The sequence below is a fragment of the Nesoenas mayeri genome (assembly GCF_963082525.1).
Source record: "Nesoenas mayeri genome assembly, chromosome: 4".
Lineage (NCBI taxonomy): Eukaryota > Metazoa > Chordata > Aves > Columbiformes > Columbidae > Nesoenas > Nesoenas mayeri.
In genome coordinates this window covers 54,851,888-54,923,976 of record NC_137540.1, presented here as the reverse complement: position 1 = coordinate 54,923,976, position 72,089 = coordinate 54,851,888, and positions in this window count along the sequence as shown.

The following is a 72,089-nucleotide window of genomic DNA, read 5'->3' as shown; positions in this document are numbered from 1 at the left end:
CCACCTTGCTCCCATCGTTTAGGCCAGTCTCCGCCTTGATTTCGCAACCCAAGCTCGTACTGTTCAGGCTTAAAAGATTGACGCTTTCTTTTGCCAACACTCATGTGTCCAGCACTCACGGGTCTTTTTCTGGTCCATTGGGTGACCTCAGGACCCTTGGTGAGCTTCTGGGCATGCTCCTTTTTGTTGGCCATTGTTTGAGGGAGCAGGTGAGGGACATGTGGAACTGAGGCTGCAGGTGAGAACACATTCTTCTAGACAGCAGCTATTGTCCCTGAGTCGAAGAGACCCTCATAACAATAGCTTTCAGGAGGCTGGGGCTCATTTGGCTGAAGCAGCAGGCAAAGTCCACACAGCAGCCATTGTTAGTAGAAGCCTCCCCGAATCAGAGAAACAGTGCAACACAATGCTTCTCCTTGGGCCTCTCTCTAAGTCATTGTCCATGCGTTCTTTCTGTCAGGGCCTCAGTTCTCTAAGTTCTTGATGGCGATGTTCAGGCAGATCTTCCAACTGATTCTCATAGTATGGAACTTTGAGCATTTTCTGATTCAAACTTCTTTCTTCTTCCTCTTAAATATTTCACTTTAAAATCCTCAGTTGACAGTAATTAGGCTTCTCAGGTTAATTAATCTCAGAAATTTCAGTAGTATAATCCAGATGACCACAGGATTTGACCTAAGTTTAATCAACTCCACTGTCAAGTTGCTCTAGCATGACACACAATGAACTGTAAACAGTATATACTTTCATTTGCTGAGTTATTATTTGATTCATAATTTACATGTATTAATATGTAAATCACACCTATGAACAGCATTTTATCTTTTTAATGGTATTACATTATGGAAGGGAGGTTTAGAATGCAGTAATCATTTGCATACTGTTTTGAAGGAAAGCACTACTGATCATGCCTTACACAAAACTTTAAAAGTCAGTCTATTATATATTTCTTTTGTGTTTCTTTAACTTTATTATTTATTTCTAAGCCAGTTAATCTTTGTTTCCTACACTGTTCATAGCTTTCTGAAGTTTCAATACTTTCCTGTTCTCCCCACAAGGTACCAATTATGATGAAGTAAAGAACCATTTATCTTAAAATTAAATTAAATATTGACATGAACAAAATCATACATCACTGATTTGAATCCCGTATACTAGGAATAAAGGACTAGGGAGTATTCTGTAAATAACTCGATTGTTTCCTGCGTCACCTCTGCTACTCCATTTTTGGTGTTATGTATTTGTATATCTTTTATTATTTAAACACAAATATCTAAATATATCCAGTATACATCACAAGATGAGAATGCTCTTCTTATCCTGAAGACAAAAGGTGAATGCTGGTCTAAAGAAGATGAGACTTGATTGCGTTAACTCACCAGCATTGCAGGCAAAAACAGTTGCAGGCACAGACTTGAGAACAAAATGTATCAAAATGTAAGAAAATAAGATCCCGATTTCAAATGTATCTATAGTTGTAAAGACTATGCAAAGAGAAATATAGGCATGCTGTATAATAGCTCATATGCTATTTGCTCAAACTTTTGTATTAGAGAAGTCTGAAAACTACAGAGTAGATGGCCCTTCATTTTACTAGAAGCAAGCCACAAAAGTAATTTTTAAGTTTTTCCTTGAATGTAACTCATTTTTCTTACTACCTTTGATTGTACCTTGTATATAGCAAGACTGTATCAAAAATGGGTACAGTACCCATTGCTGTTCAAAAGAAGCCTGCTTCACACTTCATGATCGTGTTTAGGCTTCTGAACTGCAAAGAGCTGTGGCACTTTGAAGACATAACTTTATTTGAAATCATTTAATACACTTCAATAGTCACTTTCATAAATCCCATGGAGGAGAAAAACTAGAAAAGACAGAGCCCAGAACTGGCATAAATGGTGAGATAAAAATACAAATAACATCACACCTTAGTGATCTATTCTGCTTAGACATACTGGCAATCTGTGGTTCAACAGAACTTCTTTAAGATTTTTCCTGCTAAGAACTAAGTTACAAGACTACTTTGAAAGGGTCAGTAGACTCTGATGTAAAGATTAAGGAGTAGAGGTGTTTTGGTTTTGTTCAAATGAGGAAAGAAAACTTTGAAAGTCAGTGCCACTAAATTTACACATTTCAGAAGATGCAAAGCAGATGCTGAATCAAGACTGAGAACCTCAAACCATGTACAAGGATTTTCTGTTACAGCTAGTGCTCACTATATGAGAAAGTAACAAACACACTGAAATGTTAATGCGTTTTTTGTGGTTAGACTACACAGAGCCGTAATCTAAAATCCCACTGGAAAAGTGTGACATGGACTTGCTGCACTGCAAGAACATCTCCCACCAGCAAACCAATCCCCAGCCAGGCTGCAAACAAAGGCTACTTTAGAAAAACTACCTTCCCGGGTTCATTGCTGAGCATGATGTCATATGGTATGGAATACCCCTTTACTCAGTTTAGGTTAGCTGTCCTGCTTGACGTTCCCTGCCAGCCTCTTGCCCACTCCCAGCTTACTCAATGAGGAAGCACAGAGATGAGAAAGCTTTGATGCTGTGTAAGCACTGCTCAGCAATAGCTAAAACTCCTTGTGTTATCAACACTGCTTTGGTCAAAAATCTAAAACACAGTGCTGCTATGGAGAAAAATAACATCCCAACCAGACCTAGTGCACCAGAACATGGTCTGTTATGGGCAAGCAGAACCTGCTACTGCTTTTGAATACTATGGTGAGCAGTGGTAAGATAAAAATGAAAGATTGATGTTCCATTACAGACTGTTAACTTCAGAAACTGTGTCTCATGGCTTAATCCCAGCTGGCCAACTAATCCCCGTGCAGCCACTCACTCACCCCCCAGTGGGATGGAAGCAAGAATCAGTGGAGTAAAAGTAAACTCATGGGTTGAGATAAACTCAGTTTAATAGGTAAAGTAAAAGCTACACATGCAAGCAAAGCAAGCCAAAGAATTCATTAACTACTTCCCACAGGCAGGCAGCTGTTCAGCCATCTCCAAGAAAGCTGGGCTCCATCACATTTAACAGTTACTTGGGAAGACAAATATCATAACTCTGAGCATCCCATCCTTTCCTCCTTCCTCCTCCAGCCTTATATGCTAAGCATGATGTCACATGGTATGGAATATCCCTTCAGTCAGTTAAGGTCAGCTGTCCCAGCTATGACCCCTCCCAGCTTCTTGTGCACCCCCAGCCTACTCACTGGTGGGGTGGTGAGAGCACCAGAAAAGGCCTTGACCACGGGTAAGCCCTGCTCAGCAATAACGAAAACTTCCCTGTATTATCAACACTCTTTTCAGCACAAATACAAAACACAGCCCCGTACTAGCCACTACGGAGAAAATTCACTGTATCCCAGCCAAAACCAACACACTGTGGTAGGCAAAATAATGTAAATGTTTTCAAAAATTTAAAAAAACCAAAATTATTGTACATTGCAGGATCTCAATTTTATGCCTATATTCTTCACTGATAAAAACTAAGATTTCTTTTTTTTTTCCTTTCAGCATATCGCATGAAAATTAAACATTTCTCAAGGAAAGAAATTTTATAGAACTACGGTGTCTGGTGCGTGTTGAAGTGATAAAAAATTACAGTAAGATCTGAGTTGCTGTAGAAATAAAAAATGCATTTTCAATGTTCTAATGAGATGGAATTTGTATTTCAGGTGCTCAAAACCACAGTTCTTTTGCATCTGCTGTACCTTCCTTACGTGAGTAATATACTTCTATCTGATGCATATATTCTATATTTTGGATGCCTATAATGTATCACCTTTTCTATGTTGAGTTTAAAAGTAAATCTGTATCTCTGTGACAAAAAACAGAACATTAATCAGATACATATATAAGCAATGCTGGCGTATTTGCTATATTTCATTTTTAAACAAAAAATAATAAACTCATTCATTTCCCATATTATATCACAGGTGTCTGGTTTGGAGTTTTTTTGGTCTTATAAAAACCAGATATTGCCTCATTACAGGATAATGAAAATCTGACTTTCCAAGCTACATTATAATGAAAACAAGTGTGCATCTGAAGAGAGAGCTAAAATACATTTGTTATTTGTTTGTCTTATTTTTTAACTATAGTTTAACTCTTGACTAACCCATCGGGAAAAAAACCCTTCAAAATACCGGTACAGATGGAAAGAGATTATTTATCTTCCTACTGGTATTTATTGAATGAAAGTATTTTTATGGAATATTGTATGAGAAGGATGACACTTCAAGAAAATCAATCACTTATATTACTACAGGACATAATCTCTTAAATACTTTCCATAACACCTCATTGGGAGACATTGGTTTCACATTACAGATTTTCAGTTCTAAGTAGTGATTGATAATAAAGAGAAAAATTACAGTTGAGAAGATGAAGTTTTCTGTTATTTCAATCTGTTACACTGAAATGAAAAACAATGAACTGAATTCACTGTTATATGTGCTGATTTGTAAAAAAAATATAAATTAAATGCATTCCCCTGCAATGCCTGCTTTTTAAATTAGAAATGTGAAGGTAGTATGGAAGTTTGAATATAAATTTACTAAACTGAAAAATGAAATTCTATTTGGAAGTATTGTCATTTCTGTACATGTGTATGTTCTTTAAGTACACACACATGCATATGAAGCACACACACACAATTCAACTAGTAGAGAACACAAGACTGGAATACGATTGGATTTGGATGTCATTCATAGAAGAGAGATGGACATTCTGAAAAGCTGCATAACATTATTCAGTATCTCTTTATCTTGCCAAGATGCATAAGAGACAGTATGTCCTTCTCTGTAAAAACCTGGCAAAGTTAGAAAAGATAAAAAGTGAAACTCAGAAAGTTACAGTTACAAGAGAGGACTTACATGGAAGGTACAAGACCAGTTGGCATAACTCTGCACAAAAGTAGTTGCTGTTGGCTTACTGTCAACAGTACAGGATATTTCAAGATGCATCTTCAAAAATTTCCAGGGTCTTGTTCTCATCAGTATTTTTGTTAATGACCTGGGTGATGAAATCGGTTAATTTTATTTGTGCATAACAAAAAGATAAGTGGACATGTCAGAACATTAAAGAAAAAAATCAAAATTATTCTTTTCTGTGAGCTTGAAGAAATGTTCTGAAAAAAACAATGAAGATGAATTTCAAAACAGAGTAACTAGTATGCATAAGTGGAAATAATAAATCTTGCAATCAGAGGACAAAAAAAAAAAGGATGAATTAGTCACAGTTTCAAGTTTTTCCTATGTTCAGAAAGCATTTTCTGTATTTTAAATTGTCTGGGCACAAAGCCTGCATAGGCAAACCCCCCTTCTCAACCAGTCACCTACAGCAGGTTGCCTAGGGCTACGCCCCATGGGCTTTTGAGTACCTCTAAGGATGGAGACAACACAGCCTCTCTGGGCAACCTGTATCAGTGTTCAACCACAATAAGTGTTTCTTATGTCCAGATGAAATTTTCTGTGTTTCAACTTGTACCCAATTCCTCTTATGCCACTGAGCACCACCGCAAAGACCCTAGCTCCACCTCCTTTGCACCCTCCCAGCAGGCATTTATGCATGTTAATAAGATCCCCCGAAGCATTCTCTTCTCCAGGCTGAACAGTCTCACCTCTTTCAGCCTTTAGTATAAAAGATACTCCAGTCCCTTGATCATCTTCGTGGCTCATCACTGGACTTGCTCTACTACATGCATATCCCTTCCATACTGGGGAGCCCAGCACTGGGCACAGCACTGCAGCTGTGTCTCACCAGGGGACTTCCCTCAACGTGCTTGTAACTCTCTGCCTCATGCAGCTCATGAGCCTGTTGGTCTTCTCTACAGCAAGGGCACAATACTGACCCATGTTCAACTTGTTGCCTGCCAGAACCTCAGGTCTTTTCTGCCAAGTTGCTTTCCAGCCAGTCTAATCACAGTGTGTACTGCTGCATGGATTTATTCCTTTGCAAGTGCAGAATTTGACATTTACCTGTTTTCAGCTTCATAAGGTAGCTGTCAGTCCATTTTTCCAGCCTGTCAAGGTTCCTCTGAATAGCAGCACAATCATCTGGTGCATCAAACACTGCTCCCCATTTTGTATCATCAGCAAACTTGCTGAGGGTGCACTCTGTGCAATCACCCAGGTCATCAGTGAAGAAGTTAAATAGGACTGGACCCAGTGTTGACCCTTGGGGTATAACAGCAGTGGCTGGCCTCCAGGTGGACTTTGTCCGGTTCATCACAAGCTTTTCAGCCTGGCAGTTCATCCAGTTTTTGATACACCTAACTACCTACTTAATTATCCTATTTCTAATGAGCTTGTCTATAAGGATGTTATGGGAGTCAGCATCAAAAGCTAAAGTCAGGATAAGCAACGTATGCTGCTCTCCCCTCATTCGCCAATCTGGTCATCTCATCAGAGAAGGCTGTATCCTTGCATTCCAACAACTTTTATTCACTTTATGATGACCATCTTGGGGGTAAAACCAACAATATATCTGATGATAAATGATGCAGACCTACACTGAAAATATGGCTGCTAATTCATGCATCATCTGGTATTTTTTCCATGTTCTCCATGAATCTCATATTGTGTGTCTTCAGATTTCAGAGGCAAATCGTAACATTCTGAGTCAAAACAAATCCAACAAACCACAGCTATTTTGGGGTCATGCTATCTTGGATACAAGTATATGACAACAAGAAGAGCTAATCATGTAAACTAGCAACCAACAGAAGTTGGGACTTATTACCTCCAATTGTACTAACAAGAGATAATTGTCTACTACACAGAAATCTAAATTGTTACATATTATTGTCAAATTTGTAATAGGTAGATGTTGAGTTTAACACATACTTTGATAATTACTTCCTCTCTGAAACATTTTGAAATAGAATTTTTTTTTTTTTTGGGGGGAGGAAACAGGGGAAGAATATGGCATTACAGGTTGAAATGTTATTTTATAGTTCCTTTTTTCTAAAAAATAACTATTTTTCTTGAAAAGGAGATACATTTTTACAATTACTAAACCCTGAAAAGGACTTAACTGCCATTGATCAAATAGATTTCTCTACATACCTTAGAGTTTAATGATTACATACTTCCCGGGCTGCAGGAGCCTCAGATTCAAATTTTACTATTGTCTTGTTCAGAACAGTGACTGAGCTGGAGGCTCTCAGTTTCATAAACAGTGGCCTAATCAGTAGCTATTACAGCTTTATAAACTAGGTCTCTTCCTTCCTTGTAAGTCTACATTCCAAGTGTGTTTCTGAAATAAAAGCCATACCACCCATCTGCATAACGTTATTGTTATGTACTAAGCCAGTGAGCAGTCATTTATAAAAAAACTGAACAGCTACACTAGGAGAGACAGACAGAGAGAACGTTTCCCCTTACATTTACAAGCTACAGCACGACTGTAGAGCTGAATGCATGTAGATGATGGGAGGTATTTTCATGTGAAGTGGTGGAATGGGGGTGGGAACATGTTATTGAAAGAAAATAAGACACATGTTATGATAGGCATCTTCTCTCCTGTTATCTCCAGCAGTTGGCATTCAGTTAACAGGATGCTAATCTGTTACACATTATGACAGTACTTAGCTGCTACTTAGCTGAAAGTGGCTCATATGATTTGGAGTCTCTTTTAAGATAAACTGTTAGGCAGCAAAAACAGAGGACCGTGACGCCTGTATAATTAATCCTGGCTTGCCCTGAACCTGAGCATAAGCAGGCAGGGCCCGCGCAAGTGGTGGGGCTGCAAACTGGTGGGGCAACCGTGGGGTGCAAGGAAGGGGCAAGGGGACAAGAGACCTAGAGAAGTGGCATCGGAAGCAGGGCAGAGGATCAGCAGCCTGGAAAGGTCGAGCTTCACTTGGAAATTCAAAAGTTGTCAGTCTCCTAAGCACTCCCATCACATCAATCTCTAATTACCTGATACACATATATGTGTGTATATGTATTGATGTACATACACATTTACCTCCAGCGATTTTAAAGACCTTCCAATTCATGCACCCTGCTGTATGTTTTTTCCTGCTTTCTGAAAAATTTTGATCCCTCCCATTCTCCTGTCTAGTAAAACACAGGACGATCCCCGTATACAATTTATATATATTGTGTAAGATTATAACTTAGATGAAAAAGGTAATTTTCTATTAAAAATATTAGCATTTTGAAGTTACACTCAGCAAATATCCAGAAGTACCATTAACTTTAATATTGTTTAACATCTTCCTTTTATTATATTTGATCTCCTTTGAAGAGTGACTAAAAAATCAATACAAATAAGAAATGTGAAGTGAGTATCTTGCATACTACTAAGAATTTTTTCTTGTTGAACTAGAGCCATCATCAAAACAGCAAACTTTAATATCTCAAAATACAATTATCAGCTTGGAGTAACTGCGGTTTTATACTGTGCTGCTATATAATGAATTTGTTCCCTTTAGGTACAATATACCCAAGAGCATTTTTCAGTGTAATAACTGAAGAACATCCCTTCTACTTTGGTGTAAAGAAAACTGGGAATATTGAATCACTAGCTAATGAAAAATTACAGATCCATGCCAGCAACATATGTATCAGTAGTTAGAAAGCTATGCTGCAAATTGTGCCAACAGAAGCTTTATAGAAGAAAATTAAGTTCACAGAATCTATCTGAGGACTTTTAAAGTTGCCAATATTGATTGATATGCTTTAGATTGTCTCCAAGGTCCTAATTTTTCCTCCAGTGTACACCTGTAGAACACAAAATTTGTTACAGTGAATTAAATGTGAGTGCTAGGATGTGATTTTCGAGTGCAGAATATCTGAAAAATTGCTGTCAGAGTCTTTTTTCCCCCACTATGTAGATCATTTTCGTTCCATTTTTTCCTTTGCCACTTGTATAGGCCTAATTTCAAATGAAAAATCAGACAAACAAAAAAAGTGTTCATGGTTCATGGAAAAAAAGGTGAATAAAAAATAACTGAATGACTGTGACACAAAGAATGTATGTAGTGTAATATGCACTCCTTGATTTCAGTTCTGTGCAGATGAAAGTGCAAAATACGCAGTTACAATGGTGCCAGTGAGTGTGGGTGTTAGCTTGTGTAACTCCGTATCTGAAGTGCTCAAGGACAAGTCACTATGAGGAAAACCAATCTATTAAAAGGTGACATTATCCATACAGTGTTTTTTTGTCAGGGCTGAACTCAACCATTAATACCAGATATTACTATGTAACCCACTTTCTTCAGCCTTCTTTGCTTATTTTATAGACTACATCTGGTAATTCAAAGGCATCAGCCTGGATGAAAGGAATCTGTTTTTCCTTAGGTTTCATGGCTTTTCTCAGTTGAGTTTTAAATGTATGGATACTAAGTGCTTGGTTTCCAAGGGTGTATTTCTCAGTAGTAATTGCTAGAATGCCAATATACAGCAGTCAGAACCTGGCTGTGACAAATTTGACTATTTCTGTAAACACACACATGTGTATATGGATAAATAAATTCAAGCAATACAGCCTCAGAAAACACTAATAGGTTAATGAAAGGTAAAAGTAAGGATTTAGATGATACTGAATATCTATATACAAAATCACATAAAAGAACTGTTAAAAATCATATTTTATCATCTCCAGTTTACCATTTGTTGAGTTTAAATTTTCCAGATAGATAAGGGTCTTGCACTGAATTTATCCTGTGTCTGATACAAGATTTCTTTGCTGGACCCTCTGATATTTGTGGGTTTTTTATGGAAGCTGAACCTAGTTTAGAGGTTTATCTTGATGTTTTGGAATCCAGTGTGTTGTTTTTCCATATTTCAAAAGAGGCCATCTCACCTACAATACTTTGCTACTTGTTGAAAGTTGATATTAACATTGTGTATTGACTTGACCCGCACTCCTCTGTGAATTAAAAGTAATTTATAGCCTGCAATGGATGTTGCTACCACAAGATTCATGACTGTGATATTTAGGAAAACCATAAATGGTTGAAAAGTTCTTCAGTATGGTATTTCTAAAGACAGAATTCTTTTTCTCTAAAAGTTAATTTCTTGTATAGCAGGTGTTAAAATATACCAACCTAAGAGTTCTATTGGCGAACAGTGATAGGACCTGAGGGAATGGCAGGCAGATGTGCCAGTGGAGGTTTAGGTTGGACATTAAGAAAAGGTTCTTCCCCTAGAGGGTGGTAGAGCACTGGAACAGGCTCCCCAGAGAGGTGTCACGGCCCCAAGCCTGACAGTGTTCAAAAAGAGACTGAACAATGCCCTCAAGCACGTGGTGTGAACTGTGGGGTTGTCATATGCAGGGACAGGAGTTGGACTTGATGATCCTTGTGGGTCCCTTCCAACTCAGAACATTCTATGATTCTATGATACGTATTTACTAAATTGCTGAATATTGAGATTTTACAATGTAATCTTTTCCCACCTATATTCTTAGTTGTTTTTTCTCAGAAGCGTTTAATAGATTTCTTTTTTTTTTTTTTTTTTCTGTACTTGGTCTCACAGCTCAGAAACTTAGACTGCTATCTAGGCAAAACAGGAAACAGGAGGTTCAGGTGAATCACAGAGTAGAAAATAATTCTATGTATTAGCCTTTCTGTATTTCTTCCTTCATGCCTTTAGTTAGGTAACTGGCTAGAGGCTTTTTAAATACAGTATACAGGTTCATTGAACCGATTTATACCATTAAAATGTGCTAAGCACAGATGGCTCGGTGATCTTTAGTTACCTATAACCCTGTAAAATATTGGTAAACCCCAACTGGCTACATGAATCATAGAAAAGTCTGTTCCAATAGGTAACTCAGCTGGAAGTCTATGCTTTAAAAAAAGCAACTTCTTTTCTGCAAGGCAGCACAGTCAAAACACCTCTCTTACCTGATACGAGAGTCAAACTCCTCTGCATCCACTTAGCAGTACAGACCTCTCTGGATGGACTGACACCCTGGGCAACTTCACCATCACATTGTCATGACTTACCAAGCCAGGCATAGGTTTCCAGCAGCCCACACAGTTACAGGTAACTCATGCTCACTGAATCCGTTAATTCCATCTGTGCTTAAAAGAGTTCAAAACACAAAGAGCAATCCATGTCACACACTTAGGGTTCATTTAAACATCTGGACATCATGATGCCATTTGTAGCAGTGCCAGGGATGACCTCCCAGCACTTTGAAGGGACAGTACAATTTCATGGCAAAGCAGCATCCAAACACTGTTTGTTGATATTATGGCTGATGTAAACAATAATCTTCCTGTTACTAAAAGTCAGCCTATGATGTGAAACCAAATAGTGTTATCATGCTGTACCTGGAAAATGCAAGTGGAGAGTGTGATGTAAAAATCAGTCTCTAAGGGAATTATCAACGACATAGTAAAAGACACGGAAAAGTTATATTTATGTTGTTATCTTAATTACTTCCTCTGGGAATTTATATGAAAAGAATCCCTAGCAAGGATTGTGCTATTTAGAGGTTAGACCATGATCAATTCTCTGTTGCATCCTTTTAGTTGTACTCCATAGTACATGTCAGGTGTGTACAGGATGAGATAATAAGCTTGTCCCTTCAGGGTCAGCAAATCTGCATCTATGTTCAGGGAAGCAAGGAATAGCAAAGAATTGCAAGAGAAAAATATTTTCTAGTATTTACAATTTCTTTAATGCTAGGCCCAACCTGACCTTCAGCAGAAATATTACCCCAAAACATGCAGAAATATTACCCCAAAACATACAGAAATACAAAGAAATCTTACAAATGTATGCATACAGAAATTGATGTCTTGAATCAGCTTTAACTGAACTTTAATTGTTTTAGTAATAATTTTATTTTAAACACTTCTGTTTGTTTTACAAAAAGTTTTTGTTATCTACTGATCTTTGTAATTACTTGCAAATCATTCTGAATTTTCCCCTGCTGCAAATGTCCATTCCTATAGCTTGCTATTGCATGGTATGCTACCATCTATTTCACATAAATGAAATGACAGAATGATGTACTGAATCAGCATGCAAGTGTGTTATGAAGCAATTATGTTTGATAGTGCAGATGTGTTCAAATTAACTTCCTTCCCTGACTCCAGAAAATCTGCATCAGACACTTGAGGGAGCATTTCTTGTATTATTAAAAATAAATTACTAGCAAAACAGGGCACAGATTGATCCCACTCTAACAGTTTAGAGCAGCGAAAGAGGAAACAGGCCTGCTTTGCACAGTCAACAATTTATTAGACCCCAGTTTTGGCCCTGGATTGCATTCAACAAGCACAAGTATTTTAAAGTAAATACATACCAGTCCCTTAAATGCTCACTATTCTGAGAATTAATTAGATGAGATTTTTTTCTCTCTTCCCAAATGTCTGTAATGATTACTTTGAAAAGCTTGAGCCATGTGCAATAATCATCTTAAAACAGAATGTTGACTGACAAGCACTGGCAAAAAATTATGTCATGACTGCTTTTTAGAAAGACTAACATTAAAACCTGTGCTAAAGAAGAGAAGAAACATTAAAGATAGCTTACCTCTTAGAAGACATCCATATACTCTTCAAAAATCCTTTCACAGGACCAGTAGTCTCATTAGATTTGCAATTATTTATTTTTCTGTAACATGAATCAGTAAATTTAACACTGGTATATTTTAATTCAAACAGAATATATAGTAGAAACATCTTTTGCATAGTTTGTTCAAGCAGACTCAAAACAGTATGTGTAAGATCCAAATGGTCAAGTCTTCAAACATATACAGAAATAATAACTCCCAGTTTGAGTTTGGAACATACTCCCTTTGAGATGTACCGGTCCCAAAGCATCTAAGCTTAGTTCTAATGAAATCAATGAGAAATCTTCTACATTCACTGCAATCAGAAGTGCTATATTGTCTTTGGGTAATTATTTTTTTTTAAGTTAGTTGGCTGTTAGGTCACTTGATTTTTGTGCCTAAAGCAAAGGCTTTTGTAAGTGACTGGAGATTAACTTTGCAAGCAAGATCCTTAAGGAAGGATAATTCCTATATATTAAATTCACTGCTTACCTGAAAGTAAGTACCCTACATTAACTTCCTGAAGTATATACACTTGAATACCATCAAAGACACTCTGTCAAAACAAGATCAAGTGCTGCTTAAGTTCACTTAAAAGTCAACTTTCATTCCAAGGTGATGTGCTTCTTCAAGGTGCATAGATCCTTGTTTCAGTTCTGATTTTGCTTGTTAGTAAATGTCATGAATGTTCTTATAATTTGTGAAGACTTGCTAGACTTCATAGGTTGAAAGTACATCTTAAAGGAACCCTTGGCGATCATATATTCTTCAAGGGTTAATTAGGTATGGTCAAATATAAAGCAGACAAGTGTGTATAACAAATCGTTAAGTCCTGTGTGAGAATGGCAGTGGTCTAGGTGAAAATACATCATTATCCCTACAGTGCTCTCATCTTTGACACCATTATATCAAATGTATTTTCTATATCCAAATAAAATGTTGTATGACTATACAATTAAAATGTCACTAGGAAGAAAGTCAAGGAGAGAAACAGATACATAATTAAATATATTTAAAAGTTAGGTTTTCTTTGTCAACCTTACTTTTTTTAAGTAGCATATTCTATGGATATTCCCAGTGAAATAAGTGGAACATTCATATTCAATGCATGTAAATTCTTGCTTTCCAGAATTTGTTTTATAATGGAAAAGTACCTTTGAAGCAAGAAATGTGTCACTTTTTTGTTTAGGGTGCAGGGAGGGGGAAGTAGTTTTTAACAAGAAGTTTACTTTTATGTTTAGAACTGAGAACTGGAAAAGATTCTTTTTTTATTCGTTGACGTGCTGGCAGACCTTGTTTCAGAGAGCATTTATTATGGATACAAGTCATTGGAGGGGTAATGAATAATTTTTATTCCCTTGCTCTTCTTTTTCCTACAGAAATTTGTTACCTGTGATTAGCCCTTGATTACCTGTAGCTAGTTTTGTCAGTATTGTGTATCTGCTTCAATATACACATTGCTTGCTTTACATAGTATAGTTTTCAGTTAATCACTGGGAAATATTTCTTCCAACGCAGTCAAGATGACTTTTGCTCTTGATTTCAAAGGGGCAGGATTTTATATTTTCTGCTCTTTTTCTGTGTCAGTTTGGTAATACAGAATTGCACCTGTTTCTGATTGGAGGTCTGAGATTTCTTCTTTAAATATTAAAAAATCTTAGATATTTAGTCTCAAACTTCTGCAATTAATTTTCCAGTATTCAGTTCAGTTTCATGGGCTCATGCATGCTTTCACAGATTTCTGTTACCTCTAAGGACATTTATGAAGAATTAGATATTTAATTCTTTATGAACAGAAGCAAATGGAGTCGAGCATTTGTCACAATTTTGAGCAGTGCTTGGTTTTCGAACTATGTCAACTAAACTGATGTCTTTGTCTAGGTGTTTAAGCATGGCATACACTTTGCCTATAGAAATTTAAGCAAATTCTTAATCTTTAGTTAAATAGGGACCAGTTTTGTTACAATCTCTTTTCTTCCCTCCCCCTACAGATTACAACATCTTACAGTATTATCATATTACACTTCTTTCTTGTTGAGGGCTTTTAAATGATTTTTAAGGATTTTTTAAGGATTTTTGAAATGTGGTGGCCAAAGTGCTGTTTTATGGTTTTTGTTGTTGTGGGTTTGTTTGTTTGTTTTTTCCAGATACTGAAGCCTGTGTTTACCAGTGCTACTAGAATTGTATTCCTAATTCTGGTAAAACCAGTGAAAAAAAACCCCATGAATTTACTGAAGCTTTACTTTTGTTTTAAATGGGGATACATCAGGCATTTGCTCAATGTCTGACTGGAAACCCAGTGCTATACATATTAAAGAAAAACAATTATGCAATGGTATGATTATCTTCCCTCTTCAGTACCTCATGTATAATCATGCTAATAAGTCTGACACCAGCTAGTACATTTTCTAAGTGATAATTGGGGATTTAGACATGCAGTTGCAATGACATTACTGGAGGTAGCATAACCACATCCTAGGACTTTGTTTTGAAAACCCTCACCCTGCAGCATGTTTAATGAATATCAGTTGGTTACTTACCTAGTTATGATTACCAGGAAGAGAAAGTGAGACTTCATTTTTAGAAAACAACAGTGTAAACAATAGTGTGATCTGTGAAATCAGTAATTTGCACTTAATGCAATTTACAATAGTCACACACTTCTTAGACTCATTAACAGCTGCAGCTACATTTATTTTAAACTCTAAATAAAAAAGGTACCTGTTCTCCAATCATATGCTCCTGAAAATAATATCTATTGTTTACTGTGTATCCTTTAACTTGCAGTTAAGACTATGAAAAATTTGTCTGCAGTTCCCTTTTTTCGACTGCAGGGGACAGAGCACACTGGGAAAACACATTACAAATTGATTTGGTTTGGTTTTTGGTCTGGTTTACTTTTCACTATTGCTTCTCTTGCTGGGCTGTATGGCTAGCACTAATCCATGATTTGCCCCTTCTCCACCACTGAGAATGTTTTCTCTGAAGAAGCATCAAACTGATTTGCTAAAAGAACCAAATTTCACAACAAATAACATCCCCTTAAGTGGGAAGAAACTGGAATATGTATTGATATAAGAAAGAAAATGCAGTAGGGAAATGCTATGTGAAAGGAAAGCAGAAAAAGACAGAGAGAAAAGTGAGTTTAATGCAAAAAAATTATGATTGGAGATGACAGAGAGCCAGTCACGATGTTTCAATTCTCAAGTTGATGAGGCAAAGGCAGAGTAATGTAAACGCTGCAATTAAAGTCAAAGGCAGTCAAGAATAGGGTATAATGTAGTCACCTCCCATTGCTTCTCTCACCATCTGCTATATCCTGACATATAATATATCACAGAATGAAGTGTGAAGTGCAAGGTCAAGAGCCAAGATATTTCTGTCATCAGGGAACACCAGATAGAAAGTCTTTATTGATCAGTGACAGCTACCTAATGGCACCTCTGCAATGCTGTAATTGGTGCTGAATGATTTTATGTTTTTATAACATTGAGCTTGCAATGCTATGCAGCATGGCAAGGACATGCAAATGGTATAGTGGCTCACAGGCTGATTTAATATCAGAAGGCAAGCTATAGATCAAGGAAAGGAGTTAGGTGATACCTCAGCATGATTTAATCTTGAACCTGGGAGATGAGATGGCTGAGCAAGTAGAAAATGGCATCAGTTATAAGATTGATAATAAGGAAGTGAATGTGTTAAAAAATAATTTGCTCCATAAAAATGGCTTTTCAAATGTCGGCAATTACACCAAACAGAAATTGCTTCCTTGGGTGTCATACTTTCAGACAGAATTAATGAGTGACTTAATAACTTCTATATTAACATAATAGGCTAGTTAGACTAATTCACTGGAAAAGTAGAAGTTTCTTTATATATTTTAACAATGCATTGTTATTGGTGAGTGTATTTTATTAAGTGAAAGGGAAATGAATTAAATCACAGGTTAAAAGGATTAGTTAATTTAGCCAGTATCAGTCCAAAGGGATATGAACAATTAATAACTAAAAACATATTTACCACCACAAAATCATGTAATCTGTCAAATAAAAAGATACATTTTGCCCTAAGTGTATACACCAATCTGCAAAGCAGCATGAAGTTTTTAAACAGCAGCAGTATTCACTCCACCATCATTAAACTTCTCTCATAATTTTTATAAAGGGATTTATTACTTGGCCATTTCACCTTGAAGATTTGCTATGCATGTTCTTAGTGACTAATCCAAATTGGTGCTGAGCACCTGCAACTTCTATTGAAATTTTCAGTGAAAGTTACAGGTGCTATCAGCAGCCTAGAAGCTAATTTTATTGTCTCTCTCTGAGTCTTTGAATCATTTCCACTGTGCTTTTTGGAGCACGATAGACCGAAGCTAGGCAAACAAATAAACATAGGAGTGCTCCTTAAGCTCCAAGTAAATTAATATTCATTTACTCATTTCTGTTCTTTCAGTTTTCTGAAAATATGGTCAATTTGAAAAGAAACACAGATTCTTCCAAAATGTACAAAGTAGTACACACATTAGATATACAATATGTCAGGGAAGATTCCCATGACAAAATATGCCCATTTTTCATCTCCCTGTAGTCACTGGTTCTGCATGGAGTGTGTTGTTGGTTGCTTCTATCCCAGATGGTACCTTTAGGCTCAGGTGAGGCTAAAATCCTACAGTCATAGATATTTCTTGCTATCAGAAGTTTACAGCAAGATCACTACAAACATTGCAAGGATGAGTCAAGACTGTTCTTTTTCAGCAAATTGCATCCCATTTAGGAATGGAACCCAAATGGCTTGTTTACTTGTACAAGGATTTTGTGTATAAGATTTTCTATTCATACGTACAATGGAAGCACAGAGCCAATGTATACCAAAGTCTATACTAAACTGCTGTTCTTCTCAAGTATCTCCAATGATTAATAGCTTGAGGTTGATATTATATTTATGTCCTGTGTTAAATGGAACAAGACATTTTCTCCTTAATTTCAATTTTTTTTTTCTTTAACTTCATAAGAATAATACAAGTCCTGCCTCATGGTATCATGATTTTCTCTCATGACTTAGGCACAAGTAATTAGATTGCTCAGTTATGATGGACTTAGTGAAATCAAATTTATTTCAGGGTGTGTAAAAAGAATTTCCCCTTTACCATGACAGTGTGAAAAGGACATAACCTCATCTGAAACAGAGGTCTAAAAATCATAAAGGATCTAGTTCAATCTTGAGTTTTATGCCAGAAGATAATGCTGGGATGTATGGAAGGTCCATTTGAGGGCTAAGCTGGAGAACATGCGGTAGGACTGCACGTGAAATGTATTAAAAATATGTTCCCCAGATATAGAAACAAATTCAAAGATGCATGTGGTTACAGTAGCTGAAAAATTAACTTGTAACGCTGCCTTTTTGTAGTGAATCAGAATTATGACATTCTAGCAAGTTAAGGTGATCTTTTCCCATCCCTCAAGAAAACTCAAGCAGAACTGATTTATTTTGCCAAAAATGCAATTACTATTTACAGTTGTCCTGTCCAGTTTTCAATAAAGGTACAATAGTGCATTGTATGCATCAAATCATACTGCAAGGAACAGTGCCTATAAATATCAAACAGCCTCAAAAATCACTCAGCTGCAGAAGCTTGGAAACCAGACCATTGCAGTATGCTACTGTTTGCTCTTGATTCCAGAAATCTTTCTGTTTATCTAAGGCAGCTGCTGACCCATATTACTTTTTGTACTTTTCCAAATGGCTTTCACATAGGTCCAAGCTGCCTACAGAATAAAAATAAGTGGTAAAAAGCATTATGCTATTCTGTGTCCTTATCATCAGAAAATATACGTAACAATGGTCAATGACATTTGCCTCTAGTATAAGTGCTAGCTGAAATTATTCAAGTCCAATATGAATTTTTAGCCTGACCACCTATGAAAACAGAAACTGTATCACCAGAGAATATATTGACTAAGAAACAGCCTGAACAACAATACACAAAAAAAAATCAGAAATAGGCAGAAGTAATTTTAGTGGGAAATTAACAATCACAACTGGTATGAAAGGTAACATGATTTTTACTAGTGACTTCCTAGTCCTTACTGCATGTTTCCTATACTTTAAGTGGTTTCACATTGCCTGGAAAAAAAATTTCTACAACCATTCAAGCTGAATGAAATTTGGGGTAACAAGTGATAGCTGATGTTTCATGTATAGTACTTAATAATGTTTAACACCATTTCTCCAAGTCTCTGCACTCTGTTTGGTCATATGACAATAAAGAAGGTGCCTTAAACTCTTTGTCATAAATGGAATCAGTCTAGCAGAGAAGAGTCTGAATTCACTTGTGGAAGAATATATTTCAAAATGTAGCTTCCTCAGATCTAATATTCTATTACACATTTATACTGGATGCATTAAAAGAAGTTTTTATGCTCCCACGACATCATATTTTGAGATACACATCCTAAGGCAGCAGGGATATAGTCCCCCAAGAGGCTTCTTTCAGCTGTCTGAAGAAGACCCCATCAACTCCTTCTGTATAAATGGTTGATAGCAGATACCCACAAGAACATTGCTTGTGTTGCCCTACCCACGAATCCTGATCAGCTCATCATCCACCCACAGGCAGAACTCAGGCACCTCTGCTGCTCTTTCACATCAGGACAGATCTCCCTCCTCACCATCCTGCCTGGCCCTTCATAAAGAGCTTGTATCTATCCATCAAAGCACCCCAGTCATCTGAGTTATCCCACCACATCTCCATGACCCCAAAGAGACCATAGCCCTGTTTGTTCTTCATGCTTCATGCATTTTTGTACAGGAACTGTGTGCTGTATCTGAGGAAGCTTGTGGTTGGCTTTGATATTGAGGAAAAAACAGTCTCCACCTTTACTCCCTCAGGATGCCATTTGGAAGAACAGTCAGCCTGTCATGAGAAACAAAGTAATTGGAGTTACCTCAATCTACAGTGAAAGATTAAGAGAAACTTGAATTGCTTGCACTTGCCACTGCACACTAACAAATTTATATCGTGGCCCAGCTGCTGTGCAGCAGCTTTTCACCCACAATAACTTAATTGTTTTTCTAATCTTTAAAAAACTTAAAACATTGGAAAATGTGTCTGTTTCATCAGCTGACAAACTATAAAAAAGCTTTTTCGTATTTTTTTACATTTTGTGTTGCTTATTAGATATTGAGGGGAATCTCTCCTGTAATTTCATAGTGTTTCAGAAACAACAAAATAATTACTTTATCTAATGGTCAGCAAGAAAGGCAGAGTTATATTGGCATATTTAAAAGCTTTTATTAAAAATATGCTGCCAAGACCATATTTTAGTGAGTTAGTGATTCCTCTAAAAATTGAATGTAGACTGTTCACAGTGTCGGTAAAACTAATTTTACGGTTTCCATCCCTACTAAGAAATATTTAAAAATAGATACTTTGAAAAGTTTCTGAGTATTTGCAAGACGAAATTAACTTTTAGAGTTAATATAGTTTCGTGAAGGTGCCCTTGGACATCCTGATCCACTTATACCTAAGACAGATCAACTATAAAAGTATGAGGGAACTCTGGAGGAATTTATTAGAAAACAATAAAGGAATGAAAAAGCCAGCAATGGTTCCAGTCATGGGATCAGTACTAACATACATGGGTGATTTTTAAGCCACTTAAGTAACAAAGTATCTATTTTAAAGAGGTTTGTTTTTTTGGTGTGGTGGGGTTTTTTGTTGTTTTTGGGGGGGTTTGTTTGTTTGTTTGTTTGTTTTCCAGAATCTGTTGTGTGAGACAGCATAATTAAAAATTTAGAGCCATTTTAGCTGATTAGGAACAGCTAAAATCCTTGTTTTGCTCATTTAGTAATAAATGGCAAGAGTCCTAAGAGTAGCATAAGGCTCCAAGCTGGAAAACAAAATACCATCCACTCCTTTCCTCCATTTGCAAAATATTTTACATGTGGATAACAAAGGTATATGTAACATTCAGATAACTGCACTGCAAATTCAGAAACATCATAACACCATAGTTAGGGACTCAACTTTTGTTCTTTGTTTTGAATTCCCTGTTGTCCTTCAACATATGAGACATACCTCTTTCTCCCTCCATTCCTTTCCCCTCCTTAAATTATATATGCAGTATAAATAAAATATATAATAATACAATATACGCATTCACTATATATAGTAAAATAATAAGGCTCACTGAAGGCAATATAATCATCAGCCTTACTTACAAGCACTTAGAAAGTGGTCTTACTTAAAAAGTCCACAATCAACACGTTGATAGTATTTTGTCCACCGAAATAATAATAAGATGGCATGGATCAGTTAGTACCAATGGACAAGTGTTTTGTATAAACAGATTGCATCTTCCATTTCTTACTCCTTAAATCACATCATTTTCTCAGTGACTAATGTTTTTTATCAAATACACAATGGACTTTGTGCATAACATGGGTTAATTTCCCTGGTGATTTGTTCAAACTTGTGGGGATAATTAGACACTGAATCAAATGACTTTGTGATATGATGGCTGCTCTTCAGTTTAAATCATCAAAATCAAATTTGTTGTCTTTTTAAAGGACATGCCTTAACACAAAGTATCAAGTAATGAATTTTGGTGAAATGTCATAGTCCAGGACATGCAGAAATGAATCAGGATAGATCAGTAAAACTTTCTGAAACAATGGCAGGCATCAATTACAGCTTTAAAATTTCTTGAAGACTAGGATGCACAGAATAAATACAGACCATTTATTACAGCCTCACAGACTACGTATCAGCACACAGACTGCATTTTCAGAATCCTCAATAACGGTAACTTCAGCCCTCTGCATCACAAAAGCTGTCTATGCCAATGGCAGCAGACAGATCGAGGCAAATGTCTTACTTATTTGCCAAATTAAATTGTATACATCTGTGCAAATATTTTTTAGCTATATTTGGAGTATGTATCAGCATAGCTCCTTTGGAATTAGCTATTTAATGCTCGACACCTGGTCTTTCTTGTTAATTTATATTTCATAAGATTTTTTTACCCTGATTTGCATAAGCCCACAAAGATTAAAGTGTATATAGTTATTGATGGGAATGCAAATTTTCTTAAAAAAATGCTATTTTATTGTCTTTTTATCTTTCCTCTTATTTAAATCTCCTGATTGTTCTGTTTGTTATTAAGATATGTTTTCTGATATTTATGAACATACAATTAGCTTGGATCCTCTACAGTGATTTTGCTTCACACATAAAAATGAACCAAGACAGGAAGAGGAGTAAGATATGCTATGAAAGGCAGCCCACAATAAAGGTGAAACAACAGCTCCCCGCAAGATAATATGTGACAATGACAGAACAAGTCACCACTATTTAAATTATATTAATAAGTAATAGGCTTGTATGTTACAGGATACCCTCCCACCATTTTACCCCTGTCATCACTCTTTGGATTCTGAAATTTCTACTTTTGTCAACTGACATAAAATATAGCAGACTAAGGCCAGTGATATTTTACCTAGAATCTGCTTGCTTTTTTGTTATATTTATGTTTGAAAACATAATACCAGTTTTTGTGGATGTTATACTTTACAGATTAGAAAAAAATTAAAGGAGGAATTTTCTGTGTAGCTTATACCATGATCTATTGTAGCTGAGAACCACATCTCTTCCTGACAGTAATGGAAGTTGCAAGTTTTATTAGATACCCGTCAGTCTGCTAAGTTTATCTTGGTTGTTAGTTTATTGTGAATATATGCATGTTAAAAACAAACAAAAGAAAAGCCCGCAGCATTTAATGCCCCACTGGGGTAAATTAGTACCACTTTACCATTTGGAATTTCAATCTGATGCTTTTTCTATCCTTTAACAATAAATATATGTTCAGAAGAATGCATCTTCAAAACAATTTTTCATAGACAGCAATGCTGCTCATCAGCAGCTCGCAGTGCTCCACATGGCAAAAGATAATGCCGAGCTATTCTATCACGCCAGCAGTTGTGGCGTATAGGAAACACCACCTACTATAGCCTGTATGTAAGAGCACGAGTGTGTGAAAGCAGCAGCCAAAGGGGTATAATGACTGCAAGAGAATCAGGATACCTTGTGGAACTGTCACATTCAAAAGAGGGGGAGAGTTAATAGAGGAATATCAGTATTTTGCAAACTGCAGCTATATCAAGAGAAAAAAGATATCAGCAACAGCAAGCAATAGAGAGATGAAAAGCTTAGCCAGCTGCACCAGGTGAACACGTTATCAGTACAAGTCGTTACTTTGGTGAAAGAGGGAAAGAAATAAGTATAGAAATGGAAGACCATTGTCAGCTTAATTTTTAAACCAGTTTTGTGGAATCAAGAAAAGGTCCTATTTACCAAACAGCATTTTTTCCTTTTTTTTTTTTTTTTTCCTCTATAGAGAAGGCAGAATTTAAAAACATATTTTTTATTAGAATCGTGACAGAAGTTTTCTCATCTGCTTTTAACACGCGTGTGGAATACTAGCTTCACATGTTCCCAGTATTCATCACTGTCTTATGAAGAGGCACACAGACAATTTCCACTGCAATTGCTAGTGGAGGTGTATCCTTTACATAAATAAAAGTCACCTAATCTAAAAGCAGTAACATCAAGGAAAACCTCTGCATATCCCATCACAAAGTACAGTCAGTTCTAAGTTGTTAATTGTGCAAAACAGATTAAGCTGAAGGATCTTGATCCACAATCAGCATCTAGTTAATGTCAGGAATTATCACTACAATGCAGCTTTCACTTATCCACAAACTTCAACTATGACATCTCTCCTGAGATGTGAAGATGACCTTTGTCTGACAGAAAAATACTGAAATCGTCATCTGGTGGAGTCAAGGTATAGATGAAATTTCACAGAGTAATTTTACTGTCTTTGACCAGAGTACTCGGTCAAAGCTCAGGGCACTGTGTATTGATTCAGTTAGGAGGAAGGTGGTGATGGAGTCAGATGTCTTTGATGTAATCTATTTACTTACAAAGAATGAGGAAGCTTCTGAACTGCTGCAGAAAGCAAACAACAGTTTCCTTGATCATTCTTCCAAAAATCTTTCAAGCTGGCATTCAGAGCAAGTTTTCTTTCTTAGATGTTAAACAAACATTTATCAGATGGAAAAAGATAAACAACTCAGGATCATTTCAGGCTCTAATTTCTGTGACTTTTATTACTTGGAGCCATTCTCCTGTGCTTCAGAACCTTAGTAACTATGTATTATATTTCTTATCTTAGACACTTGTTTTTCCCAGGAGTACATTTCTACATTCAAAGTTTCATATGAACGAGTGAATATGACTTCACCAGCTCATGAATGTCCAGTTGAACACAGAAGGTGGAAGCTGGTAGTATTTAATCTAAATAGTTTAGCAAGTAAGCTTGAATAATTTCTTGTAACTGGTGTAAATGAAGGATGCTGGTTATATCTCCTGGTTTCTAAAAGACTACACTGAACTCGTAACATCTATTACTAGTACTAGCACACAGAAAATGACTGTTTAAATGCTAAGGGAACATATACATAAATCAATATCAGTTTTCAGTGCTGATATTGAATCAAAAAGTTAGAGCATAGTAATTAGTTTGGCATCATAGGTGGCACTCACCTCCATTTGTTATTATCTAGCATCCAGTAAGCACTCATGCTCTCTGCTATAAGTGTAGGTGAATGCCAGCAGAGGCTTTATGATGGACCTTTTTGATTTGTGCATGGCAAGATGGTGTGACTGTGGAATTAGTGTTATATATCTCTGTATTCTTGGCACCACCTCAATGTGGAACAGTGTTCCACATGGAAGATTAGCCTTCGTTAGGCAGTGAAGCTGCAAAATTAAATCAGACAATCCAGAAGCTGACATATGGGCAGTGCATTTGAGTAGCAAAAGACAAGTAAAGGGAAGGCACGTTGGATGAAATTTAGATTTTTATTTTAATCTGTATTGTTACATTTCAGTAATCTTATATATTTTGAGCCCATTTTACTGATATGAATAAAGAATTTTGCACAGAGCTGCTTGAGAGCCATGGGTGTTTAACATCCATTCCTTGCAACACAAGGTATTTGAAAAAAACCCATGAAAATACCTGAATCAGATCACATCCAGACTGGAATATGCCACATTTTAAGTCCACTGCATATGTTACATCCTACAGCTGTGAGGCAAACTGAGAAGAAAATGAAGACAGCTGCTATTAAGGCAAAATGGAAAAAAAATACCATCTATGGAAATTTCATATGCTTACAACCTCCTACTTCTTTTGTGGTCACAAGTATATACGCAACACTATCTGACAAATGTATAGACATACTATGTTATTTGAAAGGACAGAATATCTGGAACAGCAATTTATTTTCAGGGGTGCAATCACAAGTGGTTTGCAAATACACCACTTATTCATGAGGCAGAAATTCAACAAAAGAGCTTCTTTAAAAAAGGTTATAGTATAGCAGCTTCTTTGTCAATCGTACTAATTCAGCTTCTGCACAGTATTTTTTTTTTACATTAAATGTCTTAAGATAGAAAGAAATAGAAGAGGTAGACTCAGTCAAATGGCACTATATGAAAATATATTATTTTATGTTCTCTTCAGGAAAGAATGCACTCCGTGCCACAATAAAATACATTTTTTTTTTAAATCAAGATATAAATAAATCAACATGCCACTTTTAATCTTTGTCCTATGGTTCCAGAAAAATTTGCACCGTATAAGGCAAGCCATGTCAGTAGCTGCAGTAAAAGTCTTCAATTTAATTCTACCTCTTAAATTTGAGCAAGCATCAGCAATGTGAGGACAAGAAAGCTATAATAAGCTGGAAAGCTGATTCTTGAAAAATAATTATTTTAGAAGTGCATTTCTTTCAAGCTCCTGGCACTACGGTGTAAGAAATCAAATGGGTTGGGGGCCTGTATGTGACAGCCGACAGCCGAACATCCAGCGGTGCCGCTGGCAGCCGCAGCCCCAGCGCAGCGAACGCTCCCGCCGCCGCGCCCGTTGGCGGTGCTGCAGCGCCCCCTGCAGCCCCCGGCCGGCTGCGGGGCCGGTGCCGCTCGGGGTTTCTTCGGGGAAAAGGAGCCGGGTTGTTCTTTCTCCCCCACCCCCACCCTCCAGCGGAGCCCAAAGCCTTTTGAAAAAGATAAAGTTAAACTGCTCAGATAATTTTAATTGCTGTTTTTATTATTAAAAAAAAAAAAAAAAGGAGCTGGATTTCTTAAATGTATGCTTCTAAGCCGTGAACTTGTCTCCCTGATCGTCGTGTGCATGGGTTTTCATGATAGCTGATTAGCTCCTGTGGATGGTCCAATTATAAGCTTTAGAAAGTCATCCAAAGCAGCAAATTGATGCTTTAAGGGGCACTGAGGAAAATAAAAGCTTTTCATCTCTTAGGAGTTGTGAATGAACAAACTGCTGCCAACTTTGCAGGCAGGATGTTAACAAAAATATTTTTTAAAATATGCCAGCCCTTTTTCAGAACTCATCAAATCTGTAAATACATTAAATATATATCAGATGCTTAGAGGGAGAGTAAAATGTTTGATTGCTGTCCCTGGCATAACTCTCAGGAAACAACTTCTTAGAAATTTCAGACGTTAAATTGGTACACACTGTTTATTCAGTTTGTATAAACCACCCTGTTTCTGCAATAAAATGATTTGCTCTAGTTCTTCTTTTAAATCTAAAATGATACTTCAGCCACTTTGCTTTAAATCTAAGATACCACTTTTGAAAATTCAAAAGAATATTTCATGTCTTGAAAAGTACCGTCCTGAGACTAAAAAAATATTTTTTTTATCTTAAACATAAGGTAAAAGATACAAAGTCTTTTTTCATCTCCACCTGGCATTTGGTTGTATACTTCCTTGTTCTTTCATATGATCCCCTTCCTGCTCACTCTCTGGCCCCATGTTAGGTCAACTGGCTTAAACCAGCCTTGTGGGGTTCTCTCTGAAAAGAAACATTTTGCTGATGTGTAAATCAATTTATTTCATTTATATGAGCCATCTTACTATGAACAATATATTATCAACCATCTCATTGCCAGCTATAATATTATTACTGCATTGAATGAGAAGTGAAGTGTAACCAAAGCAGCATCCAGGCTGGATGGGACCCCAGGAGGTCTCTAGTCCAATCTCCTGCTCACAGCATGGCCAGCTCTGAGGTCAGACCAGATTGCTCAGGGCAATCTCAAAATCTGCCAAGGACAGTGTGCAACCTCTCTGGGCAGCTTGTTCCACAGTTTGGCTGTCCTCATGGAGGACAAGATTTTCCTTGCATCTGACCTGAATATTTCTTGTTTCCATTTGTGCCAGTTGTCACTTGGCCCTCTACTCTGCATTGCTGTGAAGAGCCTCTGTCTTCCTGATGACCACCTGTAGATGCTGAAAGGCTGCTGTTAGCTCCCCCCTAAGCTCTCTCCCAGGCTGAACAAGCCCAGCTCCTTCAGGCACTGTTAGTAGGTCAACTGCTACAGCTCCTGGCCAGCTTGGGGTCCTTCCACTGAACTAACTTCAGTGAACATTAACCCTGTATCAGAGGCCCCAAGATGAGAGGCAGTATTTCCAGACTCCCTGACAGTTCATGTACACACGGCCATGGCCTCTCAACTGATACCTACACTTCCATATGCTTTTGGTTTTGTTCTTTTCTTAAAGGAGCAGCCTCTCATGTCTTATGAAATCAGAATGTTTTAACATTCACCCAACAACTTTCCTACACTGGAGTTTTGTTCATGTTTGCATAATAATATACTACAACATAGACAATATTCTGTGATTCCTGAAGGTATTCCCAAGAAGATTTTACTTGTCTTACTAAAAAGAATTATTATAGTTCTACTGCAAAAATCAGAATCCCTCTTTAAATTTCACTCTTTGGAAACTTCTTGGAATTCTGCACTTTGTATAAATTTGGATGTAGGCCACCCAAAGTTAACTCCATCTCTTAAAAAAATGCTGTCTCACAAAATCCAGGGAATTCTGTAAGATACTACTGTGTTTAATTCCAAGTAGCTACAAAAAGTGCTGAAAGATAGGAATATAGCAGATATTTCATCCAGTTTTCTCTGATGCTAAAAGCATCCCCTACTTAACTTGCAGTGAAATGAGGTAAATTCAACACCACAGCACAGCATAGCATCAGACTATTGCATTCCAAACACCTCCCTGTCACACCTCAAATTTGGCCAGGCAGCAGCAGCAGGAGTGGCGCTGCTCGCCAGAGCAGGACAAGCCAGCTGCCAGCTCAGGCAGGGGCAGTGCTCTTCCCGACTGGGGCACAGCCCCATGGTGTGGGGACTGGGATGAGCAGGACGCTGACAGCAAGGTCCACTGACAATCCCAGATTGTCTCAAGCAGAACAGAGTCAGGTCCAGGGTCCTTCCTGGGACTCCAGCCCAGGACCAGCAGGAGACAGGACTAGAACAAGGTCTGAGGATGGGACCGGGGCAGAGGCAGGAATGAAGACTGAGCAAGGGGCAGGAATGCCTGTGGCAGAGCTCAGGCAGGGTGCCCAGGGTGGGGGATGCGGATCCCAGACAGGACTGGTCAAGTTAAAACCTTTTCTTGTTCAGAAAAATTAGACAGAAAAGGTGATCAAGGGGAATATGATGCAGTTGAAGAAAAAAGGTTTAATATGTGCTGATTTGCATCTTTTTTCAGAAGCAATTAAAAGATTTTTAGCTTCTCTTTTTATATATAGGAATAAAAGTCAATTAAAACATTCAAAAATACATTGAAAAGGTACAAATACCTTTACTAGGGCAACTTTGATGTGTAATGTCAGGAACCTGGAAAACTTAAATAAAAACTTCTCTTTCTCTAGGCTGCTGGAAAAATTCCCAGTGTTCATTAAAGATTGATGTTTCAAATAAGTTCTTCAACTACCTCCAGAGTCATACTCAGGGATGTATCAAAAACCACATACCTGTCAAGTCACTGAGATACTGAGAGTGATGCAAGCTCTGGGACTCCTTTACATAGACCTGTGGCCATTGTCATCACCACTGATCAACCTGACAGCTATCAGTTTCTGCAATAGACAACCAGGATTCACCGGTATAATTCCTTCTTTACTGCCCATTTTTCATCTCTGCATCTTTCTGTTGGGCTAACCATTTTCATATAGAGACCTCTACCCTCCCAAAGGATATGTACTTCTTCCTAACAGTACAAAAGAAAGTCGGGATTTTGACAGGACTGTAAATATCTTAGTCATAAAGTCAAATTCTATTCTTCCAGCTAATGCATCCAGAGATACAGGGATGTCTGCAGTAAGTGCACTGAATCACAGAGAACAGTGGCTGGGGAGAGGTGCCATCTTTGTACCACCAGCTGCAAAGGGTCGCTGAAAAAATTGTTCCCACAGTGCTGGTGCCTTCCCTTTGTTTAGCTACTGGCTAAAGTCAAGACATCCGTTTCTCCTGCCCGTGCTCAGTCAGGGTCTGATCTAACTCACATTGCTGTATTACAGTGAAACCACTCCATAAAACTGACATACTGCTCTTTCTACTCACCACCTTTTATTCCTTAGTTAGCCATTTGATTATTTTTAATTATTTAGCTGGTTGCAAGTTATCTGGTCATACGTTTGAAATGTGCAAATATATTTGACTTGTTGCAGTGATGTATGCACCCTGTGCGTTTAGGTTTGAATCCTTGTTCTGGAATAGACGGGCTCCTGACAATATCCCTCTCTGCTGTGTCCTGAGGTATTTCTCATCTGCTATCCACTCTCATTTTATCTCATGCTATGCTGTTTTTGCATAGATTTTCTGTCAAGGAAGAAGGAAAAGGTAGGATTTTGTGTTTTATCCATCTCTGTTCTTTATCTTTCTTTGCAACTCTCTTTTTTTTTTTTTCTTTTTTTCTTTTTTTCTTTTTTTTTTCCTAGCAACTCCACATTCTATCCAAGTGGGGGAATGAAAGCCACCAGTACAGAACTGGGAGGTAAGCAGTTCTGCCTATGAGCCCTTCAGGGTTAGTGTGCTCTTTTAACCATTCCAGCAGGTGTGTATCTTCATTTCCAGACATAAATATTTTAAAAATCTGACTCCAGATGCCACAGTGGCAGGAAAGGGAAGCTAGTCAAATTGCTCTATCAACTTGTAGCCTTCTACATCTGTGCCTGACTGACGAAAAGGAAGTAAGTATTCCTGAGAGAACAACTGAGCAATAAAATTGTGCCTTTTGGGAATATTTCCAGTGAATCTAGTATGATGTCTTGTCTCCTCACCTTTTCCACCAGCTGATCTGCTACCATGGCATTACTCCATCCACAGATCTGCAATCAGAACCGGAAGAACCTACTACCAAACTTGAAAAATTCCATAAAGATTCAGAAGTTTTTTCCATAGTCATTGTCCCTAAAATGTCAGAATTTATGTACAGTCAAATCGTACTGATTTGACACACCATCCACACAGAAGAAAGAATAAATGAAACATTTCAGGTTCAATTATGTGATGACTATCAAAATATACTGAATTTTAAGAGCTGACCAGTGTGTCTAGTTACTCAGCTTTCCAAAAGTGAGTTAATGTTATTGTTGCCAGAAGAATGATTGCATTTGCTGAATTTTATGGCCTAAGGCTCAAAATCTCTACCAGCTCCTATTATAGTTTATTCTAAATCTAGCCAATATATATTATATTTTTGTACAGAATTTTCTACATAATGACCTCAGCTGCTTGTAGAAACAGACTTTCAATGAGGTGCAGCATCATAGTTACGGATTTTCTGGGTAAAATAAATATGTTTAATAAATATGCAAATAGTTCTAACTTCTCCAGTGGAAAATTATATTTAAAAATAACAAAGATTGGTTTTAAGACTCTGTTTTCCACCAAAAAAAAAAAAAAAAAGTGCTTATATTATGTACATATGCACATAAGCAAAATAAAGATGTTATAAAATTTTCATATTAATTACATGTTTTTATCACTAGCATGAATTATTTACTTTCAGAAATTCACACATGCAGTACATTCGTACATGTCCATAAAGATGTACGTGTTCACCAGAAAAAATATATATGTGTGTATATATAGATATAAAAATATACATACATATACACACAATTTGCACAGTAGCCTAGTTGACTTTTTAAGGAAAAAGGGATTAAAATTTTGCCTATTACACTGTACTTTAAGACACTCAATTTATCTCAGTACATTTCTTTTCATTTCAGACGTCAGTTAAGGATCTTAAAGAGGACAGGAGGTTCAAATGAAGGGAAAGACATTACCTTTACCATTGCACTGAATGTGCCCAATACAGAGGCTCTGGCTCTCCATACTTGAGTGACAGTCTCCCCCAAATTCTTCCCATATCCTCTTTAAATATTGTTATATTTCTGATTACAACATCTGTATAACTGGAAGGAGAAAGAAATGTCCATGTTTAGGCACTGGGCTGAGATTTGGAGATCCAGAATCAGTCCTTGTTTTGCCAAAATAACCTTAGGTGAATCATTTTGTGTCTTACAAATAATGGCATTAATAATATTCTTTAAGGTGATATATATTAAGCATTCGGAGGTCTTCAGATATAAGAGTAATTTATGCAACTTACAAAAAAATTTTTCATTATAACTCACAACTCGGTTGTAGTTGAAGCCATGGGTCAACAGGTCTGCATAGAAACACACACAGCAGAAAAATGGGTCACATATTTTATATTATGGAAAATCCAAGACATGCTTATTAGAAATTAGTTGACCCATGTAAATGAAAAATGAAATAATAGAAGAAATCTAACTATAACAAAATATAAAGTCATCAATCTATTGATTCTTCACTGAAAGGGTTATTGAGCACTGGAACAGGCTGCCCAGGGAAGTGGTTGAGTCACCATCCCTGGAGGTTTTTAAAAGACAAGTAGATGTGGTACATAGGGACATGGTTTAGTGTTGAACTTGGCAGTGATAGGTTAATGGCTGGACTCTATGATCTTAAAGGTCTTTTCCAACCTAGAAGATTCTATCACTCTACAATTTTAAGATTGTACAATGTACACCAGCAATCCACATTTCAGGAGAAAATACATTGTTGCCTTTTTCAATCACTGATAGAATTTTGCTCTGAGGAATGATTCATTTTTAGTAAAAGACTATTTACCTTGAAATACATCTTAAATGTTTTTAGCTTTTAGTTCCTCAGAGAGCTACTTTTCAGATGAGTATACCAAGCTGAAAATTAGCTCTGGAAAAAAAAATCTTACCTTGTGAGTTGAATGTGCAAGGGAATGATACTTGTGAGAAGTGCACAAGAGCAAGATACAGAGCACTTGAGAAAGATGAGGAAAAGACATTATGGCCTAGAGTATCTTTCCTGTACATCTAAAACATACTGAACATACTGGAGGATTTGCTGTTTTTTCTTCAGTAGACAGCTGTTGTTCACTAGCATCACTACTCTGTCTTATTACATGCTTCACAATATCTGTTTTATTTTAAATGAGACATCCATAGATTTTTCCACGTTTTGCTCAATATTATAGTATTTTCAAAATCAATTCAAGGAAAGAAAAAAACTTTGAAATCAAGATTTTTTTGTTGAAATTCTGCAGTAAAAATTAAGAAGTAGGCACCAGTATATTTTTGTTTGAACTGAGTTTTGTTTATACAATAATCAGTTCCAAAGAATTAGTAGCTACCTGAACATTATCACAAAAAGTTACTATTTCACAATACATTTTAAGTATTCTTGTTTCCTGTGATGAAAATAAGTCCATAGCTATTAAATACGTAGTGGCAAGATAGAACCAAAGGGAAAAGTCAGGTATCTGATAGATGGTGGAGAAGAGGAAGAGTCTCTTACCATGACTGGAACAGAAAGAGACTTACCTAAGTATCAAATCCTTTATGTACTGACAATCTAAGAAGCCATCTGTTCATTTATTTCTGGAGGATTTTCCAGGAAAACACTTAGGTCAGTTGGTTAGTAGCTTAACACCAATTCATGTTGTCTGAAATCCCTACTTTATGTTCTCTTTATATTTTTCTTTTTGTTTGCTTTTTTGTTTTTTAACTCATGGTCAAACTAAAGTCAACCCCTTCCAAGACAGAATGACAGTAAATATCCTATATTATTTATCTATCAGATATTGATATTCCAATATTAGCTCACTTGCTGTAACTATTTAGGCAAAATGCCTTTTGTAACTTTCTGTCACTCAAAGACTATAACATTAAGATTTGGCATGAGAGAAAAAACACCATCCATTTTATTAGTCTTCCATTTGACAAGAGTTATTCTACTGCATTGAGCTGGACCAAATAAACAAAAGATGAGTCTCAGCTGTCATACAGCTTTTGCCCCTTTGGCTGCCTAGCACTGGAAAAGAGACAGATCCCTCACCTTCCTCTGCAGAAAAACTACCATCTTACTCATTGTATCAAACAATTTTTTAGGACTATTAATCTATATATTGCATTCCTACTAGCAACTTTATATTTTTTCTATAACCTGAAGTTAGAACCCAGCATTTCAGATCACCCTGAGCTACTGCTAACTAATAAACAGTTGTGTAACATGCGGTGAATATGTCAAGACCACCACCAGCTGACCCAGAAGAGATCTAATTATTTCTTTTGCCTTTCATGCCAAAAGAATTCAAAAAATGTCACTGACATATCATTGTTCATTATAGGAAGATTATGTGACTACATGCAATTCAGACAGTGTAAAGATATCTTTACATAGATATTCTGTTAAAACTACAATAATCCTCTTTAAACTTTAACTTGAATAAGTTATATATATATATATATTTTTTTTTTTTTTTTTTTTTTTTTGCAATATTGTGCTAGTACAACTCACCCACTAAAGTGTGTGTGTGTGTGAGAGAGAGAGAGAAACAGAGAGAGAGAGATGTTCCATTGCCCATTTGACCCACAAAGAATTGATTCTGTTGCAGGACAGTCTAATCTGACTTTGTCAGTTTTAAGGCAGAAATAGCTTTCCAAATGTACAGAATAGTGACAGATATGCTGATACAACAGTATAACTAATAACAAAGCACAAAGTGAGTACAAGGTTGATAAAGTATGAAATGTTTTTTATTATCTGCCTGTGATATTCTCCTGCAGTCTGAGTTTAAAGCCTATGGTGTATGAGCATTTCAACAGTAAGCAATATAGTGGCTGAAAGGAATATATAAATCTTATTCCTTATTCCATGCTCTATAGCTTTTGGGTGCTTCATATCTTTAGTTGCTATTACTAATAGTTTCTGTTCCACCTCACGCTTCTCTCTTACTGCATCTCAGCTTCAGAGGTCCTTTTTCCTACTCTGACCACACGCACACACGACAGTTACCCACAATAAAGAATTTCTGCTAAATAGCATCTCAATTCAAAGATTCTTCCCTGTCACACACCTTGAAGTGTCACCAGCAGGCTCATCTCATACACTTCCCCCTATCATCCTTAACTGAATATAAGTATTATACCCTGGGACACAAGGAAGTCTGTAACATCAGTGAGACAAACTCTGCTTTAGGAGGTAATTTAGGCACATAGAGAATGGGGCTTTTATAATCTAGTAGCAACAAAATAAAGTTCTTTGTAGAGAAGCAGAATCTTTCCCACAGTGGCTGATGTGATGCATCATTGTTATGGCATGGTTAAAGCAGTCTCTTCTGGCAGCGCTTCCTGATTTTACAAGCCTGTGTGGGCAGGTTTCCTACTGCAGCAATTACATTGTCTAATGAAGTTCTTAATCCTATGAACTGTACCTATCAAATTGCTGTGCTACATGTCATCACCAAAGACAGATGTAGAACTTGTGGTTTTAATTCCTATCCATTTTGAAATCGAACAGGAGGATTTAAAGTTTTTATTTCTTTCTTGATCTTTTATTTTTTCCTAATGAATTGTGTTGCTTTGAGCATGAATAAGAGCTACAAAAAGTGCTTTCAAAGCAAAATTAGTGAAGCTAATAATTTTATCTTTTATTTTAAATAAGTTCACTTACAATCTTTTCTCAAAGCTACATTTTTTTTTACAAAAATGTCATTACATCTGCTTTTTACTACCACCTAAATTTTTATTTTGTAATTGGTAATATATTTTTGGAAAAAAACAATCAAACCAAATGTCACTAAAACTAAAAGTAGCAAATCAAGAAGGAAAGTGACATAACTTTGAATAAAAAGATCATAGAAAATATTATGAGAAATGCAGAGTTCAGAATGACATGCTTAACCATACAATGTAAGTAGCAAAGGCAGGCATGTGGAAACCATCACAGAAGCACACCAAAAATCAATTTATGCTCCAAACAGGCTTTATTCTAACCAGAACTGTTTAGCAGAGAACCAGCTAGAAATGCAGTTTAACCAGAATTATTCAGCACTTTGACAACATAATAAAACACTGATTTGGATACTAGTTAGGAGTTTAGACTACGTAGTGGATTCGGACTCAAAGGATCTCGAAACTTTAGAATGATGACTCAAACTGTGCATTCATCCACTCACAAAAAGTGCGGACTCTCAAGGGTACCCAGAAGATATAATCACTAACCAATCATTATGATAATTTCCTTAGACAGATCCTGAATCTAATGAGGAGAGTATCCAACTGCCAGCCCAGGGAGGGTTCAAGAAAGACCAACTCAACATGAATCTCCAGCGGGCTCCATTTATACCCTAGTTGAATTTAAGATGAAGTCATTTAAGTTGGTGGTCTAGAAACATCTCTCAACCAAGGCGTTTCATTGGTCAAGAGTCATGTCTGTCAACCAAGGGGCGTGTGTATGAGCATAGTGATCCATTGGCTGATGCTTTTAGAGGGCTTGTGAGGGGAGAGAAATGACATCTGCCACACTTGTAATTGGGGAAATATTAGAACTGAGCTCTTGTGGATGGGGCATGTGACATAAGCAACACCAGTTTGTGCTGGATAAGGGCAGGGTTAAGCACATCTAGCATCTTCCAATACTGCCAGAAATCCCCTCCCTCACAAAACCTTTTTATGTTTTCCCATGAATACAATATGAAGATCGTATTTGCTGTTGTAATATCTATTGCTCCTTTAAGAGTCTGCCCTGCAAGTACTAGAATAGTTAAAATAGGGTTTTTTGGTAACATGTAAGGAATTCTTCTTGACTGTAACCCCATTCTGGTCCACCAGCCTATCTAAGTATCTACAGTTATTTTCACATGTTTTAACCATGAGACTAAAATAACAGCATGAAGTGGAGACATTTTCAGCAGCCTGTCAGGATTTGTGTGGAGATATTATAAAGGATTCCCTGGTCTGGGTCTCAGAGGAGATACTAGTTTAAAAAACTGTAAGACACGAGATAATGGCAAAGTGCAGAAATAAGTGAAGGAATGAGATGAAACTGAGAATGGAAATAAACACAATTTTGTTAATTTGGCTTTGGAAGATTTTTACTTTCAGTTTATCCAATTAATACTTGAGTTGGTGTATAAAAACTTCTATTGCATTGAAAATATTTGGCTTTGGAAAAAAAAGGAAAGACTGTGTGTGCTAGCAGAGGATTCTAAACCTAGAAGAAATAGATAACAAATTGGTGACAGCAGGTTACAAATTGGTGACAGCAGGTATCCTATCCTAACAGTGCAAATTTAACAAATTGCATTTTATGTTCACTTTTCTGAAGTAAGTGCTATCACCATGAAAGGAGTAAGTGAACCGTGCTTTTCTCCCACAGATTTTAAATGGTGCTGTGGAACTTCGAAATAATCTACTCCCAGTGTGTACTTTTTTCTGGTCAGTGGCACTCGAAACATGTTTCATCTTGTCTCTTAAAATTGTAGCATGGATACCAGAGTGTAAGTTTACAAGCTATTAGCCCTATTAAAATTATTAATAATATGAAGACAAACTTCTTTACTTTGAGGGCGACAGAGCATCGGAACAGCCTGCCCAGAGGTTGTTGAGTCTCCTCTTGAGACATTCAAGACCTGCCTGGACGTGATGCTGTGTGATCTGCTCTAGGTGAACCTGCTTTAGCAGGGGGCCTGGACTAGGTGATCTCCAGAGGTCCCTTTCAATCCCAACAATTTGCATCAGGAGGTTATCATCAACACACTAGAGGAACCTCCTGGACTGTGGCTGGCTGGCTGAGTAGTCCTTCCAGCAAACATCAGGGAAGTTAAAATCCCCCACAACAACCAGGGCCTATGACTGTGAGGTTGTTCTCAGCTGCCTGTAGAAAGCCTCATCAACTTCCACACCGTGATCTGGTGGCCTGTAATAGACACCCACAAGAGTATCACCCCTGCCAGCCTGCCCCTTAATTCTCACCCACAGACTCTCAACTCGCTTCTCATCTGCCCCTGGACAAGGGCTACATTTTTTCACAAAAATGTCATTACATCCACTTTTTACTATCATTCAAGTTTTTATTTTGTAATTGGTACTATATTTACTAGGAAGCAAGCTTTAAAACAGGTTGGCTTTGAAAATTCATTGAAATTAAGAATACAAGCATTACTTGATGCATATCTTAATTTATTACTATTATAAGGGTTGGTTTAATGTTTGTGAAGATAAATAGGCTAGAAAAAAAATGAAAATAAAATCTTATTTGCAAACTATATATAGCTCCAGTTCCCTTAGAATTATTATTTAGAAGGTGATAAGTAATTTTGCCTTGTTTATGTACAAAGATTTTTTGTTTTATCTGCAAAAATTAAGGAATTATACTGCACTTTGTACTGTGATTAATTTTTATACACCTAATAAGTTATATTCCTGATTGTATAATGACTGGTTTAATCTTATTCATGAAACGTTCCCTGTTTTTACTTTTTATATATATTACATGAATAAAACTTTCAATAAGGTTTTTTTTTTTTAGTATATAGTATAGTAAAATACCAGATGCTAGATCATGTCTATTCTCTGGAAACAGGAAAATGCATTCAAAATAAACAAATAAGCCAATGTAGGATTAATCTCTGGATTAAAAAAAATATGTCTGATGAGCCACTTACAAAACTCTGCTTCTGTAACAGATCATTGGGTCAACATAACGTGAGTTGTTACTGCTTTTGTTTGAGGCATGTTTTCTCTCATCTTTTTCTTAGGGTAAGATGCAGAATGTTCCTCAGATGGGGTTTCAGTGAGGGTTATTCCACCAGGCACAACGTGAGGCCAGCACCTGACGGAACCTCTGGTTCAGTAGAGTGTCTTGCTGTTAGAACAGCGCTCACACTGGTGTTTGTTTGTGAGCAGCAATGCAGACCTGCCTGTAAAATGCCAATTATCTGGGGAAAAGGCCATTTCTTTTCCCCCTCCCCTCACTGAGCACAGCAAGGTCTTGATATAATTTGAGACCACAGTGAAGTAGAACTGACAAATACTTGCAGTTGAGCTGATGCATTTACCTAAGTATTTCTGTTTCAGATTTGTCTTCACATTGGTCTCAAAGAAGATAAAGAAAAGGGAAATTATATGGAACTTTTTCCCCAGTTACTTCATCACCGTCAGACCCATCAAAATTTTGCAGATTTCAGGACTTACAAAAGGATCATCTATTGCAGGAAGAAGCTATGAAGTTAACTGTTCTTTTTAAGGGTTTCTGAGATTCTTTATTCTTTATGCCCTTTTTGAGAGAATTACAAGCTGGCTTGGTTGTAGCTGTTTATAGTGGTGTATTTAAGGAGTTAATCACTACTAGCCTTGGAAACATAAAATGGCTTAAATCTTAGGAGCAAGTACAATGGAGAATTGCATTGTTATTCTGTGACTGGTCTTTTCTCAGTTTCCATAATAATTAAAACTTTCAGTCATCTGCTTTTCCAACAGTATACATGGTAGTTCTTGAATTATGATGTAGGGTTTTTTCTTTACTAATTTTCAAGATATTTGGAAAATGAATTCCAGAGGGAGAAGTACATACATATTGTATGCCTAATATTCACTATATTCAGCACCTATCTACTTGGCAGAACAAACAAATCTTATTCCTCACTTCACATGTGGAAAGCTATGTAAGTGCTTTGTAATATTTTTGAAAGTATCATTAATCTATATCTGTAGTCCTACTGTCATATGAATCATGCTAAAAATGGACTTATTCTGTAATTTCATGCTAACGTATGCTAATGCTAATAAGACTAGTTGTAAGAGATGTCAAAAGTTCTAGTAAAAACATTTGCATATAGCATTGAATTTAGTGTCCCCTTTGACATTCCCAAGAGTTGTTCTGAAAGGCACAATATGACTGTATTTTGTATTCTTACTATGTATTAGCATCTTGAAAGTTTATGTTAAAAAATGAACTTTCAAATCACTTCTAAGAATTTGTGCTGAAAGAAAACTGTCATAGACACAGTATAGTCACGTATTCTGTGCCTAGTTTCATATATGTTTATGAACACAGCTTTGGCCTCTTCTAGATAAGACTTCTGAATCAATCACCTGGAGACAGAAGGATTTGAGTCCTCAGGTACATGATCACCCATAGAGAAATTATTTCTCAAAGGACCATATCTAGATTTGCAGAAGTTTGGCTTTGTTCTGACAGTTAAAATGATTGTAAAAGGTACATGAAGTAACTAGAAGGGAAACAGTAACTGCAAGAAAGTATCAGTATATGAGGTTTCTGAGTTGATGGATCCAATAACTGCATTTCTGAAAGGTTCCTATATGTAAACTGTATAATAAGATGGAGGTAATTTCTGGAGTATCAGAATCTCTAGAAGACATAATAGAAATAAAGATGGCATTTTTTTAGTTTGTATTATTATCGTATGTTCCTAAAGTAATAAATATTTTGAAGAATATGAACAGATTATCTTGTTTACTTTTTTTCCCCCTAATGAATATAGTTAACAAAATTGACAAGATACCAGTTACAACTGATGAAAATAAGAAATCTTTTACGCACAAAACCACATTTTGGATGCTGTTGCTACAAGCGAACAGGAGGATGAAATGCTCAATACAATTCTGAAAGAGAAAACACTTCTGTATGGGTAATGCAGAGGACTGTGGAAGAGCACCAGGAGTTCAGGGTGAAGGTTGACACTGTGAGGGGATTAGGACACAATTATAATACAGTGAATCAATGGCCCTATCTATACTCTTAAACTGAATGGGGGTGAAGGGGCAAGCAAAATTGATGGTGCTTTTGCTACTGTTGGCCTTGGTAAAAAAAGCACATCCACACATTAGTAAACTGGTATTAAACTAATGACTTTCCTCTCTGAGCCAGAATCTATTTCAGGCCTCTAACTCAGGAGTTCAAATAGGAAAATCGATGAAGTCATACAAGACATAGCACAAATTCTGAGCAAAATGGGTGGCAGTTGCCAGGCATTTAGTCTTGCCTCTCAGCTGAAGGAAAAAAAATGACTAACCAACCAAACAGAATCACTTACTTTCCAGTCGCCTTTGAAGTCATATGACCGCCAGGTAATCTCTCATTTCTTCCTGACTGTTTCAGCATGTCTCTTTCCTCACCACTCCTCCCCATCACTTGTTTTCTCTAAAGAAACATCCTCACTATGCAGCTTCTGTGAAGGAACTGATACAACATCTAGGTCAGAGGTACCTCCCAAGACATGCTCAGAGCTAAAAACAGGAGCTATTGAACCTCTACAAGGATCCAACTGACCTTGGCCTAATGGCTTGTTGGAAAATAATGTAGCTTTCAGAATACTGTTGTGCAAAAACAAAATTTTGAGGAAGCTCTATTAACTCATTTTGAATAACAAAAATGCAAAGATTTTTTAATACTTTGTGAAAGATGAAACCAGACATTCTTAACTGTCACCAGGAATTCCAGTGGATCCTTACTGGATTCTGTAAGATTTAGTGCAATATTCTACCTGTACAGAGGTTATCTGTGCTTTATTCAATAGCGTTCCATCAAACAAGAGATGATTTCATCTGGTTGCTGTTTGGGTATCGATGACCATTTTGAGTTATTGTTCTATGTCTTGTCAACTCAGTTTGAGGTGGTAAGGTACACTTAAACCTTCTGTGATGGCATCCTTATTTTCCACAAACCTCTATCTAAACAGTAGAAAAAATAATGGATTTTGGGTATATGAAAAAGTGTGTATTCAAAATGCTATGGGACAAAAACTTCTAAGCAGGACTATTCCACTTTATATAATTCAGCCTTTTTCCTACTATAATCCAGGTAAATCTTTGGTCCCATCCTCCTGTTTCAGTAACAACATTTTGATATCTCATCATCCTTTTGTCATGCTTGCCAAATTAAAAAAGCTCTTTTTAATCTTGTTCTAATGGATTATTTTGCTATTCCAACTAGACAATTAACTTCATGTTAAAACATAATCTCTGTATGGTTCTAATTTTAGTCAAGCCTTTTATTTCCTCACTCATCAAGCTCTACTTTCATTTAAATCATCATTTAGTTATCCATCAGCCAAAACCACTTCCATAATGGAGTCACGTGATGAAAGCTAGATTTGTTTTCATGTCATACCTCCTCTTGCACATCCTGCCTTACTAATGACACACTGTAGACACTCAACAAAAAACTTTCATACAGCTTACAAAATAAAATTAAACTTTTGGAAACTGACTTTGATTGCATTTTAGGACCACCATAGAAAGTCTATTAAATTGTTGGAAATTCAAGACCTACGGCAGAATATAATCATGTTTGGGACATATGTTGCTTGTTAATTTAAAGCCATATTCAGCCAATCAGTGCACTTAGCAGCAGATTTTAGAACAAGTAACTGTGAAAGAGACAGTTATTTTTATGAAATTGCAAAAGTGGAAAGAAATAATAATTAAATTAAAAAAAAAAGGAAAAACAAGGGAAAATCAAGGGAAAGGGAAAGAAGGAGAGGAGAGGAGAGGAGAGGAGAGGAGAGGAGAGGAGAGGAGAGGAGAGGAGGAGAGGAGAGGAGAGGAGAGGAGAGGAGAGGAGAGGAGAGGAGAGGAGAGGAGAGGAGAGGAGAGGAGAGGAGAGGAGAGGAGAGGAGAGGAGAAGAGGAGAAGAGAAGAGAAGAGAAGAGAAGAGAAGAGAAGAGAAGAGAATAAAGAATAGAAGAGAATAAAAGAAAGAAATGAAAATAAGACAGCCTTGCAGAGCTGCAAACTTGTTCAATATTTACATCACAGGGCAAAAAATCCAAACCTTTATTTTAGGTTTTCAGTTCCACTTATACTCTATAAAAAAAAGAAAGGAGTATGATTGTTACTTTATTTTATGTCATTTAATGTCTATTTATTGATGCTCCTATTTATTCCATTTCAACTCTAGTTTTGCAATGAGGAACAAAATATCATCTAGTTAAAAGAAAATCAAAATACATAATGTACTAGTTGCATACTAGAGAGCTACTGAAGATAAACACATTCAATTATGTGTCTTTATTTTTCATCTTCAGCTGGTGGACTAATAGCCAAATATCTCTGTCACCTTTTGCTGTGAGGAAGAACCAAACATAGAATAAAACTGCAGAGGGAATATTATGATAGCCACCTAATGCTATTTTGCCCTTGCTGCTTTTATAGTAATACAGTGCTAACTGCACTGTTCCTTGTCACCACTGCTGCATCTAGGTGTCTAAACACTCTGCATGCCCTCTGCATCATACTTCCTGAATGGCAAGGATCAAATGTTATTTGATACATTTTTTCCAGTTTGACAGGGAGTCCCCTGGTATCTAGTCAATGACTGTTGGTATCCAAGCAGTTTTACACTTGCCTGACACTTACCCTGTTGCCCTAGATTGCTAATGAGGATAGTATTGTGATTGTGACAAAGCTCTAGGTAAGATGTGATATATGCCATCTATTCTTCTCTATCATAAAAGACTTCCTTAGCTATTATTATGTATGTGCAAAGTATAATTGGGTCAGTGTCTTACCTATGCCATGTACAGTTCTACTGACACAAAGGTAGGACCAAGTGAAGGGTTAGACACGTTAAAATTCATTCTGTGGAAAGAGGCACTCACATATTAATAGCTACTATGCCACTCCTGCAAACGTCAATATTCTACATCTCTGCATCCTGCTGCCATCTCTATCTGAATGCTCCATGTTCTCCTGATAGGTACAATTTTACTGCTCTTTCAGTCTTTCAAGGAAACCTTTTTCTGATTTATGCTACTGGCAAAATGCCTTTTCTTTCATCACTCATACATACTTTACACTGAGTATGACCATTTTTCCCTGCATATCAGCATTCTAGTTAGCAACTCCAGAAACTCTGCTGATGCAAAGAAATGTTAAATGGTTACCACACTTTCATCCTAAAGGAATGCTCCGCAACCCCTACCACACTGGTGAGCTGCTCTGGTCAACAAACAGCACGTAAAGTCCAAACTCCACCTCACACTGACTCCATTTGTGCGACCAGTAACACTTGCCATATATGGTCATTGTCCTCAACTGGGTTAAAGAGCAAACACAGGCAAGATACAGGGCAAATGGCTCAGAAGAAACAGCTGTGGATTTTATCAACTGACAGAAGTTTTTACACATTTAAAGAAGTTTTATCCACTTGTGATTGCAGTCAGTTTACAGTTTGCAATCCAGATTATCTGCAATTTACTGATTTACAGACATATGAAGGAGTTGTTTAAAATTTACCTCTTCAATAAGCCTGTCAAATAAAATGCTGCAATCTCACATTTGAGTATCTAGATACTCAGTACCTGTATAGTAGGTCAATCTCCTTGCTGCACTGGTTTTCCATTTTCGTTAATATTTTTCTGTACTGTTTGTTCGGTTTTATAAGCTGCATTATGGCTTCTAACCTTTCTTTGTAACCTTACTTCCCAGCTCCTGGTATCCTTCTCTTTACATATGCAGAGCAGTAGTAGATTTGTCAGGGTGAATATAGTATGTGGTAAAAGACTTATTGTACAGCACTGAACTATGTCTGATACTTAACAGGAAACAAGACAAGCAAGGAGGCAACAGATGGTACTGGAGAATGGAAAAAATGCTGAAGCACAGACACAATGTTATAAGACTGTGTTGAAAGGGGAAAAAGTAATATCATGCTTGAAAAGGGAAGAAATAACTAGGGAGCTGAGATAAGCAGAAAATATAATATAAAACAGGCAACTGGTTATTATAAAAAAAAAGAAAGCAATTTCCATACTCCTAACCAGTCACTCACTGATCTCTCCAGCAAATCTCCTGTGAAGGGTGCTAACCTCACATAGATAGCTTGATTTATCGATTATTATATGTTTTGCTTGGAATAAAGTCAAGTTATACAATTCAGAAAACCTTAAGCTCTGTAGTAATTGTTAAGTCATTGACCATTCCCATGTTTTAACTTTGTATTCTCCTCTACTTCTTTGATAATAAAAAGGTGTGAAAGTTGCCTTACTAAAAAATCTGGAGATTACCTCTGTATTGAGTGGTAGTATGGAACTTTGCACTATCTTTTAAGTGATAAGTTTTTTTTCCTGTTTTATCACTGCAGCAAGGCAGTATCACTTTATGTATATTATTGGCATTTGCAATTTATACACATATTGCACTGAAAAATAAATTTGCATTTAGTATAAATATATGCTTGCAAATAAAAAATCTATTTAATTTAATCTTGGTTAATCAGCAAAATGCAAGAAAAGCAGACAAGTGAAAATATAATTCAGAAATGAAACTATACAAAATATAGTGGAAGAAAACTTGGCAGCATGTCTACATCACTCCGGTCCTCTGAGATAATTACTATAAACTTTGCTTATTAGAAATATTTATTCCTATTGCTACTAGTTCTGCCTTGAGTCATCTCTTTATGCATAAAATACTATCCAAAAAAACAAAATGGTGCAGAAATGCTCCTTTTCTTTCACTCATTTTCATTGCTTCTTCTTTTCAATGCAAGTTGAGACCATCTCTAGATATCATTTTTTCCACTCCTGTAAGGTAATTTTCTGATCACATTGAAATGCAGAAGTAAAAGTGTCCTTTTCGTTAATAATAGACCACATTTTCCAGACATCTGAATCATTCTTGTTTCTGCGTTTCTCTTCTCTCCATGCAATGACAGCCATCTGTAATGAAGTAGTTTGTGAGGAGGTTATGAATAGTCTCTCCCTACCAGAGAACAATAACAAAGAAGAAAAATATGCTCTGCTTAGATGCAGGGATCTTATTATGTACATATCTGAGATAAAGTCAGCATCTTAAACTGTTACACATTCAACTATCACTTCTATTTTTACATAGAAGTCAGCAATTTTAATAAGAAATTTATGATACATATAAATTGCAAGACTTTAATAGGACATGAGCAATGCATAGGCTTTGTGCTGCACCATGCTTAAAGATGAGTAAACACAAAGGGCACAAGACACATCCTGAAAAATCCTGGATTATCAAGTCTAACTGATATGTGATATCTGCCAGCATTACCTCAGATCACATCACAAATGTGAGGAAAAAAAATGTGCACCCCTGCTTTATTTTCTTTGAAGGACAGATAAATATATGTAGATGTATGTATAGATACAATACTCTCTAAATCTAGATGTGGATCAGAAAGCTAAAGAGTCATTTTCCCTACAATAATAGTGACCACAAAAATGTTTTGTTCTGGGTTTTCTCATCTGTTTATTTCTGTGTTGGCCCTAAGCATCTATCAGGACACCAAGTTATTTCACCATTCCTAAGGGGAAAACTATTCAGGAGGTGATTGATGGAGTTATTGGAATCTCACTTCTCCTCAGATGCCTGAAAACAAGTTATCCTCAAAATTGATTTGCTGTTTCTTGTAGCCATAGATCACACACTGAAAGTATCACTGAAACAGAGTATTACACAAATTCTTAAACTAGTCAAAATCTGAAATGCTAAATCCACTTAGATTCATGCAGATGTTACCATCACAGTTTAAATTCAGTCTAACCAAGTTAATGAAAAGAAAGGTATTTAAGTCTGTCTAAAGTCAGTTTAGAAAGGCAAATTACATCTGGGGTTAGCTAAAAAATTGCTGCATAGTATTTGCTTAGGTCTTGGCTAGCTCAGTTATCTCTGCATCATACACTATTCCAGACTGCAGGTATATCCAGTGTAAGCAGTGGCTGCAGGGGAAATCAAATCATGCTTGTTAGGGACAAAGAGGAAGAAGAGGCTTCAGTGAGAAACTGTTTGAACAAGAAGAAGAGTTATAAATAGTTTTGGAGCATTTGATGGTCTGAGAATATTACTGAGCTCACAAAACAGTTGGAGATCCTCCATTGTTTAAAGTCAGTAAAAAATGTGCTAATATTCCCAATAAACTACTCGTCTGCATTCCTAGAGTGTTACCTTTTGGAAGCTTGTTCTGAAGCTTAATGTCTTAATGTCTTCATAAATGACTTAGATACAGGGCTTGAGGGAATACTAAGTAAGTTCACCAATGACCCTAAATTGGGAGGAGCTGTTGACACTCTTGAGGGCAGAGAGGCCCTGCAGAGGGATCTGGACAAATTGGAGAACTGCAGAGAGGGATCTGGGGGTTCTGGTCAATGGCAAGTTGAACATGAGCCAACAGTGTGCCATGGCAGCCAAGAGGGCCAACCATGTCCTGGGGTGCATCAAGCACAGCATTGCCAGCTGAGTGAGGGAGGTGATTGTCCCGCTCTGCTCTGCACTGGTGCGGCCTCATCTGGAGCACTGTGTGCAGTTCTGGACGCCACAGGATAAGGAAGGTATAAAGCTACTAAAGAGTGTCCAGAAGAGGGCTACAAAGTTGGTGAAGAGTTTGGAGAGGGAGGCATATGAGAAGCAGCTAAAGTCACTTGGTTTGTTCAGCCTGGAGAAGAGGAAACTGAGGGGAGACCTCATCGTGGTCTATAACTTCCTCACAAGGGGAGGAGGAAAGACAGTTTCGGATCTCTTCTCTTTGGTGACCAATGACAGAAACCGAGGGAACGGCAGGAAGGGGAGGTTTAGGTTGGGCATTAGGAAAAGGTTCTTCACCTAGAGGGAGGTGGAGCACTGGAACAGGCTCCCCAGGGAGGTGTCATGGCTCCAAGCCTAACAGTGTTCAAGAAGAGATGGACAATGCCCTCAGACACATGGTATGAACTCTGGGGTTGTCATATGCAGGGGCAGGAGCTGGACTCAGTGATCCTTGTGGGTCTCTTCCAACTCAGGACATTCCATGATTCTGTGAAGCTGCTGCCTGGTACCTTCCAGCTGTGTTAGGATTTCTGCCTCTAAACTGCCCCACACTCTGTTGCTCTTCTGCCTCAAATATAAATGACCAAAAAACAATAATTAAATGGCACATGACCATTTTTAAGTGATGTCTGATGCCTTATCTTTGGCTTGATGATCTTGAAAACTTGTTAGAATTTTTCATATTATTGTATCTATTTTAAAAATCAATTAATTAGAGCTATTACCTGCACTCTAACTGACAGTAATATCCTGTAATTAAATATTACACTTAGAAGATTTTCTGAAACAATATTATGAGTTTATATCATGTCTTTTTTCCCCTTAATTTCTACTGGTTCTGTGTTCTATTTTCTTTGTGAAGATGCAAGACATCCATGGACACTTTTAGCTTGGATTTAGTCCATCCAGTTCAGAAATGAGGGATGGAACTTTGAGCAATCTTCAAATTTTAATAAATAGTCAGAGATTGATTCAAAATCATACAGTTCCTATTACATGCAGAGACGTTCTAGGACTCCCTGTTGACCAGATAGTGAGTTATCACACACGATAGTGACTTATCACATACTCATATTTTAGGTTCATGGAGTTATTAGAACAAATCAGAGTCTTTCTGACACGTAAGCAAGAAAAAGAAATAGCATTACATATGCAGAATAAACTGTCTCATTAACTGACTAATGAGGACTGAATTCTACATATACCATGACAACTGTTCTTTTCTCCTTTCTGTTTTGTGCACTCTCTACTAGCCATTTTCATTAATACCTCTTTCTGACTTTAAGCCTCCTATTATTTGAGCTACTCCCCACGACTTCTGCCTCCAAGACACAGCCAAGCATATTCTATGCTGTTGTGCACTTTGTTTAGCAACTTTTTAAACTATATGCCTACTTTTTCAGTAATACATGTAAAGATATTCTACTTTACACTAGTATCAAAGTTTTTATAAGAAAAGACATTATGAATGCTTGGTGTTATCAGTTTGGAATGGAAATTCAAACAAATGAAAGAATTGAAAACTAAGCTGTATAGGAAAAAGTGCTAAACATCAACAGGAGGAAACTGAAACAAAGATTTATTGGCAGGGGAATCCAAGAAAAAAATGTATAGCAGTTTGGGCATGGTTGAATTTCTTCTGAATGTTTCTGTCTGTGGAAGAGATAGGGAAAAATAATTCAGCAATCGGGACAAAAATGTGATTTGATTTTGCATAAATGAAGCTGTTTACCACATGTGTCACAGTACTAAGCAAGAATGTTGTTCAGAACTTAGCACCTTGACTAATTTTGATAAGCATGTGCAAGCTAAGGGACTGACTTCTTCAAAGTATTAATAAAGTAGACTTGAAGAATTCCCAAATCAAAGAGGATAGTTAGTCACTCAGTGGGAAAAAAAAAGTGCTTGAATAAGAGCAAATTGGGACATAAATATCTGAGCCATTGAATCCTCAGCGGAAAACTGCGTATGTGAAGTCATTATGAATGCTACCTCATGGAAAAAAGCATTTATCAGTGATACTGCTTTTCATTTGGGAGTATGAGACCAGATGCTAGTCTTATCACTACAATCTAGCTACAGAAAATTTATCCTTAATTAGCACAACCCACCAACTGAAAGGAATTCTGTATGAAATTCTGAGAATCCTTTCCATAATTTCCTGTCTGGGTTTAATGTGGTTGGTGTGTTTTTTGTTGTTGTTGTTTTGGGTATTTTTTCATTTGTTTGTTTCCAGGAGGCCTCCTTTGAACTACCAGGGGCCACTAAAACAGCACAGCTCAAAATGAAATCAACCACTAGAGGACCTCAGCATCTGAGTAACAGATCACTGAAGTGACAATGCTTCCAGATATAAAAGAGCCTCCCCCCTTCTATTTACATTTAAAGGTGAAAGTGTTCCTATTTTCTTCATTTTCAAGTAAAGCAACACAGGATCAGACCCGTTTCTCAGCTTTCTTATTCTTCTAAATTTTGTGTAAAAAGTGGTATTATTCTTAGTAAAAAGATGCTTGAAGCTTAATGCTTTCCATTCATTACACTGAAGTACTATCTCCTGTACTCAACAGGGAAACCAATTCATTAGTAGAGCTTTAAGAAACATGTATTCATAACATAAGTTTGCCCTCTTTAACTGCACCTGCAGGCACCTTGCAAATAATTTATGAGGTAGTGAGATGTCTGACAACCAAAAAGAATGAAAATTCACTAGGCAGACTGCTAGAAAAAGAAATCCTACTCAATGTATTTTACATTCTATTAAGCTTTAAGAACAATGTCCAAATTTCTCCCTCAGAAATGAAGCAGTGTGTTTTTAAATTATGTCCAGTAGCTTTTTGGTAATACAAACATTTTTAGCTTCATAGGTCAAATTACTGCTTGATATCATAGCTAGACAAGTATGATAGTCCATAGATACCTTGGAAGTATTAACTTTATTTTTCATAATTCTGTATTAGCTCTCCAGAAACATTTTTTTTATTATTCTTTGATAAATTGAAACTTCAAATCCTTTCTTGAGATAACCAGAATGCCCAATTTCCAAAATTCTGACATACCGAAAAGTATGAGTGACGTATATTAAAATCCTGAAAATATTGAAATAGGATGTCCAGCATCCAAACACCATCTTTAGCTTTCAGAAAGACCTATATCATTTTTACAGCTCTGAGAAATACTCAAGCCAGCTTTGATAAGTAAATTAGAGAACAGAATATCTCATCATTGTGGAACTGAAACTGAACAAATTAGCAGTGAGTTTATTCACCATTCTGCAGTGAGAAATATTTAGTACTGTATGGAGGGAGCTCTGATCAGTGAATGGACAGACAAGATAAGCAAGATTAATGAGCACAAAGTTATTTGGACTAATATTGAACAGAAGCAGTTCTGAATCCAGTTTTGAACTGGATTATTGGTTATTCTAATGCACTGCAGCATGCACAAAGAAGATGAAGGGCACACAAAAGATGAAGCAGAAGTCTTTCTGATTATGCTCCAACCTTTTGGGAAATCACTTTCTATAGTGTCTGGGGAAAAGGATTTCATATGGGTGGGTGAGGCAGGTCTTCAGTAAATCCCCTCCCACCAATCCAGGTGGAAGAGCTAGATGTTCGGAAAGAATTATAGGTTTTAGCTCAATAGCTGGAGATTTTTTAAAATTATTATTTTATTTTCATCGATCTTTCTCTACACAACACCACCAGGAAGACTGTCACTTTCTAAGACCCAATTTTAGTAACCTTACTTTTTGGGAAAAGACACCTGCATGCTGCCCTCTTCAGAGGGCAGCAGCAAAGTTGTTGCTGTAGTGTAGTTCCAAGTAAGATAAAACTATAGGTGACAATGGAAGAAAAGGAAATTATTCTTGTTGGTCAGGCTTTTCTTCATGTTCTCAGAAATTATTAGGAAATTAAACTTTGGAACAAACATGAACATAGGTTATCAGGGAAAGAACATTATCTCTCATGAATTTAATAAAGTATCAAAAGGAGATAGGAGAACATTTACCTTTCAATAATTCTTATCAAATCTTGAAAGAATATTAAATTATTTTATGAGTTGCTGTATATGTGTCATTGCACAAAGCAAAACATATTGTTTACAACCAGGAAGCTTTTCTGATGTGGCAGCAACCACCTCACATTACCAGTTAAAAACCTAGCCAGAGTAATTTAAAGGAACATTTGCATGTATTAATCAAATCAAAGAACTTGCAGATGTTATACATGGATTATTATATTTTTCTTTCTGGAGATTCTTAGTTATGTTGGGAAATAAAAATTTCTTCAGAGAGCAAGAACTGTAGTCTGCTACTTCTCAGTCACTATTCAAATTTAAACAAGAAACCAGAAAGAGATTGTTACATGGCTACACAGTATTTCCATGTGTCCAGCTGACCATCAAGATGTGAAGAAGTAACTGTCACTTGCAGTAAAAGATTTGGAAGCTTGTTAAAGAAAATGTAGCTGAACCAACATATTAACTTTCTTTCGTCCTTGCTTCCACTGTTTCCTTTTCCAATCTTTCCTCTGATTTGATTTAAAAAAAAAAAAAAAAAAAAAAAAAAAAAATCTAATCAAAAGATCAAGTGACCAGGACAAGAGTGTGTTTTCATTTCCATAACCTACAGTCATAAAGAAAATAGTAAACTGTTGTAGTAAGGACTGCAGGTTTACTTGCCAGATTGAATGGATCAGTACATTTCCTTACATACTTCATCTGGATGTTTCTGATAAGGAACAAGAACACCCACACTCTAACCTTCAGTGAGACAAATGATCTTTATATTTTTATTTGGTGATTACTCATAGATATAAGTAAGCTTTAATTAATGGTAAAACATCTATGTGTGTGACAATCATCTGCAGCTAGAGAAAGAGAAGCCTTTTTACTATATCTCTGCTTTGTACCCTCTTTTTTTTAATTAGTTTTTCATATTCTCTTATACTAAATACTCATTAGCTTTTTAAACTCATCTAGTATTTAGAAGCTCTGAGCCTTAGATCAGCCCAGTTATTCCTGCAAATATCAGGAGACAAAGCAGCACATATTTTTTCTACTTTATATTACCCACTTAAAAAAAAAAAAAAGTCATATTTCTTGAGCATAGTGGATGGACTGCAATGATTTACAAGGAAATAATTTCGCTGAGGGACTTTGAGTTGGTGGTATCATATAACATGAGGAAAAAAAAAGTCTGATTGGTTTATGATTTCACTGGGAAGCTGTGATGAAATTAATTCTATTTAACTCACTACTTGTCAGCTCCTTTGTTGTTGTTGTTTGTAATCTATGGACTTAACACTGGGTTTTAAGTCTGGAGATATTTTAAGCTACTAAAACATTTATTAGTTTAATAATAATGTTAGAAATTATTGAAATGGTATAAATATTTAAATTTAAAGATAGAAACTCCCAGATTTGGTGTTCAAACTAAAGCTATTTTGATGGCAGTTCCTAGAACAGCCAGGTAACCTCAGTGCTTAGTGTGTTAATCAAGAAAACCTGCCATGCTAAGGCTTTGTTGATAGGTTTGGACTCAGAAAGACAGGTTAAAATACAATATTAAACAAAGCTTACCATAAAATTGGTTTCCTATCCCTGTCCACATATCACACTTCTTCTGCACATTTGTACAAAACAGAAACCTGGTAACTGGAGGGAAATAGCATAAGGGAGTTTAGGATGAGAAAACACTAAAAGCTCTGTGGCTACACCAAGTAATTGCATACTGTATCTGTACATCACATAGCTGTGGTGGGTCAAATGTTTCTGGTTACTTTCTTAACCTAATGCCTTCAAAATCTGAGAGGGAATTAGATTTAATGACTTACACTAGCATGCCTTGCTTCCTGAGCAGCATCACGGTTCACAGGTAAGTAGCTGCTGTTTCTCTTGCCTGCCCTTATACTGAAAGCTGACCTCCTCTCCAGATGGCTCAGCTTAGTTAGTACTTGTGCTCCCTATAAAGACACTTGCAGTTTCCTTAGATCAAAGTATTAGCTGATAACCAGATACTAGTGCCTTTGTTGTCACAAACAGGAGTGGGGAGTAGACTGCTGCAGCCACAGTTGAAAACCTTCATTTGAGTGTGGATGTGCATGCTAACAGCTTACCTGGAGCCTTTGAGAAGAGTATTAAACAAGGTATGTGCAAATATCTAGCAGCTGATAAGCCTCCGGGTTATAGTAAACTCATGAAAGACCACAACACTTGTATCATAGCATCACTTCTTATTTTCTCAGAAACCTACCTTCTGAGCAAATGCCACCACTGTTTTCCAAGATTTCCAGCTTTTTCACAGGGCCTTTTCTGATTGGTGATCTTGTATTTCTGACTTGTCTCTGACATACCAGCTAACGATTGCAAGCATATTAATATAGTCAACACTGAGACAGCAGCTATTTTAACATTTGTGCTTCTGAGAAGACGTCACTGTTTCATGTTAAAAATGAATGGATACTGATTGTTGTCACGTGTTAAAAATAACATTAACATTTTGGTATTCCTTTTTGGTTCCCAAGCAGATCTGCTTAACCACTTACACTTCTTAGCTAAAGCTGGAACAATTCAGTTCTCTGTATTTTGATCCTTTGCTGGTGCATGCAGAGAGAAGGGGATTTTGGGGACTGGAAAGGCAGGCAGGTGATTACCATGCCCAGCCAGGTACCTTCCTAATTAAATTATCTCTTCCTCCAGCTCAGGCATTCAACAATGTATTGGAGACAACACATGGGAGGAAATAGATGGGGAAAGGGAGAGAACTTGCCACTGATGGGATTAGTTGTATTTTCAGTGTCGCTGTCTGATTCTGACGTACAAGAAAAAGGAAGAAGGTTTAGGTTTAAGCTGAAATACACAGAAAAGAGACATCCTATCTCAGTATTCAAACTGGGAAAAGGAAAAAGGAAATCCTAAGCAAAGTTAGTTTTAAAGCAAAACAAAAAGATTGACTTAAAGATTTTAAATTTAATCCATTCCAGTTCACTCTTCTCACTTCTCTTATTAATTGTCTCTTCATATTATATCAAAGATTACAAGAAACAGAAGAAAAAGGGTAAATAAGATAAATTTTTGCATCCATCAGACAAAAATGTTTTTGAAATTCTGAAGATTTTGCAAATGATACTTCATTCAATGTTTGTCACCAAATGATACATCTTTTAAACTGAAGTTTAAAAGAGCTGAAAGTAAATGATATTTTTATATTCTGATGACATTTTGTGGTGATATTTCAGTAACACTTGATGCCAATGAGGCAAACAGGTACAATTAACTTCACTGCACCTCCAGCCACAGCAGAAATGACCATCCATCATTCTGAGACTGGTTATTAAATGTTTTACATGAAAAAATTTCCTGCAAATCTTCTTCTTTCCACTTCGTAAGACTGATCACCTTTTCACCAGCAATAAAAGTCTGATTTAGTCAACAAGTGTTTAAATCCTATCACTCTAAATATTTAAAATACCATTACTGCAAAGTGATCCTGTGTGAAGTCTACAAGTTTTATCATCTCAAAATTGTTTCTCCAAAATAGTAGTAAAATGAACTAATGTTATAATCCAGAATCTGTGTTCCTTGAAAGTTCTAAACGTTTCTTCAGTTATTGAACAGAAAATGTGATTTAAAAATGTATTTTCAGTATTCAGTTTGTATTTTGAACTACTCATTTATACTACTTCAGTTTCAGCCAGATTGGGATTCTGCAAGTTCTTCATCCAGTGGTAGTTATCAATAAACTAGGCAGAGATGGAAGAGAGTGCTGCTCTAAACGGGGAAAAACTGCCATCCAGAGTGATTTATCATATGCATAAAAGTCATAAAAAGACTGAATGATCTTTCTAAGTGACATAATACATTATATCCATATTGAATAACACAGAAGCTGAGATAAGAACCTTGTGATACAGCAAAAAGTAATGGCAGGGACTTAGATTTGAAGTATACATACCGCAAAGCAAAGAAATAATAATTATAGATTCATTTAAAAGATGGGAGGAATAGCCTCAGAAGCAGAAAAAAACCCACAACTATTTACGAAGTGAAAAGTAATTCTGTGCTTAGATATCTTTGATTACCAGTTCTGTGTCATGCGGTTATGCACAAATGTTTCAGTGGTGAGAATGGTGAGCAGTAAAAATTTCTCATTGTCACTAAATTCTGGCACTGATATACCACCGATTTTATATCTATGGGGTTTTTTTGTTTTTTCTGGGGTTTTTTGGTTTGTTTGTTTTGTTTTGTTCATTGTTGGTTTTGTGTTGTTGTTTTGGTGGTTTGTTTTTCTTTTTTTTTTTTTTTTCTTGGTAACATGTCTACACCCTCCATCAATAACCAAATTCCATCAGTCCATTGTCCTATCTGGGAAAATTAATTTTGGTAGAAGCATCATACTGAAATGGCCTTGCCGATCAAAGGTAATAGAATCCTTTTGAGATGTTGGAAAAAACTGTAGCTGGTCTTTTTGAAATGGTAGCAGCATATTTAATCTGGGCTAAAATATGCAGATACAGTATGTTTGGGACAATTTTTTGCTTTCCTGTCTCTCTGCTGTCACCCCTCTGAAGATTCTTATTTTGTAAGTGATTCATGTTCCACAGTACTGGAAAAATTTTCCTCAGAATCTACACTTTGCAGAATTAAAGTTTTTAAAAATCAAACATAGAACCCCTTTGTAAATTGTTCAATTTGAATCCAACTCCAGACAAAAAAGTCTAGATAAGGTTAAGCCAATCAATATTTTTATTAATAAGCATTTATTTTTCACTTTTTTTTTTAATATTAATTTAAAACAATTTTTTATAACATCTGATAGTTTCAGGTTTGTTTTGACAGTGTAAGTTTGTTCAGTCTAAATATAACTGAAGGGGGCTGAAGGACAGTCACACTGATGAAACACAGATAGAACTGTTCCCACAAACTATTCTGGAATTAACTGTTCAGATTTTTCAGTGTTATATGCTGCAAAGAAAAAATAAAATTACCAGAAATGAGCAGTGCTGGTTAAGAAAAGAGTAAAGTTTATATGGAAAAACGCTCACCTAAAGATAAGTGGCAAAACAAAAGTCACGTTTTTCACTGTCCGGTCAAATACCTTAGGGAAGTTGACTTGTTGCATAGAATGGAAAACAGCAGAGAGGGCAAACCAGAGTTGCTTTCAACAAAAGATAGAAGACCACAATGGTCTGGCTTCCACATTTATGAGCGGATAATCTTTTTTATCCTAATGAAGAATGCAGTTTTTTCCATTTCTGCTTTCAGTTTTATTTTTATAGAATTGTGCTGGATCTGGCAGGATTAATTTTCTTCATAGTAGCTGGTATGGCACTATGCTTTGGATTTGTGCTGGAAAGTGTTGATAATACAGGGATGCTTTCATTTTGCTGAGCCAGGCTTACACACAGTCAAGGCCTTTTCTGCTGCTCTCACCACCCTACCAGTGAGTAGGCCGGGGGTGCCCAAGAAGCCGGGAAGGGACACAACTGGGGCAGCTGAAGCCAACTGACCAAGGAGATATTCTATACCATATGATGTCATGCTCAGCATATAAAGGTGGGGGCAGGGGGACAAGTAAGGGAGGAAAGTTCGGAGTTAGGGAATTTGTCTTCCAAAGTAACCATTAAGCATGATGGAGTCCAGCTTTCATGGAGATGGCTGAATACCTGCCTGCCCATGGGAAGTAGTGAATGAATCCCTTGTTTGCTTTGCTTGCACATACGGCTTTTGCTTTACTTTTTAAAACTGTCTTCATCTCAACCCATGGATTTTCTTCACTTTTACTCTTCCAGTTCTCTCCCTCATCCCACCAGGGGAAGCAAATGAGCAGCTGGGTGATGCTCAGTTGCTGGCTGGGATTAAACCACAAGAAGAATCTGATTTTCTCTTTGAACCATTAAAACTCAGTTAAAAGTAAACACACAAAAAGGATTCATTTCCAGAAGTTTCCATTTGTTTCCTAGTAATCCATAGCACATCACATTGTGTAATATTTAATTTGAACAGTAATATGGATTGTAATGCTCCAAATTCCATGGGGTGAAAGTTTTTGGTTGTTGGGGTTTTTTTTGTTTGTTTGTTTGTTTGTTTACTTGTAGCCTCCTATGATACCTCTTGATTTGCAAGACTACTTTCAGAAGAGACGATTCCAAAAAGTGCACTCAGAGTATACAATGTTTCTCAGCAAGGAATCATAACAACAGAGAAGTTTAGGGTGGATGAGAAAAGTTAAATACTAGTTCAGACCTCAAGCCTGGCATTGTATAATTAACAGCCACTTCTATTACTGTAGTAGCTTCCACTTCAGCACATTAACAAGGGAGTCTCACTTGTTGCCCCAGGCTCCATTTCACGCTCATTAACACCTCCTTCCAGTCATCATTAGGATTCATTACAGAAGAGTATAAACCTATTCAGAAATTTTCTGTGTTAAAAAGATCAATTTTGACTTTGTGGCTTCATTCCAGAATTCACTCTAGATTTGTCTGGACAGCCCCAAGACAGACCCAGAGCAACCTGTAAGAAAGTGAGAAGACATATCTGAATTTACTCTAATCTGATTTACCAATAGGTGTATGAGCCTGAAATAGATTAGGCTGAAATGCAAGTTTGTCTCAATAAACTGAGGTCAGGTTCATGGATGTTTGGGTTCCCAATTTAAAAAGTACGTAAAAGATGTCCTGGTTTTGTTAAAAGCAAGATGAGTTTCTCTTTTAGTGAATTTTCCTTTCAGCTCAGTTCTTCTAAGTGACTGCTCTTTTCTGAATTTGACTACATGTTTTTGCAGACAGGAGCTGATAACGTAAATGGTACGTAAGCTGACTGATAAAAATGCATGTCCCATGAGTGAGAGGAGTGTATTTGCAAGGAAGGGCAGACTGAGCAGGTGAATAAAATTGACCAAATAAGTATTCCATCCCATTGACGTCATACACCCTATAAAAGTGGGAGATCACGAGTGTTTCACTCTCTTCGACCATGGCCAGCATCTGAAGATACCTGTTGTGCCTGTGATCCAAGGCCTGGTTCCAGACCCTGCATCCCTGAATCCAGCCCCAGTTTGCTCCGGAGTCCAGCCCAGGACTTCTGGGTGCCTGTTCCGCAGCTGCCAGAGCAGCCAGCTCCACCATTCAAAGCTGAGCTGCCCTAGGAAATTCAAGACTGGTTTTGTATATTTTGTATTATTTTCTCTTTTATTAGTAGCGTTAGTAAAGCATTTTTAACTTTTTCCAACTTGCACGCCTCTCTCTCTTTTTTCTCCCTCTCGCCTTTCCTTGGTGGGGAGGGTTGGGCAGGGAGGGAGGTGGTTAACAGAGAGCATCTGCCACGGTTTATTGTCACCCTGCAGTAAACAGTGACAAAGATTATTGTTCCTGTACTGGCCACTTCTGTAATTCTTAAAAATGCATACCAAGAAAACCAGTTTAGTATACAAAGTGGAATATTTACTGAGTTAACAGAAGTGTAAAACTGAATTTTCAATTTTGTAAGTAGGAAAAGAATCCTATTTTATTGTTATTACTGTTGGGTAACTAAATATATTGGGGTTTAGAGAAATGACAGTTCATATTTAGTGCCTAGTTTGCTACTAACATGATTATAGTTAGGATCACTTTATTGTAGTAATGTCAACAAGGTCTCCCTGGGGCAGAACAGTGTTTTCATCCTAAAATTCTCTGTTGTCAAAATATAAGAATAGTATGACTTCCAAAATAAAAAGATTATCCTATATGTGAATTGCAGTTCTTTTTGCTGTGCTCCCACACCTTCCTGCCTTTCATATGTGTCTGGATGTCCGAAACCATCAAAAGGGGGAAAAAAGTGATTCTGGAAATTAAGTCAGTAAGTACCTGAATCCACACCCCACTGGACTAACAGTTGAATCCTCAATGGTCATAGAAGAGATGACCTTAAAAAAAGTCCTGGGTTGCATTGTCATCAATTACTGTTCTACTGTAGTGACAGTTCAAGGAATTACTATACTGCAGCAAGTATTTAAGTGGAATATAACAGACAGTGTTTGTAAGTATCATTGTAAAATGTTACAATACTTTCTACAGATCATACCCTTCATATGCATTGCTTTAGGTAATAGATACCAGCAGAATAAATAATGGAGAAGAGAAAAATCTTGCACACACAAATCCATAGAGAATTTTGTTTAAGATGTAAGCAGGAGAGAGAACTTGTGGATGTCCCATCCCTGTAAGTGTTCAAGGCCAGGCTGGATGGGGCTTTGAGCAGCTTGGTCCAGTGGAAGGTGTCCCTTCCAACTCAAACAATTCTATGATTCTATGATAAGAGTGCATTCAGTACTCCTTGTGGAATCTCTAATCTCAGAAGACTCCCTGTACTTCTCCATGGCAGAATACTTGCTCTTTCTTCACACTTTTAGGTCTTCTACAGTTCAATGCAGATCTCACAAAAAACACTTCTGTGTAACTGAATGCTACAGCAAATTGTTATCTAGTCCTGTTCTTCAATAAAAATGGCTTGAAATAAGGACGTGATTTATCTGCAGTAGATACCTTCTATGTGAAGGCAAGTACTTGGAAGATGCCTGCAGGTATCTTTATATCAATCATGGTGACACTACTATTATGAAGTAACCCCCTTCAATTAGCATAGTGAAGGGGCTACTCACATGACCTGATATTTGCTAATGTACTGTCTTCAGGGTACTTTTAGAAAAGATGCTTGTCAATACAGTAAGCAATACATAACTGTCTCAGAAACAGAATGAGTAGGGAAGAACTACTTGACTTACCCACAGGCTTCTGTACATCCCTTGTTTGGGAAATCTTTCTTTGTCACTAGTATGTTGTCCCTAGGCAACTTCCAAAAAAAAAAAAAAAAAAAAAAAAAAGGAAAACAGATGAAGAAGGAAAACAGATAGGTATTATGATCCATCTAGCACAGAATGCTTTTAATGAAAGCATGAAAGCATTGTGCCTCTAAACAAGCATCATCCATTACCTGCTTTTAAAAACAGATGAAAAATCATGTTGCTCTCACCCAATATGTGCCAAACAAAAGGCGCAATAAAAATGGCACTGAAATATATGAGCTCTTTGACAATAGTATTAGTCACATCTTATAACTTGACCTTTCTGCTGTCAGGAACATTCAGTAAGGTGTTATAAGAGGGCATGCATTTTCAGTAATGAGAAAATTAATTATATCAGTCATGCACTAAACAAGTATCATTCTCTCCTGACTGCAAATTTTTCTTCTCCCCACATTATCTTTCGTGTTCATGTTTGATCCCAAATGTTAAAGAATACTCCAAAAAGTTTCTACAGTGCTAAAAAAATTGCTGAGATGAATGCAAACAGGTAATTATACCGCCATGGGCACTGGTGGTCATACCACCATAGGTCTGTATTTAGAGACAGTGCTTGAAAGCACAGCCCTCAACAAGATGAAATTTAAAAGCTCTGTCACTCAGGTCATAGCTTTAGGTGGCATTGGATTTAAGAAACATACTTCAGGAACACAAAACTCTTTCTCTTGCTGAGACAACTGCAGCAGTTGCAGTTTGTCATTGACCTATGTCACCTCTAGATAAGATTTCCTAAATTAACTTGCTGGGTTTGTTGCTGCAAACAAACCAGCCAATCTAGCCAAGTCAAGGTGATCCACAAAACAGGAAAAAAAGTACTACAGCAGTGTCCACTTCTCCTTGCATCTTTAATAGGGAGCTAATATGGCTTCTGCAAACTCTCACACCAGGTACTGGAGGTCCACATTGTGTTTGCATATGTGTGCATGTGAATTCATACAAAAGAAAGAGAAAATTGAAGTGTGGGGGTGTATATTGCTATATGAAATACAGAAAAGGCATCCTCAATGATCAGAGGTAGGCATTGAAGATTGTGTTTCCTGTCATCAGAGTCACTATGGCCAGCACAATTTTTTATCACAACACAAAAAAAACCTGAATTGCACAGAGGTTAGATTCTTTCCACCTGGTTCTCAAAAAGTATCTTGAAATGTCCTTGATTTTATAACTCCAGTTTATTTGGATTGGTACTCTAGCCAAATCACATTTCACAGTTTAACTTTGGTTTGGTTCACTAATCATGTATCGTAATGGTCACTCTTTAAGGAATAGAGTAGAAGAGGGATTAGATTGGTTCTTGCCCAAGGATCAGAAATCCTCTCTTGGTTGCATTAACTACAGATAAAGAGTCCCCACACAGTGCTAATATTTCAAAGAGCTTGTTTTTCAAGAATAAGGAAAATTACTAGTGAAATTCATTGCAAAGTAGATATAGCTGTGAATAAAAGTGGGAGTTTTAACATTTTTATTACAAAGAAAGATGATAACTGCAAGTAAAAGCCCAGTCTGAGGAAGAAATGAAAGCAAGAATACATATTTTAACAAACAGACAATAAAGGAAGTATGTAGTACCAAAAAGAAAACAGAAGCTGCCAAGTGTAGGAAATCTATACGGAAAGAAGAGAGAGCCGTGAAAGAAAGAAAATCAATGACTGGCAGCATTAGCACTATACAAAGAGGTCTATGCATGAGGAACAAATATTTCTTAAAATAATTGTGGAGAAATGTATGTTAAAATTGTTCATAATGATAGAGAAAAAAAGTTTGCAGTAAATGGTTTTTATTTGTGTCATATGACTAGTACCTTTTCTAAACCACATCCAGGTAAGACATTAAGCACTATAAAGGACATCCTGTTTCATGTAACAGCCTTTCACAACTTAAACCTCAGAGTTCCAATACACTAAGTCATTTGAACACTAAACTTACTTAAGTCTGGTTTTAGTACATTAAAGATAGCAATGAAATTCTGGAATAATTGAACGATACAAGAGTTGCAGGGATACATTTATGCAAAGGAAAAGGAGAGGGTATTTGAACAAAAGTTAAGGGTATAGGGGGACTATATGTATTTTCAGCCATAGCAGCACCTGCAACAGCCCATGCCTTGTATCAAGAAAGCCAACCTGGCCACACCATAGCAATATTAAGGGTTGAGGTTCTTTTTGAATATTGTACCAGTATTCAGAAGGAATATAATTAAGGGAAACCTAAGTCAGCCTGACATTAGCTCTGCGTAACACAAAGCCACCAGTTCAAAGCACTGTTTCTCTGTCAGCTGACAATCTACTACTACACAGAAAATGTGTCAAAAAAAGCCTAATTTTCTTCTTAGAGGATATTAAGAGGGCTTTAGCTGTACAATGGGTAATTTCAACATCAGTCATGAGATTCTATGAGAGTATATTTTCTAGGTAGCAAATCTCTGCATAAACTTGAATACTGTTGTAATTACCAGCTGGATGTGCAGGTGAGTGTAACACTTCATAGGTAAAATACTGTGTAGAAGTGTTTACTACAACAACTTGATTAATGAAAATCAGATTGACTGGGACACAAATGTCAACAAACAGAAAATTTTCAGATTACTCAAGTGAGGCAATGTTCTTCAGTTCTTCCAGAGGTTCTGTGTTAACACTACTTATACAATTGGAAAACAATTCACTTACACATGCCAACACATTTCAAATAAACTTCCAATAAGCTACAAAGGAGCCTGCTATTAGCGCACAGCATAAGATTCAAAGAATTCGAAACATTTCTATAGAATAGGAGAAGGCTTATAAAGGTAGGTAGGCACCAGTATGCAGATATTTCCTCTGTGAATTCAAAAATTGGGATTTTTCTGTCCACCCCTAGAGCATAGCTCTTCGGCCCATAGTTGCAGTGCAACCTGCCAAATGAAACATAGGAATGGTCATAATGTCAAGCTGCAAAAAAAGCTGAAAGAAATGCACTTCACATTTTCCTCTTCCATGAAAGATTGAAGTCAACCAGTTAAGCTTAAGTGTGTCTCCAGTGTAATCCACTTTGCTTTGAAGAAGTTTCTCCATGTTCCTAGCAGTTGTTAATGACTATTCTATGGGAGATATCACTATATGCTATTACAAATTGCACTGATTTTTGTTTCCTCTTTTTCTTTCCATTTGTCTTCTTACCTAATTTGTATCTGACTGGTATAAATATATCTGTACACATCATGTATACTGTTAGATATGCATGTAAAAATTGTCCCATACACTATTCAAAGGTGTGAGATTGAGAAATACTGAGTGTTTTGACTGTCACTGTTTGCTGCAGGACAACAATAAACCGTGGCAGATGCTCTCTGTTAACCCCCTGCCCTCTCCCCTAAGGAAAGGTAATAGGAGTAAAAGGGACTTGCAAATTGGAAAAAGTTTAAAATGTTTAACAAATGCTACTAATAAATAGAGAAAATAATACAAAATATACAAAACCAATCTTGACTTTCCTGGAGTAGTGAAGCACTGCCTGAGGCAGAGCTGGTTGCTCCAGCAGCTACAGGGCAGGTACCCGCAAGTCCTGGGCTGGACCCTCCAGTAAACTAAAACTGGATTCAGGGATGCAGGGTTCAGAACTAGGCCTGGGATCACAAGCAGAACTGGCAGTGTCCTCTTCAGATGCTGGCCATGGTTAAAGAGAGCAAGACGCTCGTGATATCCCACTTTTATAGGGTGTATGACGTGGATGGAATGGAATACTTAGTTGGTCAATTTTAGTCATCTGTTCTGTCTGCCCCTCCTTGCAAATACAGCCCTCTCACTTATCAGTAACCTTGGCTGCGACAGCAATAAGTTTAAACCTGGGCCTCTCCTGCATACTACTGCTACAGTTATTAGCTCCAGAGCTAACACTGTCTGAAAAACAAATTCAGAAAAGTGCAGTTACTTAGAAGAACTGAGCTGAAAGGAAAATCCACTAAAGAGAAACTGGTCTTGTTTTAAACAAAACCAGGACATTGATAAAGACTGAAAAATCACCTAATAAAGTGACTTGAGTGCAAGCACTGCATGACTTCCTCAAACATGAGTTAAAAATAAAACAAAGCACTGTTCTATGCTATTTATTTTAAAACCTTGTTTTGTCTTTTATCTATCTAACTACGCAATGGCAGAAAACACAGACACATTGTGTGAAATTTTTAAACTAAATGTACATTTCCCAGCCATCATAAAATACAAGCTTAAAATCACCATACCTGTGGTCTAAAGTTTAAGCAATTGATCTCAAAACTATTATCTTCCAGAAGCAGTGAAATTACAGCTGCTCCAAGGTAAGGATAGCATCTAATTCTCCAGCATTAATCCACACATTCTTTATACTACACAGATTACACAGGGCTGTCAGGATTTCAGTGAAACTACAGCAGGCCAGATTTATGCCATGCTCAGTTGTAAACAGAGTGTATGAACTTTCGTCTATCTCTTTGAATGCCCATCTGTTCACTGGTTTTGGCAGAAAATAAGTCTCTTTATAAAGGAAATAAATGTTTCAGGTGGTATTTCCATCACTTAAATCAACAGTCCTAAAATGTAAGTCGGAAAAGTTGCGTTAACTTTTGTCAGGTTATTCAGAAATTCATCATCCTAAACTGAAAAGACTTTAACTGCTGAACATATCATGTTTCACATCCCAAAAGCCAGCAAAGGATCAGAAATTCTAGCCAGACAGCTGTGAGTTCCCAAAAGGGTGATTTTGCTTTTACAGTGTGTTCTCCTGTCCTGTCTGAATTTCAAGCTCTGATTAATATCCCTGCAAGTTTTCAACCAGGTGGAGCATTAGCTGATATAAACTGATCTGTGTGTTTTTAGTACTGCTTACAGGTATATGCATATATACACATGTATGAAAACAAACTACTTACAAATCTGCCATCAAAAGAGAAAAACAAACAAACAAACAAACATTTTTTTCTTCAAAATGTGCAATGAATTGTGGTCTTTATAATGAGAAATAATTAATAACATGTCTAATCAACCTTGAAACATTTTGTTACCATTAGAACCTTAGCATGAAAGGAATTAACACAGAAGACAGTAAAACTAAAAATATGCAATGCATGCTGCTAGCACTATTATTTACCGATCAGCTTCTAGATTCCTTTCATGAGATGATAACTTCACACAGTGCTCAGTAGTTGTTTTGAGAGAAAGAGAAACACAAAGATAGGAATGCTCTTTTTTCCACCTCACACAGCACGTTCTGCCCATAATTACTAATAATTAAAGCAGCTTGGGACTGTGACACTGTATCAAACAAAATTCACAGAACACACATTGCAGAGTATTTCTAGAAATGGGAATAAATTTCTTAAGAATCTTAAATATGTGCTGGTGTTTAAAGACAGACAGTATTCAAAAATGTATTTCTGTGTGCAATCACATACATGAAAATATGGCATATGTACATCATTTTCAGAAACCACAGGGAGTATGCAGAAAAAAATTTTACAAAAGGGCTGGTCTCTAGTGATGGAAGTTATTTCAATGAATATTAGGATAATGTATTAGATTATATATTTCCCTGTGGTGTTTTTATTCGCAATTGTCTATACATGAAACAACAGAGATGTGTTCATGAGATGTTATAAATGAAATAGAAACTGCAGTGGCCTAAAGTAAAAAACAAACAAAACCCCAAACCCAAACAAAAAACAACCAACCAATCAACAACAAAACAAAAAAACACAGAAACAAGCAAACGACAACAAACAAACAAACAAAAAACAAACCAAACCAAACCAAACCAAACCAAAACAAACAAAAAAACCCAACACAAACCCAAGGGTCTTGATTTATTAATAGCTTTGTTGCAAAAGGTGATGAACCCCAGGCTGTTGTGGCATAATGTTTACATAAGTTACTCCTTCAACAGCCATACCAGCTCTCATTATCTTAATCTAGAACTGCATTTCTTAAATTCCTGTCTTCTTGCATCAAGTGCCTCTGCAATAACCTAAGAGAAAAGAGAAAAATGTTGAGCCTTCACAGAATTCCATAACAGTTAAAATTAGATCCCTCTGACATAACTGCAGGGCTTCTGGTTTAAAATGCTTCAATTTTGAAGTAATATAATAAGCATCCAAGCTCCACAATCTGTGAATGCTTATGCCATGGTACTATCCCTGAGATCCTGAAGTCAGCATCAAGGTTCACAGAGCAGCAGAGTCTTCCATTAAAGGACATATAATAGTAAGAAGAAAGGTAGAAAACTTCAATTTATTTGTAGAGAACATATCCAGAAAGTGTTTAAGATAACCAATAATATCAACTATTGAGAATTTCGAAACAAAACAAAATGAACCACAAAACAAAACCCAAAACCCAGCCTTTTTAAAAGAGTGAAAGGTCACATTTAGGGAAAGAAATACCTGTGTTTGCTTGGAAGCTGTATGTGGGGGAAAAAAAAAAAAAGCAAGCAGGCATAATGACAATAGAAGTGTGAATGAGATTTCTACAGATCTTTTAACAGAATATCAGTTGACATGAATTAAAAATGTAAGATGCTTACTAAAAATCAATGAAAATAATCAGATAATCAGATAATAACCCAACTGCAGGAAAATAATCCAAAAGCAGTCCCATTTGAAGATATCGATTGCCATAATTCATCATCATACAAGTTTGCTCATTTATAATTCGACATTTAACCTAGTGTGGCTTTCTCTGTCGAAGACTGCCCAATTTTAATCCAGCTTTTTAGCTATCTCAGTAACTTGACTAAAGCATCTCTCTTAGAAGAGAAATCTCTCTCTATTCTTGAAGATTTCAAGGGAACTGTGAATTCACTAGCTCAGATTATTCCACTGATTAATCATTATTACATTTTCCATTTCTCATCTAAAGCAAATACTGGCTGCCTGTTGGCTCAAAGATATTACCGCACAGATTTAGAGTTATGGAGTAGGAATATATGTCAGCCACTATTTACTAAGGACATCTACGTAGTGAAACAAAGGAATCTGTTGGAGTCCAGCTCAAAAGAATTAAGCTAAGCTTGTGTGAAAAGAACAAATGTTTAAAGTACAATTTAGAAGCAAGAAGCTAAGTTCTATTCAAATCTTTGACAAATCCATTTTTTGCACAGAAGCCACTATTTTCTCCAATCATCCATGTTTTATCAAATTTAGTCTCTGAAACGTATATAAGTAAGTCAATGTCACTGAGGCACCCCAGAAATTAATTTAGGCAGGCGATGAGCTCCAAACAAGCTTTATTCTAACCTGAACTGTTAAGCATAGAACCAACTGGAAATGAGGCTTATACAAAGTTATTCAGCACTGCAGCAACATTTAAGATATTGCAGGTTGGATATGCCTATTGGGGATATTATTACCATACAACAACACAAGAATAACGATCCACAGTGTGCACACACAAAAACCAGAGGCCTCTTTCACCCAAGGTTACCCAGGAGTAATAATCACTTGCCTGGTGTGGGCAAGGGCTCACCCAAGGATATATACAGAAGAAAATAATCACTCACCAGAGAGTAAGGGCACTCAATCCTGGGAAGTCTCCTTAGATGGTGTCCCTGATCTCAGGGAAGGAGCCTGTTCACAGTCCCGCTGCTCCAAGACTACTCAAAAGGAGTCTTTGGCAGGGGCCCCATTTTACAGCCTGGTTGTGTTCTCCAGAAGCTTCTCAGCTTCTCCAGACCTCTTTGGCTGACGACTCTGTCTATTGACTGATGGTCCCACCCCTCCTGCTCCTCCAGCCAGGGGAGGTGAACCTGAGGAGTTACGTTCACAAGGGTGGGGGGACCTGACTTTCGGCATCAACTTAGGCCTGAAGGTGAGGGCAGGCACAGTGGGGCATAAAAGGTGCTAAAGAGGCATCAACTGCCTTATTGAAAGCTCATGATCTCATGAGGGTATGCAACTGACACAGGCAGTGGGGTCACTTTGTTAGTGATACCAGAGGAAAAAAATTACTTGGTTTTCATACTTGAAGCAGCATGATGTCCAAGGGATAAGGACTATTAACAAGTTGCCACTAGTAGTGCCTATGTTAACTCTAAAATACAACTATCTGTCCAACAACCTAACAAAGTACACTGCTTATGATAAGATGTCACAAAAATTTCACACAAAGACTTCTGCACTAAGATTTGTGCTATTCAGGTGCTATTTTTATTACAGAACACTGTGTCTTTTCCATTTTTCACATGAAGAAAGTAACAGCATCACCAGAGATGAATAATCTGGAGGGCCCAAGGAATTACAGAAAAGAAAGACAGGGTAAAGAAAGGGAAAGAAGTGCAGGATTCCTTAAAAAGTAATTTAAGTATAACTTATTGCAAATATCCAAATAGATGTTCTTGGGGTTCCAAGCCCCAGTAAAATAATATATTCAATTGCCTTCTACCAAAATAAAAACCTACCTGATATCTGGAGGTAATTTAGGCTTGAAAAAGGAAAATCCAATTGATTAAGGACAACGAATTTTAATTAGAGTATTGGGTCTTAATAAAATCAAGTTGAAATCAAGTTCAAAATATAACTTTAAATGTCAATTGCAGAAAATTATCATTTATGTATGTAACAAGAATTTTCAAAAGATGTGTAATCCGTCATATGAATGTTAGCTTTTTAGCTACTCAGACTCTTAATTTTCCTTTATTATATGAATAACATTCTGTATACATCTGTTTTTTTCTGTATTTCCATTTCTCTTCATGTAACTATTAGATACATATTGGGGGATCTTCCTGTAAAGGAAAGTTTTCACTAAAATAATTTCTTCATACTCTTAAAATGACTGCCAGAAAATAGGACTATTTTACAACCTAGCAAATTTGTTGGGACAGTCTCACAGCAGTCTTTCACGTATTTGTCATACAGAATGTTCTCATACATTTCTTTAATACTTTTATATTGCCTGAAGTTACACTGGCTTGTGTGTTTACATATATAGTTTTGCTCGGTTGTAGTGCAAGGATCTAACTTGCAAGGGCCAGACATGTCATGAACATTTTATCTGCAGATTGCATGTGTTGCCAAACAATTATTTCTCCATAACTCTTGGTAAAACATTTAGTTTCACATTCCTTCCTTCTTCCAATGTCTATCACCTTGCCCGTTATGAGGCTCCTAGAGAATAAATCTATGAAATTCATATAAGACTTTTTGCCATTTTCCAGGATTTATTGTCATTGTCCAATAATTAGATTCAGTATTCACCTGGTATAGTCTCTAAGTTGCTGCTTCAAAGAGATCTGTCCACTACATTACAGATTTCTGTCACATACTGAGTTAAAAGCCTCTATCAGAGCCCTCTTTGCTTCCAGCTTCAGCAGTTCTGTAAAATAATTTAACTTTCTTGTCAATATGCTTATTCTATCAGGGTTGCGCTGAATGCCAGTCTAGCCCCAGGAAGCCCTCAGGTTTATTAGGCTTGAAACTGTGTGATCATCAGTGTTCTTAATGCAGTTTTAAGATAGAGTAGGCAAGACTCAGCTAACGCATTTGATATTGCTTTGTGTTAATTGAAGCACAGTTATGACTTAGAACATAAAAGAGGAAGCCATAAAAGCCAGCTGATATTAAAAAAGGACAATGACAAACTTCAGGTACACCTGGTCATATTCATAATGGGCAGCTCGAAGAGCATAACCTTAAAACTCTTTAAAAGAAAAAGTGAAAAAGAGAGAGATGACAATTTGTGCTCTACCTCTTGTTTACACAAATCTGTCTGAAAGTGAATAAAATAAAACTTGAGAGTGCTAGCACAGCAATATTTTTCCATCAAAAGAGAACACTCCAGGTTCTTTGCTTAGCAGATGATTTTTCAAGACCAGTATGTAACTATAACACAATTAGTGCTGGAGACTGATCTCAATGAGTTTCACAGAAATTTGACAGAAACCAAACACATCTTCCTCAAGTATTTTATCTGTGTTTCATCTTCACTGTTTTGTAGGAAAAACATTTTGACCTTTCCTTTGCACACTTCATTCTAGAATTTATAGTAGTTATGATCTGTACTTTTTCAGCATAACTGAGAGTTTTGTTCTGCCATCATATACATGATGTTTACCTCTCACATTTTCTCAAATGAGAAACTTATGCAAAATCTCTCAGCTGCGTTTAAACAACACTGTGACTGCTTGTTCTTAACACTGGCTGAAGGATAACAGCCACAGCTTCAGACACAGCAAAGGTCAGATCCAGACAGCCAGAAGGGCCTCCTGAATCTACATCACTGACTTCATTCTCCCAGTCAGAATTTCAGGATCACCAAAGGCCACGTCCAAACAATTTTGCTGCCCAAGACTGGAGCTGCATAGCTAAATTTAGACAAAGTTCAGTAGATAAGCTTAAGGGTGCCTTATTGGCTTTCACTAACACTAAGGGTTGAACTCCATACTAACTGGCTGTTTGGAATATCCTCAGAGGGGGGAGAAAAAAAAAACATTTCTGTCCCCTTTTTCAGACAAATCTTTATATTAAGTACTGGCACCGCTCCATCAGCTCTACTTACATCACACAAGTGATTAAATCTAGTAGGTATTTCCAGAGCTTGCCTAACAATAGAAGCTCTCTACAAAACAAAGTGAGAGACACCATTTTCTATTCAGTCTAGCAAAAAGTGACAGTGGTGTCAGTCATACTTCCGAGCAGCTAACTGCAAGCTAGGGGAGTTGACATGAATTACATGTAATATGGGTCTAGTAAAAATCTAATATATGGCTTTGTAAGTTTCAGTATAACAGTGAAGCTTTTCCCAGAATTACACTTTTTTCTTCACAAATTTAAGAAAGGGTGAAACTGTGAAAACAAAAACAAAATCCCAAAACTCGAACACAGTGTGCTAGACTTTTTGAGTACCATTTCATTATTATAAAAACTTAGGTATATGGTACTGTTCACAAATGAGGATACTCACATTTTACTCAAAAGATGTTAATGTATTTGCGGAATTAACATATAACACCTAATCTGGCATGTCTGGCCTTTGCAAGTTAGATCCTTGCACTACATCCAAGCAAGTTTATATACAGCCAGTGATACAATGCAGCTTCAGGCATACAAGGCAGGATATACATGTTAAAGTGATACTACATCCAATCTGATGAGCATTCCTCCCAGCAGCTATTTTGGACAGTAGTATCATCACCATATTCTTTACAAAGGAGAACATTACTATCCTATGCTCTGTTACATGATATAGAAAAACTCAGTGTCTCTTAACCCTGTAATAATGGACCCATTTCTGTAGTAAATATAGATGTGCTCAAAGCATTTACATGAAGCGTGAGGCAAATTGGGATAGAACATTTAACAGAATTTCCTCAATGTTGAAAGTCATATACAGGGCAAAGTAGAATAAGTAACCACAAGCCATCCATTTGGCGGATCTCTGTACATGCCAAGACCTCCCTGTCTCTGAGGGAAAGACTGTGAATTTCAAAGTGCTCACTAAATTTAAAGAAGAAGTCATGGCCAAATATAGTTGACACTGACTCTTCCTCAATGATAAGCAAGAAACTGAAAAGATTTCTTCACATATTTATGTTCTGCAGGAAGAAATGAAGTGTGTAAGAGATTTTGCTGTTCTGTTTGCACAGCTACAAGAAAGAAAGGCCATTAAAGTTAAGGACATGTAGTGTCACAATTTGACTGACAGATCCTCAGATTTAGTCATTATTTAATCCCATCTAATATGTGAACTGTATAGTTAGAATTTAGAGACACATCAGAAAAACCTAGAAGTCTGTTGTAACAAACTGAGTGTGGGTTACCACATTATACACAAAACTTTATTTGCAAAGCTTGCAAAATACTTAGCAGCCTTCAGAATAAATTCAATGGCATAGCTTCAATGCTAAGAGCAAATTAAGATACAGACATACAGTATAGTAGTTTCATTACCTTATCTGCATGTATTTTAAGCAATTATACCTGGCCAAGTTAAGTAATGAAAGAGTTGCTTATGCTAAACTAGAGACCTGTACTGTTGTAGTTCTTAAGGAGTCACATGGAAAAGAGGAGGGGCAACGGGTACAAGTTATTCCTGGGGAGATTCTGATTGACACAAGAGGGAAATTTTTCACAATGAGAACCATCAGCCATTGGAATAATCTCCCCAGGGAAGTGGTGGATTCCTCAACACTGGACACTTTTAAGATTCAGCTGGACAGTGTGCTGGGCCATCTTGTCTAGACCATGCTTTGGCAAGGAAGGTCAGACCAAATAATCTCTCTGGTCCTTTCAACCTGGAATTCTACGATTTATTATCACTATTGGTATTTCTTTGGCTCAAATGTGCCCACAACAGAAAATATGTCTGAATTGAAAGAAACCCTGAAGTTTAGACATCTTCCAGTGATGTTTAGCTAACATATCAATCTTCACAACTATTTGGAAAAAATATTGTAGTCAACCCTAGTATTAGTTTTTGTTGAACAAGAGAATGTTAAGAACAATGAGGTTTTTGTCAGAATATTTTAGTGTAGGAACATTGAAAAAACTTACATGTGAAAGCACATTTTTTCAACTTGACAACAGAATTTCTGTCAGTCTAAGCAATAAGGACAGAATTTCTTGTCAGACAATCAAAGACAGCTCTGAGATCAGAACATTCAAAAGCCATGCAGAAGACATTTGTTTGAGGTCTGTTCAAATTTTGGCCTCAATGACACAGTTCTCACCATCTGGGTGTCCTGATCCAACAAATGACTACTGTAGGTCAGAGTTCTGCCAAACCTTTTACAATCTGGGTAGTAAATATGTACTCGTTAGTGGAATTTAACCTAGGTTTTAGTAGCTCAGTTGTGTGCCATTTCCAAACTATGCAGAGTATTCAGTGGGCTAAAAAGACTACATAGAAAAAACTCTCAACATAACTTACCAAAATATTCGATGCCCTGTGTGTTCTCTTAGGGTTTATGAGACCAAATATGAGTTTATATCAAACCAAATGGGAATAAACAATTTGAAATTCTAAGACATTTTCTACATGCCAGAGGAATCACCCAGGTCATAATATTTGCTCTCATGAAGTCTCTCTCCTTTTCTTGAAAATGCCTTCAGTTTACCTTCATTCAGAAAAGCATTTTTGTTTTCTCTGAATGTTTCTTGATACTTACGAAAACCCTTCTGCT